Source organism: Nyctereutes procyonoides, unplaced genomic scaffold, assembly GCF_905146905.1.
Source record: "Nyctereutes procyonoides isolate TBG_1078 unplaced genomic scaffold, NYPRO_anot_genome, whole genome shotgun sequence".
Lineage (NCBI taxonomy): Eukaryota > Metazoa > Chordata > Mammalia > Carnivora > Canidae > Nyctereutes > Nyctereutes procyonoides.
In genome coordinates, this window is record NW_026575043.1 from 13,114,995 (window position 1) to 13,187,083 (window position 72,089).

The window sequence follows — 72,089 nt, forward strand, 5'->3', positions numbered from 1 at the left end:
GGAGAAGCAGACTCTCTGCTGAACAGGGAGCTCAATGTGAAGCTTAATCCCAGGACCCTGACTGAGATCATGACCTGAGCCAAAGGTAGACACTTAACCGACTGAGCCACCCAGGCACCCCAAGACCACATTTTAAGATGGTCAGAGACCAACACCTGAGCACTAAGGGAGAAAGTCCTGGGTTTCTATCTGGTCTCTGATCCTTAAACCACACAGGTTCACTCTTCTCTCTTCTCCTGTCAGACCACATCCTTCTCAACTATTTCTGGGCACTCTGAGGGGGACCTGGGGAACATGGAATGCCTCTCACTCAGAAAGTCTACCCTGGTCCTCTGCTGCATCTGCTCCATCCCTGCCACAGCCAATTGGCAGGGGGAGAGCTCCACAAGGCTCATGTGGGGAGTACACACAGGTGTCCTTTCTGTCCTCTAAGAGACTGAATAGACAGCCAATGACCTAACTAGTGATAAAATGAGAACTCTAACCCACGACCTACAGCAACCTGCCCAGGAAACCAGCCCCTTATCTACAGTAATCAGCGCAGGAGAGTCGGCCTGCCAGAAAGCAAAGCCTCGACGCAGGAAGTAAGCCAGCAATCTGTAGCAACAATCCGGGAAGCCTAACAATCAGCCCCAAAAGGCCAGGACTTGATCAATAACTGACAGCTTACCTAATTCTTGTCCCTGCTTCCAACTCAGGACCAATCAGAGGAAATTGAATATGCATCCCCTTCCAATCACAGAGGAAGCCCCACTCGTAGCTCACCTGCCTCCAGCTCTCCCCACTCCAAGAACTTCCAATGAGGCCATACCAGAAGCACTCCCTTTCTCCCGCCATCAACCTTTCTCATGCCTCCACCTGCCTTTGAGTCTCTGCCAAAATGCAAGCCATGGTGGCTAACCCTTTTGCCATAGCAAGCCCTGAATAAATCACCTTCCATTTTCTCATGTGGCTGGTCTTTATTTCCCTATCTCTGATCCCCAAACATATGCAGGACTCCACACAATCTCCACTGGCAGGCATGGCAGAGAGCACCCAGAGCGTGCTCCAAGCTCACTCAACTTTGACTCTTCTTCCAGCTTCCAGATATTTGCAGTGTTCCCCTGGGGCAAGGGGCAAAAATAGTGCAGCAAGCATTCCTCCGTGTGTGCTATGCTCTGAGTGCTTAAAAGACAGACTCTTCAGAAGCTCAAGGCACTTTCAACCACTGTCTCTGACTTAAAGATGTATTGTGAAACTCCTAAGCCAAAATTGAGTCTTATCTTTTCTTTTTTTAAGATTTTAAAAATTTATTCATGAGAGACACAGAGAGAGAGGCAGAGACAGAGGCAGAGGGAGACACAGGCTCCCTGCAGAGAGCCCAATGTGAGACTCCACCCCAGGACCCCAGGATCACAATCTGAACCAAAGGCAGATGCTCAACCACTGAGCCACCCAGGTGTCCCAACTCATATCTCTTCTATGTTGCTACTGTAACACCACTAACGAAGACAATTAGAATTAACCGAAAAACTAAGTAATTTATCAGTCAAGTGCAATGTTTGAACCCTAATGGTACACTCACGTGAACCAACAAACTTTGAAAAACGTGAGGCAATTGAGAACATGCTAACTGGATAATTGATGATACCAAAGAATTCATGCTAATTTAATAATGTACAGTAAGAGTGTTATGTGAGGGTTTTTATTTTATTTTAAAGATTTTATTTATTTATTCATGGGAGACAGAGAGAGAGAGAGACAGAGACAAAGGCCGAGGGAGAAGCAGGCTCCATGCAGGGAGCCTGACGTGGGACTTGATCACGGAACTCCAGGATCAGACCCTGGGCTGAAGGTGCCACTAAACCACTGAGCCACCAGGGCTGCCCATATGTGAGGGTTTTAAAAAAAAAGAATTATTTTCTTTCAGAGACTGGTGAAGTAGTCGCAGGTGAAATAAGACACCTAGAATTTGCTTCAAAACACTCCAATGGGGGGATCCCTGGGTGGCGCAGCGGTTTGGCGCCTGCCTTTGGCCCAGGGCGTGATCCTGGAGACCCGGGATCGAATCCCACGTCGGGCTCCCGGTGCATGGAACCTGCTTCTCCCTCTGCCTATGTCTCTGCCTCTCTCTCTCTATCTCTCTGTGACTATCATAAATTAAAAAAAAAAAAATCAAAACACTCCAATGGGGCCACTGGGTGGCTCAGTCAGTTAAGCGACTGTCTTTGGCTCAGGTCATGATCCCCGGGTCCTGAGATGGAGTTGGGCTCTCTGCTCAACCGGGAGTCTATTTCTCTCTCCCTTTGCTCCTCCCCCTGTTCATGCTTGCTCTCTCTCTCTCTCTCTCTCTCTCTCTCAAATAAATAAAATCCAAAAAAACAAAAACAAAAACAAAAAAGTCAAATGGCAAGGAAAATGGAGAGTACATAGAGGCTAGAAGAAATGAGACTTGTTGATAATCAGGCTGAATGATGCCCAAATGGGGAATCATTATACTGTTTTACCTATTTGGGGATCCACTTGAACATTTTGATAATAAAAAAAAAAACCTCAAGTTATATTAATCATGCCTTTTTATTTTCTGTTTTCTATGCTTTGACCTCTTGGGCCTTGCCTACTTAAGGCGATTGCCTCTCCCAGGATTAGCCAATTCCTATATCCAATTACTCAGATAGAGTAAATGACTTGCCTGGGAGAGTGTCTTTCAAGTGCAAACCAGCCAATCCAGAGCTCACACATCCCACTACCTTTTATATCAGGCTCATTCACTCAGGACCGATAATCCCCAGTGCTAATCAACCCAGGGCCAGGTGCTAGACAAGTCAGAACAACCCTACATCCAAAGCCAAGTGAAATTATTCCTGCTTGCCAACCCTAAGCCTCCTTACCCTGCCTTCCTGTTCCTCCTCCATAGAAACCACAGTAAAGGCTCTTGCCTACACCTTCTCCTCACTCAGTCTCCTGATGGACCCTCACATTTCCCCTTGTGGCTCTGAACAGCATGCCCTCTTCTCTTGGATTCTACAAATACAACAAATCATCTTTTCAATGACAGGCATCTCCTCATCTGTTGGATTCACCATACTTGAATAATAATAAAATCTACCTTTTAAAAACGAAGCCTATTTTGAAACTCAAAAGCTAAGGTTTACTTTTATTTTTCTTCATATTGCCACTGTAACCACTCTTCCCTAAGGGACTGAGTTTGGAAGGTCCTATAGCCTGAATTGGGTGAAGCAAGTTGAGTAGGAAAAAAAAACAAAAAAACATTAGCAATGATCTCATGCTATATGATAATAATAATTCTCTGAAGTACTGAGTAATCACCCAGCAGATATTGTTGATTAGCCAATTTTATTGATAAACCAAGTTAACTTAAGTAAACTTTTCTTCATTAATAGATAAATATGCTTTTATTTCCCTCTTTTCCCTCCCACCACTGATCAAGGGCCCCTAAGTATTTTTAACAAACTGAAATCCATTTTGACCAACTTACTGCTATAGAATTTGTGTGATTCTTCTTCCACTCTCTATAAATAGCTTCACTGATTTCTCAGAAAAGAAAATATTTATACTATGCTTTTGTGAATATGTGCTTACTGGATTTGTATCATGTCATTTCTTCCAAAGAAGAAATATTCAAATAAGGAATATTTAAGTTCAAAATAGCCAAACAGATAAATTCATGCAAGATTATGGGTTTTGGTAATTTTTTTTCAGCTCCAAAGCTGGCTGAAGGAAACCATCTAGACATGATCATTTAGAAATAAGAACTTGTATGCTGGAATAAAGGCCTATGTTTACAGATTTAAATATGTATATTTATGTATAATTATGTAGAGTTATAGAGACAAAATATAAAAGTTGTACTGCTGTGACTAAGAGATCTTGCCAGTTGCCTAGAAGTGAAAAAAGGAAGAGATTTAAGCATCTTCATTACATAAAATGTAAGAGGTATATTCATTTTCTAGGGCTGTTATAACAAGTACCACTAACATGGTTGCTTAAAACCACAGAAATTAATTCTCTCACATCCAGAAACTAGAGTTCAAAATCAAGGTATTTGCAAGCTTGGTTGCTCCTAAAGTCCTTAAGGAAGGACCTGTTCTATGTTTTTGTTTTTTTTTAAAGACTTGATTTATTTATTCATGAGAGACACACAGAGAGAGGCAGAGACACAGGCAGAGGGAGAAGCAGGCTCCCCACAGGGAGCACAATGTGGGAGCCCCATGTGGGACTTGATGGGACTCAATGTGGGACTCAATGTGGGACTCGATGTGGGACTCAATCCCAGGTCTCCAGGATCACGCCCTGGGCTGAAGGCAGCGCTAACCCACTGAGCCACCCAGGCTGCCCCTGTTCTATGTTTCTGTGTAACTTCTGGTGGTTGCCAACAATTCTTAGTGTCCTTGACTTGTAGACAAATCACTTCAATCTCAGAGTGTCTTCATGTGGCCTTCCATCACTATATTCGTGTCTTTAGTAACATTATCTTCTGTCTGTCTCTCTGTCATCTTCTGTCCGATGATGCAGGTCATAGGATCAGGGCTCACCTTATTATCTTTTTTTTTCTAAGATTTTTAAATTTTATGTATTTATTTGAGAGAGAGACAGAGAGACAGAAAGAGAGAGGAGAAAGTATGAGCAGGAGGGGCAGAGGGAGAGGGAGAAGCAGACCTGGCTTGATCCCAGGACCTCGAGAACATGACAGGAGCCCAAGGCAGACACTTAACCAACTGAGCCACCCAGGTGCCCCACATCTTATCATCTTAACCAATTCAATCTGCAATGACTCTATTTCCAAATAAAATCACATTCTGAGGTTCTGGGGGGACATGAATTTAGGGGAGACACTCACTATTTAACCTAGTACTAGGGGTAAATATAGATAAGTGAAAATACCTAGAATCATATTTTATAACATAGGGATCTGGGCCAGGTCTATGCCTAGAATACAATATAAGATATGGTATTTCTCCTAAAACATTTTCCCATAATCTGAGTTCCTCATCTGTATGATCTAAAATGAAATCGAATTTGGGCTCAAATTCATAGCATCTACTTATTCACAGTTCACCTACTAAGAACCTGCTCCTTCACCCTGGTTAGCCTATTTTTCAGAAAAAAGTAATTAATCATCATTTATGTGATAGACACTATACATAAGTGCTAAAAATAGAGTGATGAACAGAACATGGCCCCTGACCTCATGGAACTTGCATTCTAATGGAAAGATGGATGCTAAAGTGTTATACATATGGTGGATGTAACAAAACTGACAAGTTTTTATTACTTGCATATGGGAGATCCCCAAGATCACTTTCAGATTCAGTAGTTCACTAGGAAGACTCATAGGACTCAGCACATAGTTATATTCACCACTGATTTATTATATCAAAAGAATACTAAGCTCAGTCAACAAAGGAAAAAGGCACATAGGGCAGAGTCAGGTAGAAACCAGGCACAAGCTTCCGAGGGTCTCCTCCCACTGGAATCGCACAGGCTATACTTAATTTCCCTAGCAACGAGCTACCACTACAGATGTGAAGTGTTGTCTACTGGGGAAGCTCAGTAGAGACTCAGTACCCAGGGTCTTTTTAGGGACTGATCATGTAAACTGCCTGTTTGACATGTGCCAAACTTCCAGACTCCCAGAAAGAAAACAAGTATTCAACATAAACCATATTATTTCTACAATCAGCTTAGGCATAGTGAGCTACTCTTGTCACTCAACAATGGGACCCTTCCTGAGATCAAAGTTCCCAGACACCACCCAAGTGCTAACCTAATAAGCAGGATTTTCTAAGAACTTCAGTTTAAGCTTGCTATATTGACTGTTTTCTGCATACCTTGAGACACAGAAGGTTGTATCCAGCATCAGCCAAGCTACCCAAAAGATCAGGATGCCACAGTCAATGGGATCTAAGAAGTCATTCTCCTGGTGTCACACCTATCCAGTCATGATGCAGTCACCTTTATCCCTGACAAATTCCCTATTCTTATCTGGACATAATAGCAGTAAAATGGACAAAATGAGGTAGAAATAGAGAGGAAATGATTTCTTGTTTTGAGTCCAGCTCAGTCAAGAGCAGCTAATGAATCAAGGAGAAAACGTAATTGGGAGTAAGGGTAGGTTATGTTTGGCAAGCCTGCTGTGCTGGGTCTCTCCTGGGCCTTGCAATGGAGATGACCTGGTGCACATGTCTCAGGTAATTGTGAAGTAGGTGAGATGTAGCTATAGTTGTTGATGAGTAATCATTTTCATAATATATAATCTTTGAAACAATATGGCAGAATGGCCCCATAGCATTATGAGAAATGGTGCTTGGGACCATTTTAAATCCAAAGGATGTGGTTTGCAATCTTTTTAAATTATTTTGCCCAAGTTTCCGGTTGACTTGGTTGGAGTTATAGGGGACTATAAATCCATGGCCCTAGTTAAGCAGGATTGCATGACCAGCAGACTAGTGCATCTCTGATGAGAACACTGGGCACTAGGAAAGCCATGCTCATGAAATATTGTCCATCAAATGTCTTCTGACCTCTTTGCTAAAAATATTTATTTTGTACCTAGCACACTAACATTAACATTTATAAAATGTATCACTGGGTGTTTGTTTTCTCCAGGACTCTAAACCCAGAAGTGGTAACCCCTGAAAAGTCAGGATCTGGTTAGTCTCCCAGTTACAACCAGCTAAATCTGGAAGTGACTCAATAAGCAGAGGTCATGAAATGAAATTGTTCAGCACTGGGAGGCAGCAATGAGATTTCCAAACTTGGCTTCCGTCAATGATCAGAATTAAAAGAAATAGATTGTAGTGTTGTTCACTAAGGAACCAAGTTTGTGTGTGTGTGTTTTCTTTTCCTGGCAATAAAAAACAAACAAACAAACAAACAAACAAAAAACTTCTCTTATACTTTGTGGCAGAATTATTAGTTTCCTCCTAGCATTCATTCTTCCTTTCTTTCTGATAGTACTAAAGCCCCCAGTTTTAGTGAGTTAGTAAGTGAGTTAGTGAGTTTAAGGCCACTCAAAATAAAGACTGTATTTCCCAGATTCTTTGTCAGCTAGGTTTGGCCATTTAACAAGGTTCTGGTCAGTGGAATATAAGTGGAAGTAATGTATTCAACTTCTAGATCATGGCCCTACAGGGAAGAGGCATAGCCTCCCCTTCTTTTCTGCCAGCTTAGAATTCCAGAATATTGGTGGTTTATCTTGGCCCATAACAGCAACACTCTAGGGGGAGTCAACCAGTTTGCCAACACCACAGAGTTACCATATCAACCCTACTATTCAAGCTTGCTTGTGGGTCTCTGTTCTGAACCTATATCCTAATAAGCCAATATAGCTAGTGTATTAGTCTGCTCAGGATGCTATAACAAAATGTCATGGGTGGAGTAGCTTGAACAATAGAAATTTATTTTTTCCCAGCTCTGGAGCTGAAAGTTCAAGATCAAGGTGGCAGCTGTTTCAGTTCCTGGTTAAACTCTTCTTCCTGGTTTGTAGAGGACTGTCTTCTCTCCATGTCCCTACATGGCAGGGAGAGAGCTTTGGTGTCTCTTCTTCTTATGTGGGCACTAATCCCATCAGGGGACTCTACCCAGACATCCCCAAAACAGGTTTTTCTAGAGAAGAAATTCCTTTTAGTGGAGCATGGCAGGAAAACTTACAGGGAGAGCAATGAGCAGCACACAGTCTGTACTTATGCTGTAGTTATCCTCTAAAACTTCACGAATATCTGCTAGTCAAAAAGCCTTGCATTGGCACTGTGTCAGAGAAAGAAAAGAAGGGGCAGTAGTTTCAGAAATCAACACATACGGGTACCTGGGTGGCTCAGCGGTTGGGCACCTGCCTTTGGCTCGGGTCGTGATCCTGGGATCCGACACTCTTGCCTGTGTCTCTGCCTCTCTCTCTCAGTCTGTGTCTCTCATGAATAAATAGATAAATCTTAAAAAAAAAAAAAAGCCTCCCCACCAGGGGAGCTTACTTCTCCCTCTGCTTACATCTCTGTCTCTCTCTCTGTGTGTGTCTTAAATAAATAAATAAATAAATAAATAAATAAATAAATAAATAAATAAATAAAAGAAATCAACACATAGTAACCAAGAACAAAACGAACACAGCTCCCAGGAATGAGGAGATGATTATTTCCAGCCCTGAACTCACTAGACCGTGGATTGATTCTGTACTTTTCTTAGGTATCCAAATCTAGTATACCCTTGGAAAGAGCAGAAAAAGACCCAGGTAGGGGTGAAAAGCTGGAGGTTGAGTTCAATCACCAATGGCCAATGATTTAATCAACCATGCCCAAGTAATGAAACCTCCATAGAACCCCTAAGTGACAGGACTGAGAGACCTTCCATGCTGGTGAACACAATCATGGTCCTGGGAGAATGGTGCACCTAGAGAGGACATGGCAGCTCTAAGACCCTTCCCATACCTTGCCCATCTATTCCATTTGGCTTTTCCTGGGTTGTGTATCCTTTTATAATCACCCGGTAATAATAAGTACATTCCTGAGTTTTGTCAGTCATTCTAGCAAATTATTGAATCCCCAATGGATAGCCGTTGGTCTGAATTACAGGTGAGAACCTGGGACTTATGACTGGCGTTTGAAGTGGGGACAGTCTTGTGGGACTGTGACACTAACTCTAGGAAGTTAGTGTTAAAATTGAATGGTAAGACATTCAATGGTAAGACTCACCAATGGCAAGACACCGCAGTTGGTGTCTGGAGTTAGAGAAGTAGTTGCTGGTGTGGAAAAAAAATCCCCACACATTTGGTGTCAGAAGTATTGTGAGTACAAATGCTTCAGAGAGGATAAAGGTACAGAAAAGGATAGCACTGGACAGACAGAGCCCTTGAAGTCACTTGGTTTTTGCTGGTTTATTAAAAATCAGATGATACAGGTCGCCTGGGTGGCTTAGTGGGTTAAGCGGTTAAGAGTCTGTTTTTCGGCTCAGTCATGATCTCAGGGGGGCCTGGGATGGAGCCCTGTGTCCTGACTCCCTGCTCAGCGGGGAGACTGCTGCTCCCTCTCCCTTACCCTCTGCCCCTCCCCACTCCTGTTCTCTCTCTAATAATAAATAAAAAATCAGATGATTTTTGTCCAATAGGAACATTAGCCACAAATGCAAACCACATATGTTAATTTTAAAACTTTCCAATAGGCATATTTTAAGAAGTAAAAAGAAATGCATGAAATTCATTTTCGTAATGTTTTATTAACCTAATATGTCTAAAATTATCATTTCAACACATAACTAATGCTAAAGAGTGCTTGAGATATTTTATCTCTTTTTTTGTACTAAGTGTTCAAAATCCATTTTGTATTTTATTCTTACAGCTCATCTTCAGTTCAGAATAGTCTCTGCCTCTCTCTCTCTCATGAAAAAATAAAATCTTTTTAAAAAAAAAAGAAAGAACCACTGTTAAATATTTTAATATGTGGGCTTCTAAAGTAACACATGTGACTCTCTTAATATGTATTTATATATAGTGTACAATATACATGTTTCTCCTGCCACTCAAAAGTACAGCTAGCTCTCTTATGAAAACTTTCATAAACCAGAATCACGTACAACAGTGAAGCAAATACCACTAATTTACACAGAAAAGGTTTTGAGGTTTCCCAAACCCAAAAAAAAAAAGACTTCTAGGCTTTCCTGAGAGCTTAGGACACATCTTGCTGAAAGATGCACATAATTAATCAGGATAAAGCCCAGATGCTTACAGACCCAGTTGAAAGTTCTGACAGCTTGATGCTGAGATACTGGGTGTGTTCAGGGTAAGGAGGTTGGTGGGGTCACTCTGGCTGCCTGGAAGGGGGTACTACCACTTGAACAATCCCTTGCAAAACAGACACTGAACAGACTGTTGGCTTTTTTGCCTTTTTCTATAAAAGTAAAAACTTCCCTCAGATTTCTCATTTAGTGAACAGAGGTACTAATGTAGGTCTTCCATAAAAGCGAAATAGTGTAACGTGAGCTTTTGAAAAATGGGAGTTACTTGTAACAATAATAATAAATGCTATTATTATATGAATAATATAATAATTATGCATAATACAATAGATTACATAATATACATTATATTAGTAATACATATATAGCAGAATGAGATTGTATGATACAAATAGTATTATTTGCTTTCTTTTTCACTTTTGAAGGTGTGGTATGCCCAAACCGAGTTCATCTTTCTCTTTACATTCAAAAAAAAAAATCAATACAGTTTTCATCATGCGGCAAACAGCATTATCAATTTTTCAGTCCTCACAGTTAAATAAATTTTGTCTATTCCCAATCCCGGGTTATCTACATTTCTTCTGTCACCACTGGTTGGTGAGGTTTCTCCCCCCTCCAAATGTGTTTTACTCTTTTTTTCTACCTACTCAATGTTTTCAACCTAATTCGTTTCTCACCTACATTACCATTGCCTCTCTAGTCTCCCTGAGCCCCATCTCTTCCATTTCAATCCATCTTGAGTATTGATGCCAGACCAATCTTCCCAAAATACTATTTTCCAGCTATTGGGGAAAGGCAGGTAAAATGGGGGGTTGAACGGCCAGCTTTGACTCTCTCTAAAGAAACACACTCCAGGGAAATTTTTCCTTCCAATGGAAATACAATTACTTCTCCATCACCTCCTCCTCCCTACCCAATCCATCATGGTGAAGCAAAGTCTGTTGATTGATCTGTCAATCAATAAAACCTCAAAAAGATATTAGCCTAGTCTCTCTAAGAAAGGTAGGCAATTTTAGCTGAGCTCTCCCCAGTCAGTACCAGGATTTCAGGCTACAGAAAGTAGAGCACAAGACTTACAGCCTCAAGGTATAGGTCAGAGAGTAAAACAAACGGGTCTCATACAAAAATCAGAAAACAGTTTTTGAGGAGAGATCACCCGCATCTGAGTAAATTAAAGGTCTGGATAGAGCCACTTACATTAAGTATTAAAAACATGAAAACATGCTGCACACGTTATGAAAATATTTTTTAAAGGAAGAGAAAGAAATAAACAAGATTAGAAATCAAGACATAGGACCCAGTGTCAAAGAAAATATAACTCAAAGGAAAGAGGATAATTTTCCGTAATGGTTTCTCTATAAAGCAACTCAATAAAAATATGAGTTTTATCAAATAAGAACTCTAAGATGAAATAAATGCAACAATATGAAAAAAGAGACTTTTCCATTTCAACTAAATGAATTAAGGGCAGAAAGAATACCATAACTAATAAACTCAGTGTTTCATATATACCCTTGCATCTAAGCAGAAGAGGCTCTGGTCTCTGATTTTAGAGGACAGATGATATCACAAATATCCAGGAAAATAAATTTACTAAAGAACATGTGGTCCTGTCCAGTGCCCTGCTCTGGCACAGAGAAACCCTTAACCCCAAACTCTGCCCACATAAATAACTACTTTCAGGTTCCAAGGAAATGCTTCTTCAAATGCCCTGAACAAAGCCAAATGCCAGGAAGGCTTTTGTGCCTTCGCCAGCATCAGAAATGGACACTGCTCAAGAGTATGAGGAGGATTTGAGCTGAAGTCTTTACGAAAAATAAAAGACCGGGGCACCTAGGTGGCTCAGTGGTTGAGCAGCTGACGCCTTTGGCTCAGGTCATGATCCCAGAGTCCTGGGTCCAGACCCACATCAGGCTCCCCATGGAGAGCCAACTTCTCCCTCTGCCTACGTCTCCGTGTGTCTCTCATGAAAAAATAAATACAATCTTTAAAAAATAAAAAGGAAAAATAAAAGACCAATTAATTAACTTGTCAAATACTTAGTCTCAGCTACCAGGACTCTATGAAACTATTGCCTAAAGCAGTGTTGTTTGCCAGTAGGCCAAGCATCCTTTGATCTTTCTCTTTGCATCCAATTCTTTGGTCCATAAACACTAAAAAATTAGAGCATCAGTAACAATTATTGCACATGGTATCAAGGAACATTTTGCAGTATTAAACAACCCATATCATACCTTATTCTTAAATGTGTACTGATGTACGTTCAAGACACAACATATGTAAAATGATTTTAATACTTAACATTGGTAATTATGTGGATATTAAACACCAAAATGGTTCAATATAAAAATATTTACTTTAATTGTGTTAAAATTTTAAGATATTAAGTAAAAATGTCAACTTTATTATTTTTGTTAATTGTAATTATGTTGTCTTTCAATAAAGAAACTTCAATATTTTGGTTTTTTTTTTTTTTTTTTTTTTTTTGCAAGGAGTGAAACTTCAACAATCTTTTATTCCCAAACTCTCACTGGGGGGTTAATCCTTTCCCTGGCTAACAGATCAATGGCATCTCTAAGAGGATCTAGGATGGAAGTGCAGACCTAACAAAGATTGTCTCCCCAACAAAGGATTACAAAATACATATATACATCTGCATAAGTATTTTTAAAACAGCAAAATTCACCAGTGATGCGGGGGGCGGGGGGACCCTCTGTGATTTCAGTCAATAAAAACAAACAAACAAAAAAAAACCCAACAAAAAAACAAAAACCCAGCATCTGGCAGTCTGTGCAGCCTTAAAACCCCCATCTTAGGACACATCTAGGAGAAAAGCATTTCTTTGCTTAAAAAAATAAAGTTTAAAAATTCCCCCTTCTCTTTCTTCCAGTTCAACTCCCAAGGTTGTTCCTAAAGACACGCAGAGAACTATAAAAACAAGCCCCAGCTCACTCCCTTCTGCCGGTCTGTGAAGGTTCTGTGAAGGCTCGCTCAGTCTGTGAAGGCTCCCACGGAGGATTAGTCCTCAGGAATTGTCATCCCTAAAGTTCTGATCACTGGCAAACGCCTCCTGCTTCCTCTAAGGAAGGGCCTGAGGGCCCAGGGAAGAATTGAGGGAACAGTGTTCTTGGCCAAGAACTGGGATCCCAGGTGGGGCAAAGCAGGGGAGGGGAGGCCTTCCTAGATAAACACACCCAACCACCTTACAATCTAAAGTCTAACCTGCCAGGTAAAAACAAGTCACAGCTGACTGTACCAAAGAGGTGCTTCCATCCTGTCCCCTTTTACCATAAAGGTGACAGAACAAACCTCAAGTATTTGACCTCTGCTCTCTCCCAGATACTGTGTCATCAGGTTTTAGGCTGAAGCCATTTTGCAAAGACAGCCATATGATCCCAGGGTAGAGCCTTTGCAGCTTCTGTCTGGATAAAGCTGCCACTCCTGGCAAATATTTCGATAGCAGCTTCTAGAAACTGCCCCGGAGACAGCGCCTTGCCCCCCAGTTCAGGGTCACAGATCCTTCCAGTTGATGGGCTCCTTGCCAGACTTCTGCAGCAGCTCATTGGTTTTAGAGAAATGTCTACACCCCAAAGAACCCTCTGTAGACCGACAACGGGGAGGGGTATGCAGTCTGCAGCACATGGTGACGTTTCCTATCGATGGCACTGCCTTTCTTCTGAGCATAAAAGCCCCAGAGCAAGAAGACAAGGCCACTGGAGTTCTGATTTAGCCAGGACACTACCGCATCAGAAAATTGTTCCCATCCTCTGTCCTTATGAGAATTAGCCTGATGTGCCCAGACAGTGAGGACAGTGTTGAGTAAGAGAACAAACACCTTGCTTGGCCCACTCAGATAAATCTCCGTGACCAGGATGAACGAAACCATCTATGTCTGTAGACAGCTCTTTATAAATGTTTTCCAAACTGGGTGGAGGGGGAACAGGTCTTTGAACACTAAAGCAGAGCCCATGGGCTTGGTTGGGTCCATGATATGGGTCCTGTCCCAAGATGAAAACCTTCACATGTCTTATGTCACACATTTGGGTCCAGGTAAAGACTTCACATGTCTTATGTCACACATTTGGGTCCAGGTGAAGACTTATGTCACACAGTTGGGTCCAGGTAAAGACTTCACGTGTCTTATGTCACACATTTGGGTCCAGGTGAAGACTTATGTCACACATTTGGGTCCACGTAAAGGCTTCACGTGTCTTATGTCACACATTTGGGTCCAGGTGAAGACTTATGTCACACATTTGGGTCCACGTAAAGGCTTCACGTGTCTTATGTCACACATTTGGGTCCAGGTGAAGACTTATGTCACACATTTGGGTCCACGTAAAGGCTTCACGTGTCTTATGCCACACATTTGGGTACAGGTGAAGACTTACGTCACACAGTTGGGTCCAGGTGAAGACTTCACATGTCTTATGTCACACATTTGGGTACAGGTGAAGACTTACATCACACAGTTGGGTCCAGGTGAAGACTTCACATGTCTTATGTCACACATTTGGGTCCAGGTGAAGACTCATGTCACACATTTGGGTCCAGGTAAAGACGTGTGGGGGTGGATACACCGTGTAATGTTTTCTCTGTCCCACAACAAAGCCCATTAGCTTTATGAAAGACGGCTTCCCCAACTCCGCGCTGAGCGGCTTCTTCCAACTCTCACCCAAACCCACAGGCACCCTGCGGGCCGCGAGCCTAGGCAGGGCGGCCTTGTTCCTCTGGATGCGGACCAACTGCTCGGGGCTCAGCGGCGAGGAGGGCGGCGTCCCGGGTCCTCCTGCCCGGCCGGGCCTTCTTGGCGGGACTGGCCGCTGCATCCCCGCTCTCCTCGGCTGCCGCCACGCGGGTACCCGGGTCGGCGGGCTCAGGGCTGCGGGCACGTCGCTTCCCGGCGGGGGTCGGGGAGAAGAAGGAGTAGAGCGACTTCTGGCCCATCATCCCGGAGACCCGCGGTGTGTGCCGGCGGCGCAGGTCCGAAATTAGAAACTTCAATATTTTGGAGAAAATTATAAAAACCATTGAAATAATTTATTTTGAAACTTTTTCCCATTTAATTTGGGTTTTCCGTGTAACTTATTCAGATTTTCTCCAATTTCAGTACACTTGATTTTTTTTAATCCTTTAGATCTCTCCTGTCTTAAGAAAACACATTATTTGAAAATCTTCATTATAACAACATACCTAGTGATTTTGCTGAAATGAAGGAAAGAAATTAATTTTATAGAGTTGATCTACAAGAGAAAAACAAACAAGTTTATTAACAAGTAGAAGCTGCACATGGGAGTGGTCAGAGATGAGTAATGCCTAGGAGTGGAGAGAACTTAGGCTCACACAGCATTTTAGCAAAGCACAATTATTTTGTGGAAAGTGGCAAGGAAAAGGAGTTTGAGCTTCCAGGGACAGCAAATCTTAGGAAGGCAAATCTGTGGGGGAGTATTGGTAGCTAAAGTCTACTTGTGGGGGGATCCTTGGGTGGCTCAGTGGTTTAGCGCCTGCCTTTGGCCCAGGCATGATCCTCGAGTCCCAGGACCGAGTCCCACATCGGGCTCCCTGCATGGAGCCTACTTCTGTCTCTGCCTCTCTCTCTCTCTCTCTCTCATTCTCTCTCTCTCTCACTCTCTCTCTCTCGGTGTCTCTCGTGAATAAATAAAATCTTTTTAAAAAAATAAAATAAAGTCTACTCGTAAAAAAGGTTTATTATGAGGACGGGCTGATACTAATCAAGAATTCCCTCTGGTGATGAACTTCTGTCCTTCCTTGTAGACAAAAGAGAGGGGACACCTTTACAGATATATGTCCTGCTTTTCAGCAAATGGAGGTAAAGCACATAACTTTTCTTGTATGGACTTCCTCTTAATTGCCTTCAATCCAAAACAATCCTAATGCCAAAGTGGCATTTTCTACTGCCCTCCACAAAAAAGAGGTTGGAACATATTTTATTTAATAGTCCATTGGCTTGATCGATAACTTAAATATTTGGATATATGGGTAGTGGGTCTTCATTTTTTTGCTTGCTCTGATCCCTACAAATATCAGGGGCAGACTGCTTATCAGAGTAAGGAACAGAATGGTATAGCAAAAGTTAAATTATTCCCAAAGAAGAAGGCTTGAGGTGATCAAAGTAAATGCAGGTGAACAAAAAACCATCACAGTCATTCCAACAAGTAGAATAGATATGGAAAATGAAGAGATCCAGTATATGGATAGTTGTCCCTGAAGTGGAAACTCAGCCAAGGATTATATCTGAACCTTTGCTTGAATCCTCTAAGTTGCCATCATACTGTTCAGTGGCAATTGTGCTGTCACATTTCTTTCTTTGCTTCTTTTTTTAGCTTTTATTTTATTTTTAATTTTTTTAAAGTAATCTCTTCACCCAACAGAGAGCTTGAACCCAAGATCAAGAACCGCACACTCTACCGCTCTAACGACTAAGCCAGCCAGGTCCCCCTGTTGCTGTAATTTTTGAATGTTTTTGATGAGTTTGGTGTTCTGTGGGGTCTGGAGCCAATGGTCAAGAAGGAATTCTTGAGATGTCTTTGGTGCAAAATGGTGGTTTTATAAAGCATGGGGACAGGACATGGGCAGAAAGAGCTACTGCTGCCCCAGAAATGTGAGAAGCAACTGATTTTTCTTTTTTTTAAGATTTTATTTATTTATTCATGAGAGACACAGAGACATAGGTCGAGGGAGAAGCAGATGCGGGACTCGATCCAATGATCCAGGGATCACAACCTGAGCCAAAGGTAGATAGATGCTCAACCATGAGCCACCCAGGTGCCTGGGAACAACTGATTATATACTTTGGGGTGGGGGAAGTAAAGAGAAGGGGAGTTTCAAAAGGATTTTCATATGCTAAAGAAGACTAAGGAAACCCGAGGCCTTGCTATTGTCAAACCAAGATTGTTTTCCCCTCTAGCAAGGCATTAGCATTAAGACATTTGGGAGTTTCCAGGAGTAAATTTATACTCTGCCTGCCTCAAGTATTTGTCAATGGGCTGCAGGTTATAAGGACATTTACTTTTATCTATATTTCCTTCCCATATCACTATCACTACATTTTTTACTCTTCCTTACACCTTAGTGTCTTATTTCTCCTCCCTTTTAACTTACTGTTTCTTACCTGATAAGATTGTGGGAGGGGCTAATGTCTTCAGTAAGAGTAAATGGGCACAGAATGAGTGTCCAAAGGCCTTTGCTTGGCATGAAGAGCTCCGGTTTGATTCGGTAACTGATGATGACTCAGAGCCATCCTTCACTTTCGGTTTCAGGGCTATGTTCTTAAACTCTGAAATTGCCAGAAACCCAGTTTCCCTAAAATGAAAGAGAAAGGAAATAGCAAGGAGAAATCCCTCTCTGACAAGTTCCCATCTCAGCACATATCAGAGGGTACATTCATCGGGATTTTTTTTCTAAAGAATTATTTATTTATTCATGAGAGACACACAGAGAGAGGGGCAGAGACATACAGAGGGAGAAGCAGGTTCCCTGCAGGAAACCTGATGCTGGGCTTGACCCCAGGACCCTGGGATCACCACCTGAGCCAAAGGCAGATGCTCACCACTGAACCACCAGATGCCCTTTCATTGAGATTTTTACCTTCCAGGGAAGCACTAAGAAGGAGCATCCCCTCTTACCTTACCCCTCCAGCCTACTTATATCCCAACAGAAATGAGTTTCTTGTCAATTGTGTCGTTAGTCATCATTTCTTTTTTCTTTTACTTTTTAATTCATCCAACAATCTCTGTCTTTTAATTGGTGTTCTTAGACCAGAGGTTGATAAACAATGTCCCCTGGGCCAAGTCCAGTCCATCACCTGTTTTTGGTGAAGAACATGCTACAGAGACTGTATGTGGCCCATAAAGTTTAAAATATTTACTATGTGGCCTTTTTAAAAACTTTGTTGATACCTGGTTTATATCATTTACATTTAATGTGATTATTACATGTTTAGATTTAGATCTACCATTTCATTATTTGCTTTAAGGTGGTTCCCTCTGTTTCTTTTTTTTTTTTTTAATTTTCTATTTCTCTTTTTTCTCTTTTTCAGTTATTTTAACATTTTCTATTATTACATTTTATTTATTGTATATTTTAACTCTGTCTTTGAACAGTATGTTTGTGGGTTGCTTAACTTTTCTAAGTCCACTTAGAATCTGTATTTAGCACTTGAAGTGCAATGTAAAAAACTTACCACTGGGACTCCTGGGTGACTCAGTGGTTGAGCAGCTGCCTTTGTTTTTCTGTTTTGTTTTGTTTTTTAAAAATTTTATTTATTTATTCATGAGAGACACACAGAGAGAGAGAGAGAGAGAGAGAGAGAGAGAGAGGCAGAGACAAAGGCAGAGGGAGAAGCAGTCATGTCCATGCAGGTAGCCCAATGCGGGACTCCAGCCCAGGACTCCAGGATCACGCCCTGGGCTGAAGGCAGGCGCTAAACCCCTGAACCACCCAGGGATTCCCGAGTGGCTGCCTTTGGTTCATTCAGGTCGTGATCCAGGGGTCCTGGGATTGAATCCTGTATTGGTCTCACCGTCAGGGAGCCTGCTTTTCCCTCTGCCTATGTCTCTGCCTCTCTCTGATGTCTCTCACGAATAAATAAACAAAACCTCAAAAAAAACAAAACAAAACAAAACAAACTACTACCATATAAACCTCTTTATTCTTGGCCCTTTATTTTGTACTTATAAATTATATCCACAGACACTGAAAACTCCTCCAGGCATTGTTATAACTTTTACTTTCAACCATTAAGTGTATTTTTTAGAATTATTTATTTATTTATGAGAGACACACAGAGAGAGAGAAAGAGAGGCAGAGACATAGGCAGAGGGAGAAACAGGCTCCATAGAGGGAGAAACAGGCTCCATGCAGGGAGCCCGACGTGGGACTCGATCCTGGGTCTCCAGGATCATGCCCTGGGCTGAAGGCAGCACTAAACCGCTGGGCCACCAAGGCTGCCCCATTAAGTGTATTTTATTTTATTTTATTTCATTTTATTTATTTATTTATTTATTTATTTATTTTTTATGATAGTGACACACAGAGAGAGAGAGAGAAAGAGAGAGAGAGAGAGGCAGAGACACAGGCAGAGGGATAAGCAGACTCCATGCACCGGGAGCCCGACGTGGGATTCGATCCCAGGTCTCCAGGATCGTGCCCTGGGCCAAAGGCAGGCGCCAAACCACTGCGCCACCCAGGGATCCCCCATTAAGTGTATTTTAAAGAAGAAAGAGTAGTGTATTACATTTACCTAGATATTTACTATTTCTTTTTCTTTTTTTCTTTTTTTTTAAGATTTATTTATTTGAGAGAGATAGAGAGCATGAGTGGAGAGAAGGAAAAGCAGACTCTCCACTGGGCAGGGAACCTGATGAGGGATTCAATCCCAGGACCCATGATCAGACCTGAGCCAAAGGCAGATGCTCAACCACTGAGCCACCCAGGTGCCCTCCCCACTTTATTTGAAGTTAAGCCTAATCTCTCTCCCCCACCACAGAATTCCACAGCAGTGTTCCCTACACCTGCCAAGATAGCCCTCTACCCTTGAATAAAGTCTTCCTTACTGTGCATTAACAAGTGTCATAGAATAACTTTTTTCTTTAACAAAGGAAAAATAACATACGTCCACACAAAGACTTATACAAGAATGTTCATAATAGCTTCATTCATAACAGTCAAAAACGGGGGGCACCTGGGTGGCTCAGTGGTTGAGCGTCTGCCTTTGGCTCAGGGTGTGATCCCAGGGTCCTGGGATCGAGTCCCACATCGGGCTCCCTGCAGGGAGCCTGCTTCTCCCTCTGCCTGTGTGTCTGCCTCTCTCTCTGCGTCTCTCACGAATTAATAAATAAAATCTTTAAAAGAAAAAAAAAAATAGCCCCAAACTGGAAACAAATCACATGCCATCATCTCATGAACATAAAAGGCAGTTGATACACATTGCTAAGTTGCTTTCTCTACCAGTTCTACAAATGTGTAACTCCGTACTTTTTACGAAAGTGTCTACTTGCACTTTAATATTTTTAATTCTTTACATTTTGATAGCCATTTAAACCTCCCTTCCACGTCTTCCGTAGCCATCTGTACTCTCTTTAATCAGCACTTTGCAGCTCTTATGGCTCATAACATGGTTTTGTTCCATCATATGTGAGGTCAAATAAAAGTGTGTAAGAAAACTCCTGGAGGACAAGAATGATCTCATTTTTCTTGTATCTTCAAGCCTGGAGCCTCGTGCATATCCCGTCTCTTCGGTCAAGGAACATCTCCTGAGTTCACACATTGGACCGGTAACTGGGACAGGTGCACTGAGCATTCAGAAAGTTCACCGACCTGAACACCACTGGTTTCTAATGTCTTGCACCAGGAGGTCTCAGTGAACAACCTTGCCCCACGTTTTAAGTTCCCCAGATTGAGACGTTCTCCTTTCTTGGTGAGCTAATCCGGAAACAAAAGCTCTGAAGTTTAGCTTTTAAAACGCATTGAACCGTGTAAGCACCGCTCCGTGGGCTTTGTTAATTCCTTAGCATGCACCCCGGGGCCACACTCTGGGGGCGCTTCAGACGGGGAAAGTACAATCTAGGGGAGGCCGGTGGTGCGGGGCACTCCTCCAGGTACTCCGAAGGGCGTCGGCGTCATGCTCGGTTTGTAAAGGCACCGGTGTGATGAACGTGCAAATCCGGGCAGCCGGGAAGGCAGCGCTGACCCGGGAGCCGCCGCGGCCTCCAGCCGGCAGAGCGGGGCCTGGGGCCGAGCCTAGCCCCGCCCTCCCGCAGGCCCCGCCCTCCCGCAGGCCCCGCCCTCCCGCAGGCCCCGCCCCGCCGCGCGTCGGAGCCCCGCCCTCCCGGAAGTAAAGGGCGGGCCGGCGCCGGCGCCGGCGCCGCCGCCCACGCTCCCTCCTGTCGTCCGACTCCGGCGGGCGAGCGCGCGAGCGGCATGAGCGCGCGGCCGGGCCGGTGACCGCGGTGCCGATGGACCGCCGCCTCGTCGCGGGGCGGGGGCCGCGGGGGCCGCCGGGCCGCCGGCGGCTCCCGCCCTTCCTGTCCTCGGCCGGCTGCCCGTCAGCGCCGCGCGGGGGTCCGGGGCGCGGGGCTGCGGCGGCCCTGGCGGCCCTGGGCGGCGCGTCACGTGCGTCCTCGCTGCTCCTCCTCCTGCTCGTGCCGCCCCCGCGCCTGGCCGCCGTCGCCCCGCGCAGGCCCCCCGCCGACCCCGAGCGCTCGCGCCTGGCGCCCCGCGCGCCCCCGGCGGGCCTCGCCCCGGGCGTCGCCTGGGCTGCCGGCGCCCTCCGCCTGTGTCGCCGCCGGGCGGCCGCCCTCGCTGCCCCCCGCAGAGGTGAGGTGAGGGCCGCGCGGGCCGGGCGGGGCCCCGCGGGAGGGGCGGCGTTGGCGCCGGCCTTCGGGCAGGGCGGGTCGGCCGAGGTCGCCGGGCCCCGCCCGCCGGGGCGTAGGTCGAACGTCTGTGTGACTCCGAGGGCCGCGCGCCGCTGGGGGGGGGGGGGCGGGGAGGACGTGCGAGCTGAGGGGCGCGGCGCCGGGCCCTGCGGGTTCCCTTCCGACCCGCGTGGACCTGTGGACTCCCTCAACACCAGTTGCCGGTTCTGGGCTCGGCCGGCGCTTTTCTGGGTGCTCGGGGCGCGCCCGTCCACGAAACCCCGGAGCTCCCCCCGGCGGACGAGAGGATGCCCATAGGGAGCTGCAGCTCGCGTGGACACGAGATTGACATGTACGTGGTGGAAGTGATACATACGGCAGGGGAGGTAGCGGAGGTGCGCTTCCAGCTAGGAATTTTTTTTTGATTTTTTTATTTGAGACACAGGCAGAGGGAGAAGCAGGCTCCATGCACCGGGAGCCCGACGCGGGATTCGATCCCGGGTCTCCAGGATCGCGCCCTGGGCCAAAGGCAGGCGCCAAACCGCTGCGCCACCCAGGGATCCCCCAGCTAGAAATTTATTCATTTTCTTTTTTTTTTTTTTTCCAGCTAGAATTCATTTTTTTAGAATTATTTATTTATTCATGAGAGAGAGAGAGAGGCAGAGACACGGGCAGAGGGAGAAGCAGGCTCCATGCAGGGAGCCCCACGTGGGACCCGATCCCAGAATCCCCCCCACCCCCCCATCATGACCTGAGCCGAACTCAACTGCTGAGCCACCCAGGCGCCCTTCAGAATAGGTTTCATTGAGAAGGTGGCATTTGATTAAATACTTGGAGGAGGTGAGGGCAGTTACTGTCCTGCAGGAAGATGAGGGAAGCCTAGGCTCAATTTCCTAGATAGCAAATTGTTGAGGAAAATATCATTTGGAGTCCTCTTTATTAGCAAAGGGCAAAAATATCGCTTATGGTGTGGATCAGTAGCCTTCAGTAACCCCACTGAAGGCTTTTTTTTTTTTTTGTTAATGCTTTTCTTAATAGAAATGCTTGGTAATTGTTGGCTTTTTGTAAAATCTAAGAGTACCTTTGGGGAAGACACTTGATTGGGAGGGCAAAAAAGTGAAGGAAAGAAGCTTTACGTATAAAGGGTGGGGAATGAGCGTAAAGGGTGGGGAATGAGCGGTGAGCTCTTGTCAGTAATTATGACTTAGAGATGACTTTGCTCTTTATTTCAGTACTTTTGTACTTTGTTTTTTTTTTTTTTTTTGGACGAGCTAGTAACTTGTGATTTATTTTCTTCTCATCATTCAAGACTGCGAGGCAAAAGGGAAGAAGAGTATTCTTTCTCATCGGTTTTCTGACATCATATCCGGAAGGCAGTACTATTGGCTTAGGGGCAAAGGATCTCGTTTCTTCGGAATGAGGATGGATGCTTAAATACGGGGAAGCACCCACAACATAGTTAAGGAGCAAGATTCAGCAAATGAGTTCTGTTCCTTTACTTTCAGCCTGGTGATATGTTTGGTGCCAGGGTTCTCAGTAGGGCTCCTGAAACTTAAGGATTTATGAATAGCAAGTTTACACTTGGTTTCCTCCTCCATTCCTGGCTAACTTTGGGCTGCTTTTGTGTGTGTTTTTAATATCCTTTTGCTATCCTGAAGGTCCCCCCAGAGGAGGATTTATCCATTACACTTTAACATAGCTCAGTTTACTTCCTGGTTATTAGTAGGAATTCATAGTTCTTGGGTCTTACTTTGTTGTCACAATAAAGGAGGAAAAGTGAGTCAGAGGTATTCTGAATGCCAGAGTATTGCTCCTCCTCAGGCTTTGCCCTTTGACAGAAGGCAAGATGGCATTCAGCTTCCATCAGCAGGAGTTGGCCTGCCAAGTGAGAAGTGGCCAGCCCTTTTCTCCACTTTTTAGATGGTAGTACATACTGTGTTGAAGTAAGCTTGCAGTTGAAATGAATTCCAGTTGTTTTGGGCGAGAAAAAAAAATCTGTGGCATCTAAATTGGAATTAGTTCTTGCTTAGATAGTAGTCATGATACTTTATTTTGGGGGTGTGTGTGTGTGTAACTGAAAGAGATGTTTCAAACCACACAAATGATAATTTGTTGTTAGAAGGGAGAAATTTGGTACTAGAAAAATCCCATCACTCTTCACTGGCCAGTTCTAATGTTTTCAAGCTCCCTGACCTATGGGACAATAGATCGCAGTTTAAAAATGGGTGGGTTACCCTCTAGAGAGCCCCTTGAGACACTCATTCAGTCATTCACCACTTTCTCAAGCTAGATGTGTTCTGTGTCAAGCAGATATTTGGAGTCTCTTCTCTTGGAGCCAGTTTTGTCTCATACTAGGGATAAAGAATGAAAAAAGGACCAGATTTAACTGAGCTAATTTATGTAAAAGGAAGATTATAGGTGAAGAGGTAAAAGGAGTTGATTTCAAATTTTCTTTCTAGGGAGTCTCATGATCCAGATCCTAGAATTCTCTTACAAAGTTATTTCTAAAAAAAAACAAAAACAAAAACAAAAAACAAAGTTATTTCTGGCCTGCAGTATGCCAGGTTAGATGCTAACAACATGAAAATGACTAAGACTGGCTGCTCTTGGGATGTTTGGACTCACAGATGATACCGATGTGGAAATAATAGGATAAGTGCTGTGATTGAGCTATCTGAACTGAGATATCTGAACATAGATAAAGAGCAATCAAGGCTGCCCTCTAACCTGGGTGGAACTGGCCGATCAGACCACACAGTGTAGCATAATGCCCTGCCCAGAACATAATAATTTGCTTAGCTGATTGTAAAATAAAGAGAGGTAAAAAGGATGCTTAAAATTTGTCATTTGTAAAAGGGAGGGCAAGCCAGGCTTCAGGATGGAGCACCAAGGTATGCAAGTGCAGGACACAGAATAGCTTAGGTGACTGGAAAGAAACCTGAAACAGTAGGTGTTGGCTAAATTAGGACAGGCTTTGTATTTGTGTGCCTTGCCAAGGACCCAGTACTGTAAGCTAATGGTTCTCTGAATGTAAGGGCCTTTTTTTTTTTTTTAATCATTAAACATAACAGTTGTTGCATTTTATATATTGTCAGTCTGCAAACAGTGCTTGGTACAAAATGATTATTGGATCTTGACACTGACTGTGATCCTCTTTTCCAAGGTGGAATCCACTGCTATAGGCTTACAGACAAGCATCAGATCTCTAGGGTCCAGTCCATGTCACGTATCCTTTAGAGGTGAAGGATTAACAATAGGAGCTGGTTAGGTGAACTATCGTTCTGGTCACTTAGGGGATTTACTGAGAAAACCTTAGAATTTCGAGTTAGTGACTTGCTTCTTCCACAAACCTGGGATCATAGAAAAGTAAGGACAAATATGTAGCAATATTTTCATACAGCTGTGTTTATTACATTGAAATGAAAGTTTTTTTTATTTCATATTGTCCATCTCTTTTTCTTTTGCTGTCAAAATGTCTTTCATAGTTTGTAATAGTAAGGAGTTATTGTGTTTAAATGTTCTTTCTTGACAGAATTACTAAATGGCGTTGCAATTGTTACTTTTTTTTTTTTAAACTATATGTATGGTTCATGAAATACAAAAGCCAGAGAACTATTAACATCCTACCTTCTTCAAATGAGCACCTTGAAACAAGTTTACAAAATGAGTTTGATCTGTGGCTAAATGCACAGAAATTCATAGGAAAGGTAACATATAAATTATTAGAACACATCTCTCTAAAGAGGCTTTTTTTTCATAGACATCACAAAGAAAGAAAACTATAGACGTCTTATGAGTAAAGACACATAAATCCTCAACAAAATGCTCACCAAATCAAATCCAGCAATATGTAAACAAGGAGTACACATCATGACCAAAGGAGATTTCTACCCCGAAAACAACAGGTTCATTTAACATTGGAAAATCAATTTAACAGAGAAGAGAGACCATGTGATCATCTCAAAAGCCATGGAAAAGGAATTTGACAAAATTCAGCATCCCTTCATGATAAAAAGCACTTGACAAATTAGGAATAGAAGGGAACTGCCTCAGTGATAAAGGACATCTGTAAAAAACCCACAGCTAGTATCATACTTAAATGGTGAAAGATGAATGCTTTCCCTCCAAAGGTCAGAAGCAGGGATATCTGCCATCACCATCCGTGCAGCGTTGTACTAGAAGTTCTAACCAGGGCAAGACAATGGAAAGGCCTCCAGATTGAAAAGGAGGAAGTAAAACTATCACTGTTCACAGGTGATGACCTTGTACATGGAAAAGTCTAAGAAATTGAGAATAGCATTAGAGCTAATTAACAAGTTCAATGAGAATTTAGGATACAAGATCAACATTAAAAATATAACAAAAGGGCAGCCCGGGTGGCTCAGCAGTTTAGCACCGCCTTCAGCCCAGGGTGTGATCCTGGAGACCCAGGATCAAGTCCCACGTCGGGCTCCCTGCATGGAGCCTGATTCTCCCTCTGCCTTTGTCTCTGCCTCTCTCTCTCTTTCTCTTTCTCTCTCTGTGTCTCTCACGAAAAAATAAAAACTTAAAAAAAAAATAACGAAAAATACAAAAATCAATTGCATTACTCTACACTAGAATGAATAGTCTAAAAAACAACTCCCTTTGTAGTAGTAACAAAAAGAATAAAGTACTTAGGGATAAACTGAACAAAAAACTCATATGTTTGACTTCCCCCAAATTTAACCATTAATAGGTTACTATTGGCCAGAAACTTTACCATAAGAGAGAGACAATTAACACATATTTTATATATTATGTGTTATAATCTGTATTCTTAATATAAATTAGAGAGAATGTTATTAAGAAAATTATAAAGAGGGGCACCTGGGTAGCTTGGTCAGTTGGGTGTCTGCTTTGGCTTAGATCATGATCCCAGATAGAGTCTTGTCAGGCTTCCTGCTCAGCAGGGAGTCTACTTCCTTTCCCTCTGTTCCTCCCCTGCTCATGCTCAAATGCTCTTTTCTCTCTCAAATAAATAAAATTTAAAAACAAAAGAAAATCATAAAGAAGAGGAAATACTATACTGTAAAAAATCCGTGTAATGAGTGGACCCTTGTGGCTCAAACCTGGATTCAAGGGTCAGCTGTACTGTGAAACCTACATTGAAGAAATTGAAGACCTAAATAAGTGGAAAAACATCCTATGTTCGTAGCTTGGAAGACTTTGTACTCCCCCAAATTGATCTACAGATTTTTTTTTTTTTTTGGATTTACAGATTTAAAACAAAAGTTTTAAATGTCAAAGTTTCAGGTGACTCCTCTGTAGAAGTTGATAAACTGATCCTAAAATGCATACAGAAATGGAAGGGACTTGGAATGGCCAACATAATCTTGAAAAAAGAACAAAATTAGAAAACTCCTTTCCGGATATAAAAACTACAGAGCTACAAGTAATCAAGACAATGTGTCCCTGGTATAAGGATAGATATAATTCAGTGGAATAGAATGGAGAATCCAGAGATGATTTACAGTCAACTGATTTTTGAGAAGTTCCAAGATAATGCTGAAACAACTAGATTTCCTCACACAAAAGAAGTTGAACTCTCATCTCACACGACATAAAAGTTAACTCAAATGGATCGAGATCTAAATATGAGCGGAAACTCTAAAACTCTTAGAAAAAAACTGGTATGAATCTGTGTCCTGGAATTAGCCAGTAGTTTCTTAGATGTGACACCAAAAGCACAAGTAATATACATGAATGAATGAATGAATGAATGAATAGGACTTCATTAAAATTAAAACTATTGTGGTTCAAAAGGCACCATCGAGAAGGTGAAAGCCAGCCCACAGAATGGAGAGAATATTTGCAAATTATACATATGATCAGGAACTTATACCTAAAATGTATAAAGAATTCTGAACAACTAACTCAATAATAAAAAGATAACCCAATTTTCAAAAAGATTTGTTTATTTATTAGAGAGAACATGTGTGAAAAGAGCAGAGGGAAGGGGAGAGAGAATCTCAAGCAGAATCTGCCCTGAGCTTGGAGCCCGAAGTGGGGTTCGATCTCATGACTGAGATCATGAAACCAAGAGTCAGAAGCTTAACCTACAGTGCCACCCAAGTACCCCAAAAGATAACACAATTTTTTTAGATGGGCAAAGAGTCTAAATAGATGTTTCTCCAAAGAAGATATGCAAATGACCAGTTAGCAGTGAAAAGATGCTCAACATCATTGGCATCAAGGAAGTACAAATCAAAACTACAATGAGCTATCCCTGTGCTTATTGCAACATTATTTACAATAGCCAAAATATGGGAGCAGCTCAAATGTCCATCGATAAATGAATGGATAAAGGAGAGGTGGTGTGTGTATATACACACATACACATACACATAAAATAGACTTATTTAGCAATAAAAAACAAAATCTTGCCATTTGCAGTGACATAGTAGAGCTAGAGTGTATAATGCTAAGTGAAATAAGTGAAAGACAAACATCATATGATTTCACTTGTGTGAGATTTAAGAAACAAATGAACAAATGAAAAGAGACAAGCCAATAAATACTCTTAATTATAGAGAACAAATACGTAAAAACCATAGTCAAAGAGACACATAAAAAATAATAAAATTTAAAAATTGTATTGGGATACCTCTTTACATCTACTAGGATGGTTATGATAAAAAAGACAATAACAAGTGTCGAGGGGCAGCCCCGGTGGCACAGTGGTTTAGCGCCGCCTGCAGCCTAGGGTGTGATCCTGGAGACCCTGGATCAAGTCCCACGTCAGGCTCTTTGTATGGAGCCTGCTTCTCCCTTTGCCTGTGTCTCTGCCTCTCTCTCTGTGTGTCTCTGTGAATAAATAAATAAATTTTTAAAAAGTGTTGAGAATGTAGAGAAATTAGAACACTCAGGTACTGCTTTGGGAATAAAAAGTGGTGTAGCCACTTTGGGAAACAGTCTGGCATAACCTCATAAGATTAAAGACAGTCACTCTATGATGTGACAATTCGGTGCCTGTCTGTATACCCAAGAGAATCAAAAACTTGTTCACACACAGAATCTCATACACAAATGTTCACAGCAGCATTGTTCATAACAGCCAAGAAGTGGAAACAACTCAGGTGTCATGTCCCTCAGCTGATGAGGGGGTAAGGAAAAACTGGTATATTCTTAAAACAATGTGATTCAGCAGTAGAAAGATATAAAGTGCACATGATTATAAGGTGAATGAACCATGAAAACCTCACCTAAGTGAAAGAAACCAGTCACATGATACCACATCCCTTATGATTCTATTCATATGCAATGCCCAGCATAGGCAAATATGTAGACACAGAAAGATAATTGCCTGAGGTTAGGAGAGTAGGGAGATTGGGGCTTGATAGCTGAAGGGTTTCTTTTTGGGATAATGAAAATGTTCTAGAGTTGACTGTGCAGAATGTTGCAGAATTCCAGTAAAAATCAAATTGAACACTTGACATGGGTGAGTTGTATGTGATATGAATTTTCATCTCAATAAAGCTGTTGTTTAAAAGGGGGCACGTGGCTGCCTGAGTTGGAAGTGTGTGTGACTCTTGATCTTGGGTCACGAATTCGAGCCCTACATTGGGCATAAAGATTACTAAAAATACACTAAAACCCACAAAGCAATCAGGTAGGCTTTTAAGGTATACGATATTCTTTCATAGCTTTTGTTTACCGTCAGATCCTGTTTTAAGCCTAATTGTTCTTTACATTGTAGAGCTAAGCCTTTCTGCTGGGAGCCTGCAGCTGGAGCACAGAAGAGATTTGGAGCACAAGAAGAGAGATTTCACATCCTGCGGGAACAAGAAGCTCTACTTTGACACTCATGCCTTAGTTTGTTTACTGGAAGAAAATGGTAATTCTCCCGTTGGTCACTCAGTGCCACGGAAAAACACTATAAATTACGAGTTCTTGTTTTTTTTGTTTTTTTTTTTTAAGATTTTACTTATTTATTCATGAGAGAGAGAAAGAGAGAGAGGCAGAGACCTGGGCAAAAGGGAGAAGCAGGCTCCCCACAAGGAGCTCGATGCGGGACTTGATCCCGGACCTCGGGATCATACCCCATGCCAAAGGCAGACGCTCAACCGCTGAGCCACTCAGGCGTCCCATGAGTTCTTATGATCTTATCTAATTTCTCCTATTTCTCTTTGATGTTCAAGTTTACAGATAATCTTTTGATCAGTCTCCCATTTTTTCAAGTTCTTAACTTTTTGTTTAAGGACATTTTTGCTTCCGCCAGTACAGTACAGTGGAGACTTTTTGCACACATTTTCTCATTGTCCATGAGAAGTATATTTTTATAACATCACTCTGGAAGTATAGCACTACAGATGAAAATTTAGACACAAGCTAGCAAAACTCAGGAATGGTTCCTGTAACAACCACCTGAAGCACAAAAGTGGTAGTTTTTGATACTGCGATGTTGTGTGCTTTTAAAATTGTTATGAAATTAGGGGCACCTAGGTGGCTCAGTGATTGAGCGTCTGCCTTTGGCTCAGGACGTGATCCCGGGGTCCTGGGATCGAGGGGTCCCAGGGACCCCGGATCCTGCTTCTCCCTCTGGCTGTGTCCCTGCCTCTCTGTGTGTCTGTCAAAAATAAATAATACCTTTTTTAAAAATTGTTATGAAATTAAAATGTTGCTGAACAGCAATTGCTACAATTTTATCTTGGGTTTTTTTTTAGTAGTCCAACTAATATTTTCCATTATTGCTGATAATTAAAGATTCTCCAACACATAAGATGTTTATTGAAAATGCATTAAGGACATAGGTAACGTTCCCATTTAATCTTATGTAGACAGACACACGAATTCTGATTCTCTATACTGTGACTCTTTACTACACTGTATAGATATTTCTCCAGTTGTACGTGGACTTCTCTACAGAGCTACCATCTGTAGCTGTGCTTCTCTTGCCCAGGACAGATAAGCGGTTAGAGTGAGTTCTGTACTTGGTTGGGGAGTTAGAAGATCTGGGTTCGAGCTCTGCCTGGGCCCAGCTGCAAAGCCAGACAGTTTTCTCATCCTTCCCGGGTTCTTTTTTCTTTTTTTAAAAGATTTTTACTTACTCATTCGTGAGAGACACAAAGGAGAGAGTCAGAGACAGGCTGAGGGCTGTGGGTTCCCCTGTGGGGAACCTGATGTGGGACTCAATACCAGGAGTCTGGGATCACACCCTGAGCCAAAGGCAGATACTCTACCACTGAGCCACCCAGGTATCCCTCATTTTTCTCTTTTTAAAATTTTACTTATTGATTTGAGAGAGCACCTATGTGCAAGAGCAGGGAAGAGGGGCAGAGGGAGAGAGAGAAGCAGACTCCCCACTGAGCAGGGAGCCCAAGGCAGGGCTGGATCCCAGGACCTAGAGATCATGACCTGAGCTGAAGGCAGATGCTAAACCTACTCAGCAACTCAGGCACCTCCATCCTTCCCAGTTTCTATGTCCTCATCAGGGTGGGCACAATAAGAATTCCAAAGATTCTTTCGAGTATTAAAGAAAATACAGTGTACTTGAATGCACTTTGGAAAAACATATAATTTTCATTGCTTAGGCCTTTTTTCACCAAAACTACTTTGAACTCAGAATTTTTAAAAAAGTAGAAGTGAGAAGAGAGGCATCAGAAATTATGTGGATAAGCAGAAGTCATCCTGCTTTTTCCTTTTTTGTATGGACCTTGTGTTCTTGCATTCAAAGTAACCCATTGTAAAAAGCCGTATTCAAGAGAATTAGGGCATTTCACCATACGCTAGGTGTTTGACGACAGTAAAGGAGCATCATAAATCTTATTAAATGGCAAAGTAGCTGCAATGGACTTGAGATGGCCACACATCTTCATTCTGTTAACAGATGAGGTTTATTTTCACACCCTCACCAAAAAAATATTTTTTTACTTTTGATAAACAAACATTATTTATGTTTAAAGTGTGATGTTTCGATAGATGTACTTCCTGCTTTTTTGATTTCAAACCTTGACCTACAAGTCTGCATATCTCAAGACCTGTATTCTGAAGACCCCACTGAGTGTAGGACTTGAGGCTTCTTAGATGAATGATATCTAAGATGTCATAGGTTGAGGCCCAGATGGAAGCGTCTCACATCTTTTATCTTTGTCTTCTCCCACTTTCTGTCCTTGTCTTCTCTAGGGCTGCGTCTCCTGCTTCACAAAACTTCCTGCATGTCTGTAATCTCTCTAACCCTGAACATGTCTTGTTCTCTCATTTCTCCAAAACATTCTTTTGTATTGGTAACCTGGTAGATTTTCAGGCCTAACTTCTGCTTTTTCTTATCCATTCCTCCTCCCACAGGTGGTTATAAATTATAAGGTTATGGAGTTTAGTATCAGCATAAGTTCTCCTCCAGTCTTTTTCTTTTCTTCATAATTGCCAAACTAAAACTGTGTTTAACTATGAACACTTCATAAGGTTTTAAAAATCACAAGACACATTTTCATTTTCAAAAAATTAGGAAGGTAGAAAAGAAACAATTAATACCCTGAATCCCAGCGCACCAGAGTGAAACAACATTATTTACATTTTGGTGGGTAACCTTTTGGATAATTTTTCTAGATAGGCATGACCCACATGTTGAAAATTAGAGCATTTTGAATAAAGTGAAGGGAGTAGGTCTTTGGAGGTCTTTTGTCTCTTTTAAATCTTTGTCTTTGTTTCTTAATTATAGTCAGGGGCCACCTGGGTGGCTCAGTCAGTTAAGACTCTTGATTTCGGCTTAGGTCATGCTCTCAGGGTCATGAGATCAAGCCCCAGGTCAAGACTCTCTGTTCATCTGGGAGTCTGCTTGGGCTTCTCTCTCTGCCCTTCCCCCCAACTCATACATGTATGTGTGTGCTCTCTCTTTCTCTCTAAAATAAGTTTAAAAAAATTACAGTCTGTATTTCTCATCCAAATTATATCAATTATATCAGTTATAACTTTATGCCTTTAATTACAAGAATCAGTAGGTTCTTCTGTAGTTTTTTTTTTTTTAAGATTTTATTTATTTATTCATGAGAGACACACAGAGGGAGAGGCAGAGACATAGGCAGAGGGAGAAACAGGCGCCCTGTAGGGAGCCTGATGTGGGACTCAATCCTGGGATTCAGGGATCATGCCTTGAGCCAAAGGGAGAAGCTCAACCACTGAGCCACCCAGATGCCTCTCTTCTGTAGTTCTTATGGATGGAAGCATTTAATAGAAAAAAATTACTTTTTAGGGACTTGGTTTTAAGCATCTTATTAGTATTTACAATGTAAAACATAAATTACTATCTAAAAGTATTTTTTATTTGTAATTTTATTTATTTTTTAATTTAAGTTCACCTAATTAACATTACTAGTTTTGCAAGTAGTATTATCTAAAGTTACTAAAAACAATGACATTGGGGCATCTTGGTGGCTCAGTGGTTGAGTGTCTGCCTTTGGCTCAGGTTGTGATCCTGGGGTCCTGCATCGAGTCCTGCATCGGGCTCCTTGTGGGGAGCCTGCTTCTCCCTCTGCCCATGTCTCTGCCTTTCTTTGTGTCTCATGAATAAATAAATAGAATCTGTAAAACCACAAAATGATATCACTGCTGAGTTGGATATTTCAATTCAGCATCATTTACTGAATATCAAAGAATATATTTTTCATCCAGACTGGCTCCCTCTCCATAAGCAATCGAAGAGACTTGTGGAAGAAAAGTTAAAGAATGGATTTTACCTTTTAACATCAGATAAATGAACAGTGAAATTACTAATTATGTTTATGTGGTCAATGAATTGATGGATTTATGCTGGATATGAAATAATTGAGCTTTCCTACTTAAGCAAATTATTCTTACTAATGTGTGCATCTTAAAATTAAGGAATTCACGTTTTTGTAGAAAATTTAGGCCACAGGGAATGAAATAATGATTACCTAGAACTTTTAAGTTACAAAAGCAGTAAATTGCATCTGTAATTTTGATTTTCCCTTTCTTTCCTTGACCACGCCACATTGCAGGTTTCCTCTATATCATGAGACATTCTAAGGAAACATGGTTTTTCACAGCTAGATAGGACAGTAGAGGACACTAGCCCAGCTCTTTGTCTCACATGAAGAAACAGACTCAAATGTGTCATGCTTGTCCAGAGTGACAGACACATCATAGCTTGGGACTCCAGTCTTTCTAAATTCAAACATTTCTCCCCCCTTCTGTGAAGGGGTCCCCCCCCCCTCAATAAATGGAGTCTCCAGAGTGTGAATGTCTTTGTGTGTTTGCTTAGGGTTCACCACTCAGCAAGCAGAAATCACTGTCTCTGCATTGGTCAAGATCACGGATGCCAACATGGATATCGTCTACAAGGATATGGTCACCAAAATGCAGCAGGTTAGCTTTGTTAGAGCACAGTAACAAATTTAAAGTGTAAGGCTGGGATGTTATTTGTAATATATATTAGGTAATATTCTACTGAAAAGCATTTCATATTTTTAACCGTAGTTGAGAGGCAAATAATTCCAGTGCTATAAAAAATATTTTTTTTTAAGGGGCAGCAAGGTGGCTCAGTCAGATCTTAGCTTGGATCTGGATCTGAGAGTCATGAGTTCAAGCCCCACATTGGGCTCTACACTGGGGAGCCTACTTTAAAAAAAAAAAAAAGAAAAAAATTATTTGAAGCTATTTTGTCAACTATTGTAGACTCATGCTGGAAGACTCAGTAGGCTTGAAAATGGACTATTCCAGTTTACCATACTTAACAAATGGAGATGTGGCTGGAATTACAGCAGCGTTTTCTTGAGCTGCTGGTCCTCAGGCTGTGCCACCCTTTTAACTGGCTCACTTGATGATGATACTGGACTTGAATCTTTATTCTTTTCCTTTCCTCATTCTGAAATAGAAGATGACCTTGCTGAACCTCTTTCCTCATATCCCACTTCTCCTGGTTTCTCACTAAGATGATTCTAGGTAGGAGGCAGACATCCTAGGCCAACTAGGTTATATGTTTTTTGTTTTTCTTTTCCTAGGAGGTCACTGTTCAGCAAATAATGTCTCAGATTGCTAATGTGAAAAAAGATATGATTATTTTGGAGAAGAGCGAATTTTCAGCCCTCAGAGCAGAAAATGAGGTAAAACTAGAGAGCCACTCATACTAATAAAAAATGGTCACTCTTGAGACATTGAGACATGATATGCATAGACAAAAGTGCACGTGTTAGATGCGTTTTTACAAAGTGAATTCGTTAAAAGAACACTTGAAGGAGGCAAACGTGTACTAAAAACAATTGTGTTACTGGGGCACGCAGGTGGCTCAGTTGGTTGAGCATCTGACTCTTGATCTCAGCTCAGGTCTTGATCTCAGGGTCTTGAGTTCAAGCCTCACATTGGGCCGCAGCCTGGGGAGCCTACTTTAAAAAACAATTGTATTGCTGATTATATGTAACTTCTAAGATGAATTAAAACTGATTTCAAGGTAGGCACATGCGTTGTAATAACGTCCTGGTAGGAGATATAATCATGTCTGCCACTAAGGCTTTTCAGCTCATTTTTCATTCTGAATACAACCAGGTTCATGTGGAGTGAGAGTTAGAACTGTGCACAAAAACATCTAATGTGTGTTTATTACCAAGTTGTATGTCTTTTTTTCTAACCTTCTAGCCATATCCTTGACTGTTTTTTTAATGTGTTTTTAGAAGATAAACGTGGAACTACATCGATTAAAACAACAAATAATGGTGAGATCCTCAGTCCTGTTTGTGTGCTTATTGGCAGTTACATAGGCATAGTAATAAATATAATGTCAGAAGTACTTTAGGTCTTCTTAAAAACTTAATACTATGTTAAATATTTGTATAATATGTCTTAAAATATGTACACCTGGAAGATTTAGCAATGACCATGGTCAGTGAATAAATGAGTGATGTCTGTAACCAAATTCATTAAGAAAATTATGTAGGATGAATGAAGTCATCTCTAAATTTAAAAATGGTTAGAAGTCGCCACATGGAGCCTTTAGTTCTGTTAGAAAAGACTGGCTTTAGAGAATTACATGTGATTTCAAAATGTTTACTATGCCAGCTGTTTGGATTTCTTTTCTTTCTTTCTTTCTTTTTTTTTTTTTTTTTTTAGTGGAAAGGACATGGATGTTAAGGAAGAAAAGGTTCTGACGAGTATCAGAAAGAAGGCTTTATTTAAACCAGAATTTCATATTTTCCTTCTTTGAGTCCATCTCTGCTTTCCAGAGTTGTCCAGGGAACAGCTTCAGTCATAAATTCCCTAAGGGGATGACACTGAGACTCTGGAGGTTCAAAGTTACAGTAACCCACAGCCCCCTCTGGACCAACTGAAGCTTTATAGAAGAGGGTCATGTGTATATATGACTGGGAAGTCCCAGGATTCACCTCCCAAGAGGGTTTCCATTTCTCACTTTGGATTTCTCTCTCTGTTTGCCCTTCTGCTAGGATGAAGTGATCAAAGTCCGAACAGATACCAAGTTAGACTTCAATCTAGAAAAGAGCAGAGTGAAGGAATTGGTATGTTCCTTTATTAAACACAGAGTATGAATTCATCTCTTTGCAGGATGGAATGCTTGGTCCGGTCTGAACATACAGATAGTTCACCAGGTCTGTTAAACATTTACCTGTTTAACATCATTGTCAGACACAGTTTTCTCTTTAATTTTACTTTGGCTTAGAGCTTAAATTTGATGCTTTCAAAAATGAGATGAAAAGGTTGGGAGGCGCCTGGCTGGCTCAGTCAGTAGAACGTGTGACTCTTGATCTTGGGGTCATGAGTTCAGGCCCACATTGTGTGTAGAGATTACTTAAAAATAAAACCTTTAAAAAAATTTTTTTAATTAAGATCTTGGTTAAGTCAAGTTTGAATCTCATTTTGTTTGAGAGAGAGACTAAATTATGTGTAACTTAGACATCAAAGAAACCAAACTCAGTCTAATTTAATTTAACCTAACTTAGACCTCCACAGGTCCTGATTTTTCTTTTTTTGGGGGGGGTGGGGGGAGTCCTGATTTTTCAAAAGTTAAATTGATCATCTTTTTTTTGATCATCTGTCTTGAATAATATTAAATTAGATGCTACACTGAAATTCAAGATTAAAAAAATATTTCTATAGTCTTTTGTTTTAGAGAGAAATCTTAATGACTTGATTGCACTGTTTTGAAATGCAAATTATGAAAAAAAGAAATGCAAATTATAAATGAATCTTTAGGTTGCATTCAATTGAAATTTTTATTTTATTTTATTTTATTTATTTATTTATTTAGATTTTATTTATTTATTCATGAGAGACAGAGAGGGAGAGAAAGGCAGAGACATAGGCAGAAGAAGAAGCAGGCTCCATGCAGGGAGCCCTATGATGAGACTCAATCCCAAGATGCTGGAATTATGCCCTGGGCCGAAGGCAGGCTTTTTTTTTTTTTTTAATTTATTTATTCATGAAAGACACAGAGAGAGAGACAGAGAAGCAGAGACACAGGTAGAGAAAGAAGCAGGCTCCATGCAAGGAGCCCGATGCGAGACTGGATCCCGGGACTCCAGGATCATGCCCTGGGCTAAAGGCAGGCACTAAACCACTGAACCACCCAGGGATTCCCGAAGGCAGACATTTAACCGCTGAGCCTCCCAGGTGTCCATCAATTGAAATTTTTAATTGGGAAAGGTACTTCTGTACATTTGTTACCAAAAAGATATCAGAAATGTAGGTTGTAAGTAAGTAGGCTGAAAGGTACTTGTACCTGTACAGTTAACTTATGGGATCGTGTACAGGACCCAAGAAGGCTGTGCAAATACCATTCTGCCCATTTGCCTTTTCAAAAATAATGCATGTAAGTACTATTTTTTCCCCTCAAAGTTTTTACAACACCTTTTTTTCCCATTTTTTATTTTATTCAGTTATAATTGACACAGTGTTAAATTATTTTCAGTTGTATAATAATGAATTGATCTTTGTATATACTGCAAAATGGTCACCACTGTAAGTCTAGTTACCGTCTCACCACACAGTTACAAAACTTATTTCTTCTGATGAGAACTTTTAAGATCTATTCTCTTCACAACTTTCAAATATACAGTACAGTATTATAAACTGTAGTCACCATGCTGTACATTACATCCCAGGACTTAACTTATTTTACAACTCTATGTTTGTACCTTTTGACCCATTTCACCCACCCCATTGCTCCAACCTTTGGCAACCACCATTCTGTTCTCTGTATCTGTGAGCTTGGGGTTGGGGGGCTTCTTTTTGTTTGGGGGGAGGTTTTTTTAGATTTTAGATTCCACACATAAGAAAGATCATACAGTATTTTGTCTTTCTCTTATTTCGCTTAAGGTAATCACCCAGGGTCCATCCATGTTGTCACAAATGACAGGATTCCCTTCTTTTTTTATGTCTGGATAATGTTCCATTATACATATCCACCACATTTTCTTCATCCTTTCATCCATCAGTGGACACTTAACATCTTCCGTGTCTCGGCAATTGTAAATAATGCTGCAGTGAATATGTACATTCTAACAAAGATAACATTGAGTCGCCTCTAGTGACTTAACTCATCTATCTTCTTGTTCAGGCTTTATTTGAATGTGATAGCAATAGTTAGATACCTTCTCTCTTATTAGGATAGTGAAAAATAGGGCATGTAAAGCATCTTTTACTAACACAGAACTGGATACACCTATAGAAACTGAATGTGCACAATTGTTCGTTGTCTTCTGATTTTTCACAGTTTGCTTTTAACCGGAATATGCAACGATGATAAAGGAAGTCAGTACTGAAATTCAAACAAGTTCTTAACTCTTCTGGAACTGCCTCTGGATTTCAGGAGTTAAGCTGAGCTTTGTAGTACAAAATAATTATTATGCCCATGTCCCTTTGTTGTCTCAAAAACCACTTTTCAACCATAAAGATGAATTCACCTAATATCACTAAAATACTTAAAAGTCAGTAGCATACGATTAATCTCTAAAAAAGAAGAAACTCTTTGAATTACCCTTTATCCTTATGGGTTGTGTACTTAGCAAAAAATCTGAGGGCACTTGATTTGGGAAGATGCCCAGAGCTAAGGAAGATGTAGGACTGATGAACATGGGTGAAAGCCAGTGAATTGATGGGATTTATTAACTGAGTTGAGAAGTGGTTCTTGGTAATCCTGAACTTAAGATCACTGTGAAGTACAGGACAATAGTGTGTACTCTCAGGGTGCATTGGTGAGGAGGACTGGGACCTTCCCACTCTGTATAGAATGTTTCAGTTACATAACTGGTGATACTTAAAGCCAGTTTCAGAGTACTATGGCCTATAAACTGCTTTGTGGTGCAGGGAGATAGAGTCACCTGATGTTATTTTTAAAATGGCAGCGTCTAGATACAAACTTTTCTCTTGTGTCCAGGTCAATAAAGACTTGGGGAGATGTGGAAAAAAATCTAGTCTGCCCTGCCCTCTGGTGGCGATTCAATGCATAACTCTTTCTTCATCTGAAACCCTGACATTTGAAGATGGAGATGAGCATTCTTTCTTTGGTCCTAGACTAGTCTTTGGTTTGGGGTCGTAGGTTTTTTCTCCTTTTTTTAAAAAAATGTCTGAGCAATATTGTTTTTATACTGTAGCCCCCTGGTAGTTCCAGGGGAACATTTTATAACTAGAAAGATTCTAATACTTAAGCATTAATTTTCTCCCCGATAACAGGGTTAATTTAGTAAAGAATTAAATGCTAATTTTTCATTTAAATTATAGATTTTGTTTTTTTTTTTGTTTTTTGTTTTTTATTTATGATAGTCACACAGAGAGAGAGAGAGAGAGAGAGAGAGAGAGGCAGAGACACAGGCAGAGAGAGAAGCAGGCTCCATGCACTGGGAGCCCAACGTGGAATTCGATCCCGGGTCTCCAGGATCGCGCCCTGGGCCAAAGGCAGGCGCTAAACCGCTGCGCCACCCAGGGATCCCTAGATTTTCATTTGTTAAATTAAATCCCATACCCATTGCTGAGGAGAGGCGTGTCTGATTTTTGTCTCCATGTCAACAAAATTGCACCAAATCTTTGCATAAATGTTAATAGCCAAAGGCAAGATACACTTGATTCTGGGTAGTGCTAGTCAGTTCCTTTAGTGATACTGGATTGTGACAACACCCAAGTGGGTTGTTGTTATTTAATTAAAACCAACATGTGATGGTTTCATGCATTTCTTGTACCGATGTACTTATGGTGTATCCTTAGGCAATGTCTATGTCACATAATATTCCTTGAAACTATTTTTTCCTCAACTTTATAACATTTCTGTCTTTGTCTAAGTTTCAGGCAGTGACCAATTTTGTGATTGTGATGGGTTAGCTCTCAAACTAAATTGTTCCCCACTTTCTTCAATCCTCTCAAAGCCAAAAAGCACATGACTCAGCAGCTATGCAAATTGGTCTCCGGGGAATGCTGTTTATACAAGTAGGAGGGGCCCAATGACATCAGAGCAAACAGATGACAAGAGCAGAAGAGAGAGGTGAAGGGTGACAAAGGGAATCCAGATACTGGAGCAGTGAGTGGCTACAAGGAAGAAACTTCAGAAGACACATCTAATGTGTCAAGTAGGCTCCTTGATTCCAGAGGTGATTTCTGGTATCCTATATTCTTGAAGGTACTGAAACCAGAATATTTAAAGCACTAGAGAAGGAGGAGAGGAAGAAGAAGATAAATCATAATCTGACCTATGTTACGTGTTTGTTTATTTCAGTACTCGTTGAATGAAAGGAAGCTGCTGGAAATGAGGACAGAAATGGTGGCATTGGTAAGAAATAAGACTGACTTTTCTTAGTCATAGTGTTCATCTTGGCTTCATCCCATGCGTGGTTACTACCCTTCGTAATGATGTGTTATGGGAGGGTACGTGCAAGTTTTATGTCCTAGGGTTGGTTGGTTTTGTTTTAGTTGTGGTAAAGTACACATAAAATTACCATCTTAACCATTTTTTTAAAGGTTTTATTTTTTTATTTGAGCAAAAGAGAGAGACAATGAGTGGTGGGGAAGGGCAGAGGGAGAGAGAGAGAAGCTCACTGCATCAGCCCCTGATGCAGGGCTCGAACCCAGGACCCCAGGATTATGACCTAACTGAAGGCAGACAGTTAACTGCCTGAGCCACCCAGGTGCCTCCTCCATCTATCTTAACTATTTCTAAGTATACAGCTCATTGGCATTAGGTACATCCACATCATTATACAACCATCATTGCCATCTACCCACAGAACTCTTCGCATCTTGTAGAACTGAAACTCTCCCTGTCGACAACACACTGACTTACATCCCCTTTTCCCCCAGCCCCTGGCCACCACCAGGACTATGTCTGTCTCTATGAATTTGGCTACTTTAGGGACCTCATATAAGTGGAATCATAATATTTGTCCTGGCTTCTTTCACTTAGCATAAGGTCTTTAAGGTTTATCCATGCTGTAACCTGGGTCAGAATTTCCGTCCTTTTTAAGGCCAAATAATATTGCACGTATGAATAGATCATGTTTGGATTATCTGTCAGTGGACAACTCGGGTTGCATCCATCTTTTTGCCATTGTGAATAATGCTACTATGAACATGATTGTACAGATATCTGTTGGAGTCCCTCTTTTCAGTTCTTTGGGGTATGTACCCAGAAGTGTTGTACCAGAGAATTTTTTTTTTGCACTTACTTGATTATCTTAATGAAAGTTCAAATCCCAGTGATTGAAGACTAACAAAGAATAGAGATTTTAAAATTATTTTTCAAACTTATGGCATACATTACTTATTTTCCATCTTATGGACCTCTGAAACTTGGAAGATACTTGGAGGAAAACCTTTGACACAATTTTCTACTCATCTGGGCCTTTATTTCCTTACTCATTACCTGAATTATTAGCCATAAGAAACTAGAAGTGATCCTTGAACAATAGGGAGGTTAGGGACCTTCCCATGCAGTCAAATCTGTGTGTAACTTTGAACTCGCCAGAAACTTAACTACTAATAGCCTACTGTTGACTAGAAGCCTTACAGATAATATAAAACGTCCGTTAACATGTATTTCGTATATTATATGTGTATTATATAATGTATTCCTTTTTAAAAAAAGATTTATTTTTGAGAGTGTGTGTGTGTGTATGCACACATACATGCACACACCAGGGTGGGGAGAGGGGCCAGAGGAGGAGAGAATCCCAAGAAGACTTGGGTTCTTGATCCCATGACCCTGAGATCATGACCTGAGTAGAAACCAAGAGTTGAATGCTTAACCAACTGAGCCAGCCAGGCACTCCTATATTACATAATGTATTCTTACAATAATAAGGTATGCTAGAGAAAAAAATGTTATTAAAATCATAAGGAAGAGAAAATACATTTACAGTACTGTACTACGTCAAAACAAGTCATGTAAAAGTGGACCCATGCACTTCAAACCTGTGTTATTCAAGGGTCAATCTTTCTTAACTTGTCCTAGGATTTTTAGTTAATTATTCCAATGCTTTTATGCATTATTGAAATAGTACAACCCCTTTATAACATCAGGCAAACTCACCACCCTTTAGGGGCATTGGTTATGTATCTAGTTTAATTGTGTTTTATTTGATAGAGAATACAAAGAGGCGTTTGGTATAACCAAGTCTCCTAATAAAACACTTAGTATTTGATCTATGAAAAAAAATTGTAAGATTGTCTAAGATTGTGTTCACTTTTTTTTTTTAAGATTTTATTTATTTATTCATGAGAGACACAGAAGCAGAGAGAGACATAGGCAGAGGGAGAAGCAGACTCCTCACAGGCAGCCCAATGTAGGACTCGATCCCGGATCCCAGGATCACAACCTGAGCCAAAGGCAGGCACCCAAATGCTGGGCCACCCAGGCGTCCCTACATTCACTTTTTAAAGCATTATTTGTGTACTTCTCATTAGGAAGAATTTAGAAAGATAAGACATCTTTATTGTCATTGAGAACAATGCTGGCTTGTAACTTTCATCTTAATTTTTAGAGCAATCTAAAGTTTACAAAAGCATTTTACAGATTATTACGTTCAGTTGTCCAGATAGCCTATGTGAAGGCAGGGCCAACAGTTTGTTTTTTGGGTGTTTGGTTTTCTTTTTTTCTCTTTTCTTTGCTTTTTTCTAATTAAACAGGCCCAGACACTGACGGGATGAGCACTGGGTATTATTCTATATGTTGGCAAATTGAACACAAATAAAAAATAAATTTATTTAAAAAAAAAAAAAACAGGCCCAGAGATGCTAAAGGCCCTGACCAATGCATCCTAGCATGAAGATAGTAGAACTAAAGCTAAAGCCCACATGTCCTTAATCACCCCACCTTTCCCTCAGACTGCCGCCTGCTGTTGAGGGTCTTTAGGACAGAGGGAGCCAAGGGGATAGCAGATATATCCCAAGTGGTTTAATGCTGTGAATCTCTCTTTTAAAAGCATGCCCAGCAAGATCGGGCTGTCACCCAGACAGACAGGAAGATAGACACTGAGGTTGCTGGCCTCAAAACCATGCTGGAGTCACACAAGCTTGATAACATTAAATATTTAGCAGGTAAGCTCTTGTATCTAGGTAGTTCAAACAAGCTGAGAATAAATAAAATTTGGAAAATTAGTCAAAGATGAATACTGTGTTTCATCGATTCTAATACATTTTTTCCCCACATTTTAACATCTCTGAAATTAGAAGGCAGGTTTTGATATCCAGTAGATAGAGTATCATACAATAATCAGTATTTTTTTTCCTTAGTAGTAAAATGTGTCTTGCAACTGAGAATCTTAAATTTTATAAGGTACTATCATTGAACTGTAGTTACTTGGAATTTTTTTTTAGTGAAATTCAAGGCAGTATTTTATGGATGCTTTCTGCTTCACTTGGGGACGACACTCTTTGTAAGGAGTTATTTTGGTTTTGCAATTTTTTGAGCCAGAAGAGGGAATGAAGATTTCCTGTATAAGAATAACTTAGCAATTATTGTAACTCATATTTAACATTTTGGATTAATCAATATTTTAAGTCATAATAGCATTTAGAAGTGGAGTTTTGTTCAGGAAGTTTTAAAGGGTGTGTCCCTCTATAGTACATTTATATATACTTTGTGATCACAGAATTTATGACTTTCCCTGAAAAGTTTTATTGAATATTGGATACGTTTTTACTTTGAAGATAATTGTAAAGGATGGAGTGTTTTAATAGGCAGGTGTCAAAAAAAAAAAAAAATAGGCAGGTGTCTTGTGGAATGTGGCACCTCAGCAAGCAACCTGAGCTGCTTACATTTGTTTTTTCCTGCTCTGTGGATAGGTGGATAAGCATCTATATATTTTCTTAATAAAAAGTTGATCCTTTAGTGACTGTTAACACAACTAATCCTTTGCTCATTTTTTTTCTTACAGGGTCTGTATTCACGTGCCTAACAGTAGCTCTGGGATTTTACCGCCTGTGGATATAATAAAGTGTCTTTTTAAAGAGACCCCAATTGTTTTGCCTTAAGAATACCAGATTGCTGTGCCGTTTCTCCCCACCCCCCACCATTTCCACATTTTAACCCTCGTTTTGATTTATTGTATATTATCTATTTTATGCAGATTATGGACATATAACCAAGGAAAGAATTCATAATGGTTCCTTTCATCTTTTTTGTTTAGTTGCCTTTGTAACAATGAGTGGTGGACAAAGCACGAAGACCCCACTCAGCTGGACCAGTGAACTTGCCCACAGTAAATATTATGACTCTCTACAATTTTAAATCTTCTGTCACATAGAGGATTGAGGGGGGCGTCTCCACCTAAAAGGCACAGCTGGTTTCACTAAGTACTAAAGAATCACCCAAACTAAACCAAGAGCACCGAACCCTCTACCTAGTAACCCCGTCCTTCCCCGCAGCCAGTCAAGTGTAGTAATGATTCACCTGTACTATCCCCTAAATGAATTTTTTTCTTTGAATTTCCATTGTCTTAGTAAGTTATTGTCTTGGTTATTTTTCATATGTCTCCCAGCTAGAAAGTTTTATTGCCTAATGAAGTTTTATAATTATGATAGGGAATCTTTCTCTCCTACCCTCTCCCCATGGCCTAAGAACTATATCAATACTCCACTTCTGGCATTGCCTACCCAGAAAACTTGATAATTTTCAGCATGGATGTCCCAGTTTGTGAGACAAGTTCTCTTTCCTGCTGGTCTTCATCTGCTTTGTATACAAGAGAGGCACTCAGTTTTCCTTCTGTAGCAATATCTAGATATTCAGATAGCATCTTCACTTCTTAGAAAGTCTTTAATGAATATGCCTTTGCCAATTACAAGCTCAGATTGTGGGCTTTAAAATTAGAGAGCTGTCATGCCACGTATTATCCTAATCAAATTTGATTCCTTTGGTTGGTAAAGACACTCTCATACCTACCTTACTTCTATTTTTTAAAACAAATCTCTAGATACAGCCGGGGTTCTTTTAGGGAAGCACATTCTCATGTTATTTGAATGGCCTGGGAGAGAATAAGCATTTTAAAAACAAGGACATCAAGAGCACGTTTGTCTTTCTCTACATACACACGTGCGCAAAATCTGGTACAATGGGGAACCACAGACATGCCTGTTGATGGAACTGTGGAATAAATCACCCATTGTCACTGTTCTGACTGCATTGCAAGAAAGTTACCTTTGTCCTTTGGATGTCAAACTTCAGAAAATGTAAGTCATTGCCTTTTTTAAAACATATGTTTAGCACGAAGCTGCTGAACTCCAGATGAGCCTGAAAATCAAGTATTTTGGCATTCGTAGTATCAGTTTCAAAGTGAATAATGATTTGATTGTTTTCATCTTGGTCCAAGATTATATCAACTGCTTCATAAAATACTGTAGCAATATGTGCTTCCCCTTTCAGAAAAGTCCCAGAAAATACTGCACATTTAGCAGTTGCCTTAAGTATTAACAGATTTTAGCGAGTGACATCCCATTAAGACCACATTTACATTTGCAACTACTTGATAGAGTTATAACTATGGTAAGAGTTTGGAGAAAGAGCCTGGAGCACAGACATTCTTCCAAAATTAACAGAATCCCCAAGAGGAAAAAGTACTGTATGCAATTATGTCTCAAAGTAAACACTGATTTGTATAGCTTAAAAACAAGCAAAGTGACCTTATTTCCTTGTAAAATATTTTTTGAATGACATTTGGTGGGGTGATACTCTTTCATCTGCCAAAAGTATTCCAAATGACAGTCCTCCTGGTTTATGATGTGCTGCACCAGTCACTGAATTTGGGCCTTGAATTTTACTGTGTACAGAACAGCCTCCGGAAAAAATGAACTCAATTTTGGTGGCTCAGATTGCATGCATATATGGAAGTCAGGGGGTTTGGGACTGTGTTCCCATTGTTTGGCCAAATGCATACTATTTGAAAAGCATGAGCCAGAAATAGAAGCATACCTTTCCCACTGCTAGCTGGCCTAGACTTCTGGGGGGAGCACAAGCATGCTGGGACTGGACACAGTGGGACAACTTCCTGAACTAGCCTGGCTCGGGATTGCCATCGCTTTGGGATTTAGGCCTTAGCCTAATTTAAGGAGATGCCTAGTACAACTTGCAGATAACCCGTGTGTACCACCTGGGAAATCAACCAGAGCCAGATACTGCGAACATACCCCTGTAGGCACAGGAGCCTTAGCTACAAACGCCCAAAGCAGAACATCAGATGGATAGGATCTGTATTTCATTTCCATTCTGAGGGGTTCCTCTGCATTCCTACTTTCTTCTCCTTTTCTTGTTTAAAAAGCCCAAACTCTAATTCTACTCCTTTCCTGTTCCTTTAATAAGCAAAACCTGTCTGCCTATACATTTCTTTACAGGAAACAGGATTTTGATTTTTCTGGGCTGTTCTTACTCCTTCAGCTGGTTTTTTAGCTTAATATCTAACAAAACTAAATCTGAGTTGTATTCATTTTTTCCCTTAAGTATGCCAAGTACCTCAGTTGAGAAGTCAAGTTCAGGAAGAAAGGCTTGACTCAAACCAGACATCTTGCTGGAATTTGTCTCGGAACACTCTAAAAATAAAAATCCTGAGCCACAGAGAACATGTCCCTGCCTGGGTTGTCCCCAGCTCAGCTCGTGCTTTTACCTCTGTAGCTGCATTTAGTGACATGAGCTCCCCTCTCGTGTTCCAGCCTCCTCCGTCGCTGCCTCTGCCTGTTAATTAACCATGTCAGCATGGGCGAGCGTTTCTCTTCCCTCACCCTGCAAAGCTATGTTGATACTGTTGGCATCATTTCCAAACAAGTATCACATAAATGGTAACTACGGTAGAATTCATGCCTAGGAAACATTGGCTTTAACCATACGTTTATCAAATTTGTGGCTTTTCTGACACTAAAGCAACAGCATGTTAAGCACGATTTATTCTTGATGTATTCTTTATGCTTGAGAATGTTTAGCCTTTCACTGAAATTTTATTTGGAAAATATCTCTCTACAGATTTACACTTATGTTCTTCCGATTGTAACCCAAATGATTTATTAACCCTTTTATCACATAAGCAAATATTCAGTTCCATTTTGTTGTATAATACAGTAGGCATAATATTTTTATTGTCTAAAATATTTAATTATTTCTGTGTGACTACTACACTTTTCATTCAAATTATTCAATGAGTAGGCAAATCTAGAACAACTTGTGCCTGCACTGTGTTTTAATGTTACTCCCTCCATTGTGTATGATAACACTGGTGTATTATAAGAAAACCTTAAAAATTGGGGGTTTGTATAGACAACTTTGAAAGTGCTTACTTATAAAATAAAATTTTTATTCAAAAGAATTAGCATGCTCAAGTGTAATACTTGTTTGAGGGGAAATGAGGGATTTTTAAAGGATTTTTTTTATTCATCTCTGTACATGGGAATTCAATGTGACTCAAGATGGTTGGAATTGGGAGCTTGTATAGAGGGGAAATGAGTTTTAAGCCACAAGGTTTTAGAAGTAGCTGAGCTGACTCAGGTTGCGAGTGATAGAAATCCAAGAAGAAATTTGCCTTTCTGGCCTATACCCTCAGAGTTCAGGAAGGCAAAACTCAAATGCCATCAGAACCCCTTCCTGCACCTCTTAGCTCCCCTTTGGGTGGACAGAGTTCTCAGACCAGCTCCCGTGATGGAGAACTGGGAACTCCCAGCACATGCCCGACAGCTTGGTGGTTGGAGGGTTCCTTCACCAAGACTGGCCTTGAAGGAAGGATCTGAGGAGCAGCCCACGTGGCAGCCCGCATGAGGGTGCAGGGAGGGGTGCCTCGGCTCTGGTGCAGGGCCAGGGTCCCACGGCTGGAGTAGGGAGGCTCCAGGAGTCGCTCTGGGCAGTGACCTTTGATGTAACCATCTGCTCATGAGGAAAGCAAGCCCCTGGGGAAGGCTGATGAATGAAATAGCCCAGAAACTAATGTTTAGTACCTTCCATTTTCTCCAACCAGAAATCCACCAGTTAGTCAAATGCACTAGACTTGAGGACGAGCCATAAAGTTCCTAAAAGGCCCCAAATGATTTGCAGACTCGGCCTCTGTTTACCGAGTGGGTGTGTGTGTGTGTGCGCGCGCGCTCGCGTGTGCCCGTGCACACCCTCCCAACCTGGTCCTGCTTCCATAGCTGCTGGCTGCAAACTGCAGACCTCGTCTTCGCCTTGGGCCTTTGGTGTCTTTCCAAATAAGAACGAAGCTTCGAAGGATGACGTTTTCTAGAAGCAGCTTTCTCTCTGGAAACCAAAGCCTCTGGCTTTGCACAGCCGAGCTTTGCCCCCGCATCGTACCACCGGTCTTGTCTCTATGGTAATCCCGCAGCTTCCGCACAAGGGTCACGGACAGCAGGACTCTGGGGACAGCAGGATGCTGGGGAAGGGTCGCACCTGCCGCCACCCACGCAGGGCTAAACACCTGCATCCTTCACATAAAAGGACGGCACTGAGCTTCAGGTTACCTTTTCACATGTTGCGAACATGCACGTGACTATTTCTAGGCCAGGACTCTAAGGAATAAGGAGTTAAGTATGTGGACATTTTGCAAGGTCCTCATCTTTTTTTTTCCCTCTGTTTAATTTACACCCCCTACCTCCCACTAATCAGTTCATGACTCTGAAGCTTCAGGTCGACTCACGATTGCTGCTCGCCTGTCACTCCCGGGGCTACAGTCTGGCACAGGTGTTTCCATTCCTCCTCTGTCACCTCCCGACTCCATCCACAGCCATGGTTCTCCCTTGAAAGAAGAAACTAACGGCCGTGGAGTCGCATCTAGTCCTTTACTGTGTGAAAGTCGGTGTCTTGGCCTAACACAGAAGCATTTTTTACTATTTCTCTTCTAGAAGTTTGGAGTGTGCACAAGCCTCACATCACACTGAGAGGCGCTCTCACAGGCGGTGCCTCTGTGCAATCTGCGGAAAAGGGTGAAGAAACTTTATGGACAAAAGATGGAAGGAAGCCTGGAGGATCAAGATACTCAGCAAACCTATGTGAGCACTTACAAATTTTTTTTTTTTACATCGTAGCAGTAGGATGCTTTAATTGTGACATAAACAGAGGATTAATGCCAAATGACTTTTATTAACTCAATTGACCCTAGAAATACAGGTGGTCCTCAGGGTTGGTTTGGCAGCTCAACGTTGCCTTCAAGGACCCAGCTCTTTTCATCTTTCCATTCTTACCTTCCTCTGCATGTTAGTTTTCAGCTTCAGGCTTGGGGCTATGTAATCACAATGAGGCTGCCACAGCTCCAGGCATCACATCCTTACACAGCAGCGTGCAAAGCGAAAGGAGAGAGAGGTGCACAAGTGCTCTTCTCCTAGGTCTGTCTCCTTTTAGTCAAGGAGAAAGGTCTAACCCACTCCCACAGAGAACCCCTGGTGTCTCGTAGGCCAGGATGAAGTCACATGTCAGCTCTAAGAAGACAGGTGGCAAAAGAGAATGTTTAGCTTTTGCAGCCCTTGCCTTCTCGTGGGGCGGGGGGAGGAAGAAGGAAGCTGGAAGTGGTTGTTGGATCGGCAGTCAACAGCGTTGGCAACAATGTGAAAAGAACACAGGCTGTATACTAGAGAGAAGGCTCTCATGGCTTCAAGTCACCATCCTTTAGTGGCTAGAAGCACTTCAGGATGTCCTTTCCCTTTATTTCCAGGAACCTGTAGATAATTTTATTTATTCTAGGCCACAGAATATTTTTACTGGTTCTCCAACCAAATCTTTAATTCCTTTTTTTAAATTTATTTTTAAAAATATTTTATTTATTTTATTCATGGGAGACACACAGAGAGAGGCAAAGACACAGGCAGAGGGAGAAGCAGAGCTCCTCAAGGGGAGCCCGATGTGGGACTCGATCCCCGGACCCCGCTATTATGACCTGAGCCAAAGGCAGACACTCAACCACTGAGCCACCCAGGCATCCCAATTCCTTTTTTTTTTTTTTTTTTAAGATTTTATTTATCTATTCATGAAAGACACAAAGAGAGAGGCAGGGACACAGACAGAGGGAGAAGCAGACCCCATGCAGGGAGCCCAATGTGGGATTCGATACCGGGTCTCCGGGATCACGCCCTAGACTGAAAGCGGCGCTAAACCGCTGAGCCCCCGGGAGGCTGCCCATCCCTTTTTTTTTTTTTTTTTAATTTAAAAACTAATTCCCGGGATTTGTTCCAAATAACTTGTATATTTGAGGGAAAATAAATCTATTAATGAACAAGTTCACGTACACGCTTATTTCTCAAAACTCCACCCCAATCTGCAAGGTGATACATCTTCAGCTTTGCTGTATTATTTTAGCCAAAGCACAGCATAACCCAGACACCACTCCCCTCCCCTCCAACAGGTGCTGCACCTCTGTGTCCTGAGGTTTATTCTTGCCTCGGTTGCCTTGGGCTGCGTGGCATAAGCATGTGGCCCCCGCTCTATCCTATCTGTTCTCTCCCTCTGTTCCTAGCTCCCTGGTTCCTTCTTTTCTCGCTCTCTCCCATGAGAGTAACTCAGAGCATCCATACTTGATCTGAAATTCCATAGTTGAGGGAACAGTGTAAAAAGTCAGCCTATGGGGATCCCTGGGTGGCTCAGCAGTTTGGCGCCTGCCTTCGGCCCAAGGCCTGATCCTGGAGACCAGGGATCGGGTCCTGCATCAGGCTCCTTGCATGGAGCCTGCTTGTCCCTCTGCCTGTGTCTCTGCCTCTCTCTCTCTCTCTCTCTCTCTCTCTCTCTCTCTCTCTCTGTGTGTCTCCCATGAATGAATAGATAAAATCTTAAAAAAAAAAAAAAAAGCCTACGTCTGGTAGAAGAAATCAGAGTTGGGGAGGAAGGGCCATGGCACAGTTGGTGACCACCAGGCTTGGGAAGTGGGTGGTTGACTCTACTGGACGTTCTGTTTATTGCGGGATGCTGCAGCTTCCTGGCATATCTAATTCCTTCATGTGACCCAGGACAGGTGTCCCTGCAGAAAGCCTGCTTGTGACGTGTGAATGCAATTAAATCAGAAGGTCAGTGCTCAGAGAGAACAAAAAAGCTGTTGAACTGCACGTGGTCAGCCAGTCCCGAGTCTTCTCCATTAATATTTATGTGAATGCCTTTGCCTGGTCATGAACACAGCGAGTGCTAGTAGAAAAAAACAGTAGCAAGTACTCAGGGTTAAGCAAACTCCAAGGCAGTAAGTTTAAGGTTGGGAAGAGTCTATTAGCTTGTTCAGGCCAATTAATAAAACCATAATTATTTTGTTTCAGCAGCACGGTCTCTTGGTCTGGTTGCTAACCATCAGTTTTTATGGGCAGATAATTTCACAACCACTAATGCGATGAGTCAGGAGCTCTGGGTTCAGCTCCCAGCCTGGCCACTTGCTGTGCTCCTGGGAAAACCACTGACCCTTGCCAAGCCATGGTTCCCACATTTCTAGAATAACAGCAACAATAATAATGAGAATGGGATTAATTATGGAGCATTTGTTTAGTATATTTCGGACACAGTTCTAAAGTTTTTCCGTGTTCATTTACTCTTCATCACATCGCTATGAAGTAAGCACGGAAACGATCTCTGATCTCTTTACGGAGGAGGAAATGAAGGAAAAGAGAGTTGAAGTAACACGCCCCCAAGCACCCAGCTGATACGCAATGACTCCAGATTCAAACCCAGGCATTCTGACTCTGAGGATTACAGACCCTACCACCTGATAGCACTTGGTAAGGATCAAATAAAGTCAAAACATGAAAATGTCTTATAAACTATAAGATACTATGTGCAATAACAGGAATCACTTACTGGTAATTACTACTAACGATGCTTATACTACTCCCCAAATAAGGACATTTCCCTTACTCTACTCCCCTGCTATCTCTCCAGAGTACCAAGACAGATGAATGTATTCAGATGCAGTATCCCAGCGAAAAACACTAATCCTGGGGCACCTGGGTGGCTCAGTCTGTTAGGCGCCTGCCTTCAGCTCAGGTCATGATCCTGGGGTCCTAGGATTGAGCCCGGCCTCTTTGGGCTCCCTGCTTAATGGGGAATCTGCTCCTCCCTCTCCCTCTGCTCCTCCCACCCACCTCACACCCCCCTGCTCATGCCTCTCTCTCTCTCTCTCACTAAATAAATAAAATCTTTAAAAATAAATAAATAAATAATACAAATCCTTTGAAAAGCTGGAGTATATATAGATTGTAGCAGTTATTGGAGGAATATAGACAACCCCAAAGAAATAAGCATAAGCTCTCAAATATTGTACTATACCAGCCCTTCATAGAAATCCCAGGGTGACTGAATGTTCGTAATTTTGTTTGGGGGGGTCTTTCTATAAAAGAATTGATGTTGACCTGAAGGCCACTGTCTAAGCCTTAGATTCATCCAAAGTACAAGCCTTAAATAATTCCTTATTAGTTAGAAACCTTGTTTTTTGGTGATATGATCATCAATTAGGACATCTCATTCCTTTTTTTAAAGATTTTTTTTTTATTAAAGATTTTATTTATTTGAGAGAGAGTGAGTGGGAGAAGGGAGGAGGAGAGGGAGAGGGAGAAACAGACTGCCTGCTGAGCAGGGAGCCCGACTCAGGGGCTCCGGAATCATGACCTGAGCCGAAGGCAGATGCTTAACCAGCTGAGACATTCCAGGGCCCCTGGGATATTTTATTCCTGATCAACCGAGTCAACCTTGTATCTGTAGCACTACGTGAGGAAAAAAAAAAGAAAAGAATTCAGCCACTTTTCAAAAGTTTCCCAGGAAGCTGGACTACCTACCCAAATCCTGATGGGGCCCCTGGAAGCATTCACATCTTATCCAAATTCTGTTTTATTTGCATAAAACCGTTCTTGCCTGCTTTAGGCTTTCCATGGAAACCATGTCTCTCCTGCTTTTCCCAAGCAAAGCAGGACCTTAGATCTCAGAGAGGTGGTAGGAAGAAGGGGCACACTTGCTTTTCACCCCAGCTTCTTGTGTGTGAAAAAAGTTACACATGTGTAAAATGTGTACACACACACAACTTCACCAGAATAAGCAAATCCATAGAGACAGAAAGGAGGCTGGTATTTGCCAAGGGCTGCGGAGGTGGAGAGTGAGTGCAAAGGGTAGAAAATTCCTTTTTGGGGTGATGACAATGTTCTAACAATGGATTACGGTGATGACTGCCCAACTCAGCGAATATACTGAGGACACATTTCAAATCAGTAAAGTGTATGTTGAACTCCTTAAAACTGTTTTTTGGGTTTTTTTTGTTTTTTTGTTTTTTAAAAACATGTCTATCCTACACCTTCAGTTTTTGGGTGAAGAACCAAAAGCAGAGAATTGTGCAATTGACTGCGTGGGTCCCACAGCTGGTCACTGGGCACCCCCTCCTGGGCCAAGAGTGAGCCAACTCCTCCTCCAGTGCCCTTCCTGAGCCACCAGACTCCTGGCCAGTCTCCCGACACGATGCTCCAGCTACTGATAAATCCTGAATTACTTAGTTATTAAGGTTCAGTAATAACGAAATGAAATAATCTAGTACATCCCTCTATTTAAAATGTTTTCTGAGGAGGGGCACCGGGGTGGCTCAGTCGGTTAAGTATCTGCCTTTGACTCAGGTCCTGATCTCAGGGTCCTGGGATTGAACCCTGCATCGGGCTCCCTGCTCAGCAAGGAGTCTGCTGCTCCCTCTCCCTCTGCTCCTCCCCCTGCTTGCGCTCATGCTCTCTCTCTCTCAAATAAATAAATAAATAAATAAATAAATAAATAAATAAATAAATAAAATCTTTAAAAAAATACATAAAATATTTTATGAGAAGCAGAGCACAGGAAGAAAAACTGAGCTCATGGGTTTATAAATTTGTCTCCCCAGCTGCACTGCAGGCCCCTCCAGGGCAGGGTGAGGACTTGCTGGGCTCTCAGCATCGGGCCTGGGCCCATGGTAGCCTCGGCAGGCAGAGGCTACCCATCCTGACCACAGGCCTCTCCTCTAGGCTATGAGCAAGGGGACCTGAAGGAGGCGCTACGACAGGCAGGAAGTCCCAGAGGTTAGCCTTCCAGGGGGCCTGGACCACCTGGCTACACAGAAAGGTCGTCCAACAGGATGGCCACCATGCTCTCCCCATGCCCCCAACTCTGGACTAATCCTAGGGGGGCAAGCCAGATGTGCTTGGCTTCCCCACCTGTGAACCGTCTTCTTAGATTTGCAGCATCCTCTGAGATGATGAGGGTGCAGGTGCTGGGAAGGCTCCCCCCCGAAAGCCTGGAGCTCTCCAGGGGTCTGGCGCGTGCTGGTCTGGCCACCACAGAATCTCTCTCCAGCTTTAGCTTCCTTGTCTATAAAATAAGGAGGGTAAACGGGATTTCATCTTCCTCTGCGGCCCACAGCTCTGATTCTCCAGCACTTTATTCATGGAGCTCAGGGCAAACAAGCCCCCCAGGGCCTGATCCCCATGGAGTGAGGAAAGCTAGGGAAGAGACCTCCCATTGAAGGATGCCCATTACAACCATTAAAAGTAACACGGGCCAGGGGCCCCTAGGGGGGCTCCATCGGTTAAGCATCTTACTCTTGGTTTCAGCTCAAGTCATGATCTCAGGGTCCTGGGATTGAGCACCATCTCAGGCTCCACGCTCAGCACAATATCTGCTTGAGATTCTCTCCATCTGCCCCTCCCACTCATGCCCCCCCCCTCTCAAATAAATAAATCTTAAAAAAAAAAAAGTAACATGGGTTAGCAAGAAGCAGAACCTGTTTTATTTTTTAAAGCTTGCTCATTCTCATCAGCTACTAACATGGCCTTGAATCCCCATCATTCTTTGTGAGAATGTACCTCCTCCAGGAAGCCTTCTGGATCAACCTCATTCTTCTCTGCGTTCTCCTCCCTATCAGCGTCGTGTGTCATGGGCAGCAGCACAGCCTCCAGAGCCAGCCTGCTTCAGTTCAAATCCCTTGACCTTGGGAAAATAACTTACGTTCTCAGGGCCTCGGTTTCCTTATCGGTGACATGGGAATAATAATAGGACTTATGTCATAGGCTCATTACAGGGATTGCATTAGTTTACACACGTCAGCATCCAGTACCCAGAAACAATTTTGTGTTAGTGCATCTTACCATCTGTATCTTCTTGTTGACCTGGTGATTTATGCTCATTTCTAAGCATCGCTGGAAGGGGCTGTCCCCTAACTGATGTCCTCGCCTGGGTGTTAAATTAATGCCACGCACACAGCAGAGGCTTCAATAAATGCTTGCCATTCCCCAGAGCACTCTGTTCCAAATTAGAAGAACATTGATTGGAACTTTTATCAAGGCTGATCTGCCTGTAGTTCAAACTCTGGATGATTGTTGGAGAAAAGACTTGTCACATTCTTGTTTGTCTTGTTTTCTCAAGCCTTGTTTCATGGTTTCCCTGCAAGTGTCCTCTCGCTGCAGCCACCCTGGTACCTTGGGCCTGCCCCGGACAGGGCTTCAGATTACAGGTTAAAATTAGCCACCTCACTCTCGCAGGGGGTGGGGGGGACCAGAAGAGGCAGGGATGTGGTGGGAGTGGATGAAGCCGACCTCCGGTTGAGACCCCAGTGTAGGGGAGTTGAGGCAAGAGTCCTCCTCAAGTATTGGCATCCCCTGAGTGAGGACACAGAGCCTGGGGATCCCCAAGGTTAGAAAAATCCCAAATCCATGCCATGGCCTGTGTCTCCCATGCATGGTCTGCTGCTGCTACATTTTAGCTGTGTTGACAGCTGGAATCTTCCGGATTGTTCCTTTTGTGATTATAAACTGTCTTTGGAGTAGCATGATGTGGGTGGATGCAGTTTATAGAACTCCTTGGACCCATCAGCCTCCCCGAAGGAACACTTGCCTTACCCTCTCCCAGCATCTTCCTTGCAAAACAACAGAATATGACGATCTGTTTAGGGGGAAAGGAGAGGAGAAAGGATGTCATTCAATTTGAATATGAAGGGATATGAAGAAATAGCCGAGCATAGGCCAGACCTGAGTAGAATTCAGCAAGAATGATCTTTTCCATGATATCCCTTCTTCTGTTAGGTGCCCACTGTCTCCATGTGTTCTCAGTGCCCTAATGCACCAAAAATATGCGCAGAAGCCTCTCCTCTCAGGGAGAAGACAAATCTCACCCTTCCAGGGCTTCATGATGAGGGTGGGCTGGGTTCAAACCCTAGCTTTTCTGCTTCCTAGGGGTCTGAGCTACTGCAAATCGGCTAACCTCTCCCACGTAAAAGACAGATCATGACCCTCACTGTGCCAGGCAGTGCACTTTCAGCTACAAGTAACCGAAAAGCCAACTTGTGTGGGTTTAAGCAATAAAGGAATTGATGGACCCCTGCCCTGATTGAAAGTTCCAAGGTGCCACAGGCTGAGTGAACCCTGCTGCCAGGGACCAGGTTCTGTCTGCATCCCTGCCTTCCATCCTCGATGTCAGCCGTACCTTAAGGCCAGCTCCTTTCACAGACTGGCTGTCGCCAGGACAGAGGGCACCACCCCGTGGACCACAGACTAATGACTGACCCCAAGGGAATGCCAGGTGCTGATTGACTCAGGCCTGGATCCTTTTTCTTTTTTTTTTTTAAGATTTTATTTGTTCATTCATAATAGACATAGAGAGGCAAAGACACAGGCAGAGGGAGAAGCAGGCTCCCTGCGGGGAGCCCAATGCAGGACTCGATCCCAGGACCCCCAGGATCACAACCTGCGCCAAAGGCAGCCACTCAACCACTGAGCCACCCAGGTGCCCTGAGAATTTGCCTTTCTCACAAGTTCTGAGATGACATTGAAGCCGCTGGATCCCACTCTGAAAACTGCTAGTGTAGTCTGATGAGGGGTACCCTGAGACCCCCAGGGACCGGATCAAGGAACGGTTCCTGAGACTACACCACAAGGAAGGGGTGAAATGGGTGTTGGAGAGGTCACTGTGATTTTCAGAGTCTTGGAGAGTAAATGTTTCAGTCATCTCTCACTGGATAACAAAACATTCCAAAACTTAGTGGTATAACACACCAATTTATTAGGAGTTCTAATGGTTCTATGGATTGAGTGGGCTTGTCTGGGCTATTTTCACTTAGGGTCTCAGGTACAGTTGTAATCAGCTGCCAGTTGGGGGCCAGATCATCTGAAGACCACATTGAGCTGACGTCAAACTGGCTTCTTCCTTCACGTGTCTGGTACCGAGGGTGGGATGGCAGGAAGAGCCGAGGGCTCGCCAGCATCTCTTTTTCCGCTCAGCGGCTCCACATGACTTGCTTGGGTTTTCTCACAACGTGGCAGGTCCAGGGACATTGGATTTCTCATATGGCAATTGACTGTCCCCCAGAATGACCATTGCAAGAGACCAAGGCAGGAGCTGTAAGGCTTCTCCTCATCTAGCCTTGGAGGACACACAGTCTCCCTTCCACCCCATTCTACTGGTTACATGTGAGTCAGAGAGCCAGGCCAGATTCCAGGGAGGGACACCACACGCGGGCATATATATGTAGAGGCCAGGTCACAGAGGGGTCATCCTGAGGACCGGCTACCACAGGGATTAAAGGAGATCATTCGTGTAAAGTCCTGAGTATGAATGTGAGCCTCTACCGTAAGTCAGCGTTCAGGAAATGAGCATTATGATGATCACTGTTCTGTTCAGGGCATTTTGCTTATTACGCTTTCTCTGCTGTTGAGGACTTCAAGGCTTTCTCAGCTCAGAAAGGATTTTTCAGGCAGTAGCCAGCAGGTGAGGCAGTATTTCTGCAGAACGTGATCTTTCCAGTGTTCCCAAAACCAGACACCCAGGTCACTATTTCCTTAATGAGGAGGAAGGCCTGTGCTCCCGAGTTATATCCACTGCACAATGGCAGTGCTCCTTTCCTATTGGCTTCCATATGGTTCCTATTTTAGAGTGTTGGCTTTTGATGAGAGATTTTTACTCAGGTTCCTGTAGATTGGCTGACTTTACTCAAAATTATGACAGTTCTTTTATTCTGTATCAGTACTGAGGTAAAAGCTCCAGTGTCTCCACTCACATGTCAGGTATGGAAAGTCTCTAGAATGGCAGCTTATCAAGTTACCCCGTATCGCTCTCATCCAGCCACCTCTGTCCTGAAGCCAAATACACCTTCCCAATTTGAGCGATACTGTGCATGACCTAGTTTCAGAGTGGCCTAGACAGAAGGATTTTTCTCGTTTCTGCCAAACATGCACACATATGTTTTAGCGTTGTGCTTGCTGGTGTTTTTCCTTTTCCTCCTGAGTGGGAGCGAGTTGGGTTTTTAATCAACTGCATGATGGAGAGAAACTTAAGGGGTGTTCAGCTTCTGCGTCTTGGCAGCGGGGGAGGAGCTGACGCAATCCGATCTAGAAATCTACTGGTTCGGAGGGAAAAGCATGGACAGCCTGAGAAACTGGAGTGTCTGTCTGTCGGCCAATGTACCCGAGCAGCCCTGCCAAGCTCTGATGTGTTTAGACTTGAGCTTGAAGGGGAAGGTTGCACAAAGGCAAGTTCCTGGGATTTGTTCTGCTGTCTGAGTAGGCTGGGTGTTCTCACCGGGCTATTTCTGTACAAAAAGCTGTCTGGAACCATCTGAGAATCCACTCCCCACCGCGGTTTACTGGAATATACCTACTAGTCACTCTGTTGCATCATTTCCCCTCCATTTTATGCTGAAGAGGACGACTTGTGTGTGTGTCTATGTGTATGTCCATGTGAGCGTGTGTTGTTGTGCATGTTCCAAAGTTATGTTACCATGGAGAGTTATTTGGAAAAGAGATCTTACAAACCACTTTAGCTGAACATATAAAAATGCATTTCAAAAATCAAAGCTCCTCTTCTATGCGTAGATGCTATTGGGAAGAACCTACAAAGAGATGGTAACAGTAGTTGCCTCCCAGGGTCAGTGTGCTGAGGGAGGCTTACTCTTCACGGTGTGGTCTTTAATTTCTTTTTTAAGATTTTTTATTTATTTATTCATAGAGATGCAGAGAGAGAGAGAGAGAGAGGCAGAGACACAGGCAGAAGGAGAAGCAGGCACCATGCAGAGAGCCTGACGTGGGACTCGATCCAGGGTCTCCAGGATCACACCCTGGGCTGCAGGCGGCGCTAAACCACTGCGCCACCAGGGCTGCCCTAATTTTTTTTTTTTTTAACATGAGCATGTGAAAATTTTTAAAAATCAAAACTGGAGAGGCACCTGGTGGCCCGGTCGGTTAAGTGTCTGACTTGATTTGGGCTCAGATCATCGTCTCGGGGGTGTGAGATCGAGCCCTGTGTGAGGCTCCACGCTTGGGTGTGGAGTCTGCTTAACATTCTCTCTCTCCCTCTCCCTCCGCCCCACCCCACCCTCTTAAAAAAAAAATGAAAACGGAAGTTTAAATGCTAAAGCTTGTCTTGGAAAACATTCACCCTTGACTTTTGCACTCAGCTCCCCAGGAGGAAACTGGGAATCTTTGAACCATCTTGGGCTGAATATGAAGCAGGAATCTGACTGCCTTCTTGGACACACACCATGTTCTCAAGGACACTCTTCACCCCCAGCCATTGCAATGGATACAGTACGTTGAGAGGATACCATGTCTGTCAGATTCTGTAGTGACCAATAATGACTTTAAACACATGCTGCCTGGAAGTATCACAGAGAAAGCACAAGAGGCAGACAGGGAAGCTCTGTACCAGGCCACGTAGAAGAGTATCAAAAGCTTTTATGATGTGTCTACACATGTTTTGATTCCTTAATAGATGATGGCTCAGGCTTCAGAAATTGCGATAACCTTATTGCATATTTTTACCTGCTTTTTGCTCAGCTGATGACCTGCTTCCAAACCAGAGTACAAATTATGAGTGAACACCCCAACATTTCCTCTTCCATCTTCACTGTACCAGGGGTCCATTAAAATAATGAGTGTCCACACAGCCCCTCCTCATTGACTTTGTGTATGCAATGCAAGCTAGCTGGATTGTACCAGACAGAGTCTATTCATTGGAAATCATTAGCCAACTCGAGAGGGAAGAAAATAGAATAAAAAAGAAAAACACTGCCCACCGCAAAAATAACTTGAGAATTGTGCAATCTGCCAACATTGGTCACTTGCGTTGAACTTGCTTTCAGCACTCTGTTAAATATACCACACCCTACCGCCGAGGCGAGTCCTCCCTTCCTTTTGAGTAGCAAAGTAATGGGAACTAGAAAAGCTTCTGTGAATTTGGCAAGGTTTAGTATAAATGTTTCCATTAAATCTGGCAAAAGCCAGGATAGTGTTCAGTAAGCCTTAGTGGTACCTGTTCAGTAAGGGCTGCCTTTCAGAGGTAAAGCCAAGCTTTCCTGTGCATGAGATAAATGCCTGGACCTGGTGAACTTGGCTGACAGTGTAACTGAGTAGCACAGGGTACTGTTGTATTGTCCCAACATGTTTGGAATTATAATGACCCTTCACAGAATGCTAATGTTTTCCCAAGAAAAATACTATATATACATATATATTTTTTTATTTTTTTATTTTTTGCACACAGAGCCACCTGGACTCAAAGTTGCCTCCTGAGGACATAGTGCTACCCTACTGAATGCAATGGGCCAGATGTTGCAGATGGTCTCAGTGCATTTGGGAGAAGTTTGCTGACTGCCAGAGATGTCCCAGACATTTTCTTTCATGTCTTCGTGTGTTGCTGACAGCCACTCTGCAAGGCTGATGTCATAAAGGGTGCTTTCCAAGGGGGGTAAGTGAAAGCACAGAGAAATGAGGGACTAGGGCAAGGGTGCCTCACCGTGAGGAACAGAGCGGGGATGTGCACCTGGGCCCTTCTGGCCTCAACGTGAACTTCCTTCCCTGCAGAGGTAACACCACCTTTCAGTGCCCTCTCTGATGCTGCAGATTTAGTTTGGACAAGGCTTTCAGGGAGGCTGCCCAGACCCCAGGTGGAATGTGGATGAGAATAGGGATTTGGATTGCAGGGTGGAGGTTCCTGTATTCCACAACACAGGGGCATCTGGAGAGTGAGATGTAGGCTTCCCGGTAATCGAAAGCAGATAGATAGGAACTGGACTTTAGGGGTGGGATCATACCTCTAGAAAGACTCAAGAGGAGATAATAAGGTGGACCCTAAGTCATGGAGGAGACAGTGGGAGCCATGGGAAGACATTGACTCAGAGTCAAAGGGATCAAAGGAATCAAGGTGGAAACCCACAAGGCAGGACTTTGTCACAGAGGATATAACAACGGCCAATGATTAGCATCAGGTCAGAGCAGGTCCAGCACCAGCCTGGACAGGAGCCAGGGGAAGAACAGTGAACAAAATAGATGAAGTCCCTATCCTTATGGACCTAGAGTCCAATGGGAGAAATCCACAAAGAAATATGTGTCACATGATGAGAAAGACTGTAGCAAACCCTGCAGCCCAGTGAGGCTCCTCCACAAGAGCAGTTGCAGAGGAGTGCTGGGGTGACCACTCATTCAACTGTGTCTAAGGGATAATAGGAGGGGTGGAATTGGTGCTGGCGGTGCCGGCTCTTTTAATCAGGAAGGGCCACTCCCTACAGGATGTTTGGAAGAGATGTGAAGGAAGCAAGGGAGTAAGCTGTGGAATATCTAGAAGAGCTCTGCAGGGAGAAGGAAGAGCAATTGCAAATACCCTGAGGCAAAGGGTACCTGGCAGGTGGTTCAAGAAGGAGCAAAGAGATCAGTTTCCCAGGTTGGGTTCCCCCAGGAAGCAGCGTCTAAGGTGGTTATTGGTGCCTGGGGTGTTTATTAGGGAGTACTCTTGGGATCAACTTGTGGGAGGGAAGGGGAGGAGAGGAGGAAGACCCTGTGGGAAGGTAAGCGGTCTCCCGTGGGGAGTTCTGAAAATGGATGACCCTCCAGGGCTGTCCCATGCAGGGGAGGGGGCTGGGCCCTTGCACCCCATGTCATTCAGCAGTGGCTGCCATGGGAAAAGGCTCAGGGTGGGCTGTTGGGGAGACAACTCTCCTGCCCAGAGGCCATCCCTAGCGCCCAAGGGCTGTCCACCAGCCCAGCGACCTACTGCATGCCAGATCAGAGATGGGAGCAAAGTGAGAAAGCAGTGACAAAAACTCAGAGAAACACCCAGGGGCCAGGTCCTTACAGACCTCGGTGACCTTCACGAAGATGGGCTTTCAGTCCACATGAGGTGGGGCACCATTGAAGATCTTGAGAAAAGAATGACAAACTCTGATGTATGCTTTAACCTGGTCGCTCTAGCAGCTCGGTGGAATAGACTGGAGATGAACAAGAGGGGAAGTGGAAGGCTTGTGTGAGTCTGGAGTTCAGAGGAGAGGTCCCAACTGAAACATGAATTTGGTAGCTTTTGAAGCCACGTGACTGCAGATACCACTTAGGGAGTGAAGACAGGAGGAGAGAAGAAGTCTGAGGACTAAGCCCCAGAATAGTCCACTGGCTGGGCATTGGGGAGATGAGGACACAGTGAAGAGAGATGAGCGAGACTTCAGGAGAAGCATAGGGGAGTGGGGTCCAGAGGCCAAGGAAGGAAGGGGTTCCACAGAGAAGAACAGTCAGCTAGTGAATGTTCAAGTAAGAGGAGGAAGAGCAGTGCCCATTGGACCTGGCAAGTGACCGGGACAAGAGTGATTTCAGAGGGATGTTTAGGTGAAAGCCTGATGAGATTGTGTTCAAGGATAACGGGGGAAGGGGCACCTGGGCGGTTCAGTGGCTGAGCATCTGCCTTTGGCTCAGATCTTTTTTTTTTTTTTTTTTTTTTTTAATACAATGTTTTAAATTTTTTTTTTTTTTTTTTTATTTACGATAGTCATACAGAGAGAGAGAGAGGCAGAGACACAGGCAGAGGGAGAAGCAGGCTCCATGCACCGGGAGCCTGATGTGGGATTCGATCCCGGGTCTCCAGGATCGCGCCCTGGGCCAAAGGCAGGCGCCAAACCGCTGCGCCACCCAGGGATCCCTTTGGCTCAGATCCTGATCCTGGGATTCTGGGATCCTGGGATCAAGTCCCACATTGGGCTCCCCACAGGGAGCCTACTTCTCCTTCTGCCTATGTCTCTGCCTCTCTCTGTGTGTCTCTCACGAATAAATAAATAAAATCTAAAAAAAAAAAAAAAAGGATACTGGGAGAGGAAGTGGAGACAATGGGTACAGACAACTTTCTGAAGAGTTCTGTTGGAAAGAGGAGAGAGAAATGGGTCAGTGGCTGAAATGTGTTTGGGATCAAGAGAAGGGAGGTGAGCTTTAGGTCTCCCAGAGACAGCTCCAGCTCCAGAGTCTGTGCTGGGCGGAGTCCCTGGGTGAGCACAGAGGGGACCAGCTGAAGGCTGGAGATTGCAGGGTTTCGGGAAGAGGGGGCCATGCAAGTCCTGGTGTGCTGAGCGGTGGGAAGGAGAACAGAGCATCAGATGTGCCTCCTTTCATACAACGACTATCCTCCTACGGATGCTGAGAAGTTGAATATGGATTGAATTTTTTTTTTTTGAAAACTTGATCTTCTTTTAACTGCACTGGGGAAATTATTTAGAGGAAACCAGCAGTGGTTTTTTTAATGTGAAAAATCCTCTCAGAATATAACCATGTTATGAGAATTTCCATGTATCAGTTTTTCCAAGAACTGGGTGCACCTATAATTGCACTTTGCCTTCTTGGCCACACCTAGAATGAAACTAAATATCATTATATAATATTTTCTTCAAAAGATTTTAAACAAAAATAAACTGAGGCCATCACAATATGACTATGAGATTATGGAATCACATGTAGTTTTTAAAAGCTAAAACATGGCGCAAGAAAGTTATTTTCCAGATGTCACCGAATGAGGCTGGCCAAGCCTGGCAAGGAAGCAAGAAAACAGGAATTTGGGACCAGGAGGCCAGTTGTCCGCAGGACCCAAGAGAGATAGATACCATCAGGAGCCACAAGGCTTTAGGGAGGGCTTTAAAAATTAAAGGGCCAGCCTCTAATGTGAACAGGACCCTGGATAGCAGCACGGGACATGGGGACAGGACACATTCCCACCAGAGAATGGCTGCAGAGCAAGTCGGGTAACAGCCCCAGCTCACGCTAAGGACAAGGTGCCCACCCTGTGCTTGGAGCTCCAAGGCTGTAGGGTGTCACCGTGAAAGTGACATCTCCAGGAAGAGCAGGCCACCTAGGGACCTTTGACATCTGGTCCCTCTGCTTGAACTCCTTGGCCCTTCCCTCCATCCCTAGCTGACTATTACTCATCCTTGAGGTCCCATCTGAGACCTGATGAAGTTTTCCTGACTCCCCTCCCCGCAACTTCCTTTTATTTCTTTGTAGAGCAGATGTGGTCTCCTGGCTTCTCCTTTCTTGCTTGATTTTTGTGCATCTGCCACCCACCATGGTTCTTCTCTCATTCATCCGAGCTCTGATTTCCTGGTTCCCCTTGGGGTCAGAGCAAGCCCCTGACAAGCAGTCTTCACACACTGCATCTCCAGCTGCTCCGCTCTGGCTCCAGCTGCCCACGTGAGGTCAGTTTTATGGGACAGAGCGTTTCAGCAGCACCCTACCAGTGCTGGCAAAGATACCCTCCTGCTTGTTAGTCATGTTCTAAGGAAACTCCAGTCTCCTGACCAAAGATTTTCCTGCAGATAAATATTCCAGATAATCACTGGAATCACTGTGTGTAGAGGTCACCCCTGAGACTTCCCACTGCTGCCTGGAGAACTTCCTGGATAGGATTTTAGGCACTGTGTTTTGACGAGGTTCTGATAAAGCACCAGCAGACAATGAACATGTGAGAGGACTCCATTAGGTCCCACATCATGGATTATTTAAAATATTCAACTAACTGGAAAGGGGAAGAGAGAGAACATGAGGACACCAGAGGTTAGGGTGACACCTTCCAAGGCTCTTTGCACCATCAGTGCTCTTTGCTTTCCCTCATTCTAATCAGGACAAGACACAGGTCACAGACCTTCATTAGAGTTCCCTATGCAGCAACTAAGCCAGGGCACCCAGCTTCCCGAGGTCCACTCCACTTCTATGTTTTCCTTCTCCCAAAGACAAACGTTGCTTAAACACCTCAGACCCTACTCACCAGATACCCTCCATGGCTTTGGGTTATGGATTCCTGCGGCTGCTTTCTGGAATGCCCAGGAGCCATAGATTGCCTTTACCCACCAAGACCACAAGCCATTGCTTGTTACCACTTTAGGTGTAGTGCTCAAAAAAGCCAACTGCCTCCAAGCCATCCTTTGTTTACTCTTTGAGAGCAATGCCACCCACAGGTGTAAAACCTGGTGAGGATGCCCTTGCTTTCCTGGGGAATTAAGAAGTCCCGCCCTTGGGATGCCTGTGTGGCTCAGTCGTTTGAGCATTTGACTCCTGGTTTTGGCTCAGGTCATGGTCTTGGGGTCATGATCTTGGGGTTGTGTGATCAAGCTTCATGTTGTGTTCTGTGCTCAGTGGAGAATCTGCTTGAGATTCTCTCTCTCCCTCTGCATCACCCCTGTGCACACATGCACACAGACTCTCTTTCTCAATAAATAAATAAATCTTTAAAAAAAAGAAGTCCCACCTTTGCCTCTGTGGAGGAAAATTAGACAAATTTAAAGTTCTAATATTCATATACGTTTGACAAAGGACTTGTATACAGATATATTTAAAGAACTCTTATAAATAATAAGACAAGCATCCAATTTTTTTAATGGACAAAAGATTTTAACAAACACTTCACAAAATGAGATATACAACTGACCAACGAGCATGTGAAAAATGGTCCACATTTTTATTTATCAGACAAATGCAAACCAAAGCCACTGCACACCACTACACATCCACTGGAATGGCTAAAAGTGTAAAAACTGACAACATCACCAAGTGTCCGCAAGGACGTAGAGCAACAGAACTCTCATACAATGCAGTGAAAAACAAAATGGTACAACCACACTGGAAAACAGTTTGGCAATTTCTCCTAAACTTACACTAACCATATGACCCAGCAATTCTACTCTTGGTTTTTTACCCAAGAGAATTGAAAATATGTGTCCACGCAAAGACTGGTACGTGAGTGTTTTAGAAGCTTTCTTCATAATAGCAAAATAAAAGAAAATTGAAAATACCCAAAACCTCTGTCAGCAAGTGAACAGATAAACAAACTTTGGTACATTCATATACTAGAACACTTCTTGGCAATAAAAAGGAACAAACTACTGCTACATGGGTGAATTTCAGAAACATTACACTCAGTGAAAGAAGCCAAATACCCAAGAGTATATACTGTTTGATCCCATTCTTATGAAATCCTAGAAAAGCAGAAAAAAACCTGTAATGACAGAAACATTCTCAACCTCATACATACACACACACAGACACAAAAGACAAAGTAAAACCACAATGAGGTGTGGTTCTTTAATCTGCAGGACTGCAAAAGTACATGCTTTGAGCAAAGCACAAGAGGCAGTTTGGGGACCAACAGCAAAGAGCCAGGAGGGAACATTTTGTGGTGACAGAAATATTCTATATTTTGATTAGGGGGTGACTACCCAAGAGTATACATTTGTCAACGTCCAACACAATGTACACTTAACATGGGGATTTTATTGTCTACAAACTGTACCTCAACTTGGGAAATAGGGACTTATTGCACAATGGGTGCAACGTTTCAGTTGAGGATAATGAAAAAGTTCAGGTTATATGTAAATTTTAAATTTTTCGTGTAAACTTTTATGCAACAATGAGAGCGTACATAATGCTATAGAATGGTACACTTGAAAATGATTGCAATGGTCATTTTTGCATTGTGTATATTTTAGCACAATAAAAAAATTCCACCTCTGGGGCACCTGGGTGGCTTAATGGGTTAAGCATCTGACTCTTGGTTTCAGCCAGGTTATGACCTCAGGGTCATGAGATTGAGCCCCGCGTTGGGCTCCACACTCAGCGAGGAGTCTGCTTGTCTGTCTTCCTCTGCTCTTCCCTACCCATCCCCCCACCCGCATCATACTCCCTCCCCGCCAATGAATAAATACATAAACAAAAAATTCTATCTCACTGATGCTAATTTTCCAAAAATGGAAGAAGGTATTCCAAATAGAAGGTTGGGAAACAGTAAACTACAATGTCTGGAAATGAATCTATAAAATTTGGAAAAATTTACGGAGGATCTACTGATGCTAGCTGGATGTTAGACGCTGCTGGGGCTCTCAAAGGAGGAAGGCATGGCAGCCATCAGACAGAAAAGGAGCAGAGATTAAAAGCCGGAGTTGTGGCTCTTACACCGTTCACCATGTGTCCTGGTTGTGTCTCTTTTCCTCTTTGAGGAGCGCATTGAAACGTGTCAGGGCAGGACTGGCTCACACCCAAGGACGGTCCCACCAGGGGGCTGACACTCTTGTTATGTGCATCAGAGATTTGCTTCCCTAAAGAGTGAGAGATTGGAGAAGGACGATCTACAGCTTACGTCAGACAGACCTAAGGTGTGCTTTAAAGAAGTGAACAGTATTTGTGTCCATAATAATTATAATTATATAATATTATATAATAATTATTGTTTGTCTTAAGTCATGCCACTTTTTCTTTGTTCCAACTCACTTTTGCTAAGCACTTGTGTTTTGTGTCCAGGCCTCTCCCTCCCTCCTTATTTCTTTCTCTCTCCCTCCCTCTATCCCCACCGCACCCCAACCCCAACCCTGGGCCCTTCAGTCACTGTTTTTTTTTTTTTCTTTCTTTCTTTCTTGTGATTCAAAAACCTGCCCATCAACACTCCCCCAAACCTGTTCTACAAAGGTCATAGTAACCCACTTCCTCATTGCTGATTCCAGAACACTCTTAAATCATCCTTCCTGAACTCTTGGCTGAATGTTGACACCACGAAGCCCTCCAGCTAAGAGAACTGGGGACTCTTCCCTTCTGAGCTACCTTGTGTCTGAGTCCCCTCCTGCCCCCAGCCTCCTACCTCCCAACCTCTTCTTTTTTCTCCTTATCCCTTCCAGGACCTGCAAACGTTTTCTGCAAAAACCCAGATAGGCAATACTTTAGGTCTAGGAGGCCATAAGGTCCCTCTCACACATTCTTTTGTTCTTTGTTTGTTGATGTTTAAACCCCTTCTGACATAAAAGCCGTGCTTTCGGTCTATGTGGTCCCTCCCACACTCTGTGGGTCTCTCCTGGGCCATTTGGCCCGCTGCCCCCACTCTGACACCCACCTGTAACTCTGCGGCCTAATGCAATGGCCACTAAGTGCCATCGTCCCAGGAGAGGAGGGTTGAGGATGCCGCATTTTCTACCTTCCAAGAAAACTGGTAGGTGCACAAGATGGGCGAGGTGCCTGTACAGCTGACTTACAAAATAACAACTGTCCATGTTTTTTATGCATATTAACATTCTCAACCTCAAACAGGATGAAAGAAAGGCAAAGCAAAACCACAACGAGATGTGGTTTTTTGATCCTGTACAATAACAAAAATGAAAAAGTAATAGCATAAGGCGTTGATGACATATTGGAGAAATAAGCATCATCCTCTTTTGGTGGATAGTGTAGGAATATATCCATCAAAATAGAAAATGCACGTATCTTCTGACCCAGGAGGTCCGTTTATAGATAGTTTTATGAAAAGCAGACTGCAGGGTGCAGGTGTGGCATGTCACTACTTGTATAAGTGAGGCAGGGGGAGGTTACATGCCTATAGGATAGATTGTTAAGAGTGGCCAGGGTGGGGCAGACAGCAGAAGCTGGGGGCCAGGGTTGGGGGGAAAGGAACTTGTTCACTGTGTAGCTTTTTGTATTATTAGAATATTTTTAACTTACATATTTAGTGTTTTTACCCCAAAAAAGCCATATATGGATGGATGGATGGATGGATGGACAGATAGATAGGAATATCTTATAAACAGAGAGGAATAGTTGAGGAAGAAGGGATCCTCTATCTGCATCTATCTATCCCAATGCCATCACTTGCTGATGAGGAAATTGAGCCCAGAGCTGGTCTGTGTCTCTCCTGAGAGTTCACTGTTGCTGACTGAGCTAGAACGTGAGCCCGGGCTGCCAATTCCCAGTCCAGTACTGGTCCCTCTAGCTACAACACCCTGCATCACGTCTCTTAGATGACCCTTTGATGCAGGAAGTTCAGCTATGTGATTTGAACTTGAGAAAGAAATCACAATATTTACAAAAACAATCATTTGCAGGGGTGCCTGGGTGGGTCTGTTGGTTCTTTTGATTTTGGCTCAGGTCATGATCTCAGGGTCATGAGATTGAGCCCTGCTTCGGTCTCAACAGTCAACAGGGAGTCTGCTTGAGATGCTCTCTCTTCCTCTCCCTGTACCCCTCTCCCCACTCATGCTCTACTCTCTCCCTCTCTCTCCCCTTCTGCCCCTCCCCCTGTTCAGGCTCTCTCTCTCTCTCAAATAAATGATCTTTTTTTTAATCACTTGTGATGTATTTTAATGAAAAAAGGATCTATTGTTGTATTTTATTTTATTTATCTTTTAAAAGATTTTATTTATTTAGTCATGAGAAACACAGAGAGAAAGGCAGAGACATAGGCAGAGGGAGAAGCAGGATCCATGCAGGGAGCCTGATGTGAGACTCGATCCTGGGACTTCAGGATCATGCCCTGAACCGAAGCAGACGCTCAACCACTGAGCTACCCAGGCGTCCCTATTCTTGTATTTTAAAATTACCAAAGTATACTTTGGTGTCTACAGAATTGGTAGAAAATTTAAATGATGTGAATGTGTATTGTCATTAGTACTGTTTCCACAACAAACATTCCACCCCTCCTCTATCATGTGACAGCTACCAGTGATTTGCAGGCAATGGACCCCACTCCCAGCTCCAGGGGCACCCTGATGGATCTCTTTTATTTTATTTATTTTTAATGAGAGACACAGAGAAAGAGGGAGAGAGGGAGAGACACAGGCAGAGGGAGAAGCAGGGTCCCTGCAGGGAGCCCCATGTGGGACTTGATTCCAGGACCCCAGGATCACGACCTGAGCCAAAGGCAGATGCTCAACCACTGAGCCGCCCAGGTGCCGCAAGAAACCAACTCCTTGAATTCACCACTAAGTTGCCAAATCACACCAATCCTGGCATCGTCAAGCTGTCAAATCACACCAGACCTCTGGACCTTCCAGCGGCATGAGCAAATGTTCCCCTGTAGTATTAAAAAGTTCATTTGAGTTAGGCCTTCTGTCACAAAGTCAAGAAACTGAAATGATGCATATTAAAAGAAGTGAAAGTCCCACTTCTTCCACATTTAAGGAATAACTACTGTAAACTGTAAACGACTTGGTATGTGTCCTTTGTCTCAAGCCACTCTGTGGAGACGAGTTGTTGCAGCTTTGTGTGTCCCTTTGTATCTACACACACATATAGTTGGTTGTTTTGAAAAACAATACATTTTCCTGCTCATGTCATTTTACAACTTTGCTTTTTTTCTACTCAGTAAAATGACATGAGGAGTTTCCCTATCAGTACAAACAAAACTACCTGTACTTACTGCAGTGTATCCCATGGTATGACTGGAACTTATTTATCCAACCGTCCTTCTAATTTTAGAATCTTGGATTTCGTCTATTATAATGGTGCATCCTTGTGCAGGTGTGAGGCATGTCAAAGGGAGTGATTACCTGTATAGGCTCTGGAAATGGACAGCTCGGGCTAAATCCTGGTTTCACTGTGAAAACTTAACTTCCCTAAGCCTCAGCTTCTTGGAAAATGGAGATGATTATAGGTCAGCTTGTGAAGCCAATGATGTTGTGCAGGTGATGCACTTGGCATGGGATCCGGTTAAGTGCTCCGTGAGGGCTGCCTGTTATTGTATCACTGGAATGATTTTCTAGAACTGTAATTTCTGGACACAGGCTTATTTACCTTTTATGTTGTGATTGATGCCAGCAATTACCCTCCAGAAATAAACCAAGTTATACTTTCTCCCAGAGGACCTTTCATCTCTGCTTTTATCAACACTGGATTTTTTTTTTTAAGATTTTATTTATTTATTCATGAGAGATACAGAGAGAGGCAGAGACACAGGCAGAGGGAGAAGCAGGTTCCCTGTGGGGAGCACGATGTGGGCCTCAATCCCAGGACCCCAGGATCACAACCTGAGCCAAAGGCAGACATTCAACCACTCAGCCACCCAGGTGCCCCACCTCAGGCTCTTCTTGGTTCTCTTCCCTGCATGGCCCAGTGCTCTCCAGTCTCTGCAGGGACTTTGCATGTGTCTCTCTGGCCTTCCTCCCAGGACTACGTCGCCCACTCTTCTGGGCTGAATTGTGTCCGTCAGAATTCATATGCTGAGGTCCTAACTTCAGGTACCTCCAAATGGGGCCTTATTTGGAAATAGAGCCCTGCAGATGAAATGAGCTAAATTAGGGCAAGGCCATACTGCAGTGAAGTGGGTCCCTAAGCCAAGAGGACTGATGTCCTTATGGAAAGGCGGAAATTTGGATACAGAGCGGCAAGGGGAGGGCCATGGGAAGACTGGAGTCAGGCTGCCACAGGACAAGAAGCCCCAGAGATTCCCTGTAAACCCCATAAACTGGGGGAGAGGCAATGGAAAGAGAGAAATCCTAGCTTACAAATTGTCGTCAGATGGAATTACTTTTTATAAATAATTTGGGTGCAGTTGACATATGGTACTTTTTATAGACATTCAGTTACATATGTATTTGATATTGTCATTTTCTTTCCATATTTTGGACATGACACTTTTTTTTCCAGGACTCAAACACTTTCATAGTTCCTGGGAAAGCTGGCAGGCCTTCAGCTCCTGCCTGTGGGGCCGGGCAAACACCCCTTAGCATCCGGAGCTTATTTCTGCTGCAGAACCTAGCACCTGCTACGTAACTGTCATCCCTTGTGTTTTTCTTACAAGGCTGCACATTCCTGGACGATCAAGCTGTACCGTATTTCTTTTTGTGTCTCCATTTATTTTTTAAGATTTTATTTATTTATTCATGAGAGACACAGAGAGAGAAGCAGAGACACAGGCAGAGGGAGAAGCAGGCTCCCCACAGGGAGCTCGATCCCAGAACCCTGGGATCATGACCTGAGCCAAAGGCAGACACAACCACTGAGCCACCCAGGTGCCCCTTGTGTCTGCTTTTTGCATCTAAGGTATAGCTGGTGTTCACTAGTCTCCTTTAATGAACAAATAAGCAATGATTTTTACAAATTCCATGTTTAAAGCTTATTAAGTGGGGCAACCATTAGTGTTTCTACTTTAAAGGTTAGATGCAAGAATTAGCTAAACATGAAACAAAGAAAAACCCAGGACACATTTTTTTTTTTACTTGAGGATATTTACATAGTGAGGACATTATGAAGATGAAACCACATTTTACATCATGAGGACAAAACCATTGTCGTTTCTTCTTTATTCTACAGGATAGGAGTGAAGGCTAGCTGTTGGTAAGGAATTTTTTTTTTAAGATTTTATTTATTCACGAGAGACACACAGAGAGGGGCAGAGACAGAGGCAGAGGGAGAAGTAGACTCCCTCCGGAGTCCAATGCAGGCCTGGATCCCAGGACCCCGGGATCAGGCCTTGAGCTGAAGGCAGATGCTCAACCGCTGGGCCACCCAGGCATCCCTGGTGGTAATCTAAATGGACTTCCATCTCTCTCTTGGCCGTTCTTCATTCCAGGAGGTGAGCTTTGTATTGGGTTCTACTCAAGGGTTTAGAGC

The 72,089-nt window shown here is 42.9% G+C and overlaps 1 protein-coding gene and 1 pseudogene across 2 annotated transcripts; one reads left to right on the forward strand and one right to left on the reverse strand.

Moving 5' to 3' along the window:
• Positions 1-13,236: 13,236 nt before the first annotated feature.
• LOC129507457 (uracil-DNA glycosylase-like) lies at positions 13,237-14,676 on the reverse strand (annotated as a pseudogene).
• Positions 14,677-20,607: 5,931 nt separating this feature from the next.
• MCUR1 (mitochondrial calcium uniporter regulator 1) lies at positions 20,608-43,994 on the forward strand. 2 transcript variants are annotated; one of them, XM_055322575.1, is made up of 9 exons: positions 20,608-21,063; positions 28,819-28,956; positions 33,340-33,443; positions 34,079-34,180; positions 34,745-34,786; positions 35,513-35,584; positions 39,790-39,843; positions 42,491-42,605; positions 43,445-43,994. In XM_055322575.1, the coding sequence occupies exons 1-9, from the start codon at positions 20,703-20,705 to the stop codon at positions 43,498-43,500; spliced, it is 1,044 nt and encodes a 347-aa protein (XP_055178550.1). In that variant the 5' UTR covers positions 20,608-20,702; the 3' UTR covers positions 43,501-43,994. The 2 variants fall into 2 exon arrangements, with proteins under 2 accessions (XP_055178550.1, XP_055178551.1); XM_055322576.1 differs by lacking the exon at positions 42,491-42,605 and having other exon boundaries at positions 20,629-21,063.
• The last annotated feature ends 28,095 nt before the right edge of the window (positions 43,995-72,089 follow it).

Bases quoted from the DNA above. Each gene is read 5' to 3' on its own strand.
- MCUR1 (XM_055322575.1), top strand. From the start codon at position 20,703: ATGGACCGCCGCCTCGTCGCGGGGCGGGGGCCGCGGGGGCCGCCGGGC. The intron at 33,444-34,078 runs GTTAGCTTTGTT...TTCTTTTCCTAG, and splicing joins TGGTCACCAAAATGCAGCAG to GAGGTCACTGTTCAGCAAAT. The intron at 34,787-35,512 runs GTGAGATCCTCA...CCCTTCTGCTAG, and splicing joins GATTAAAACAACAAATAATG to GATGAAGTGATCAAAGTCCG.